Here is a 72089-nt window from a genome sequence, read left to right as displayed (position 1 = left end):
CACCTGTGTTTAAAGTAGTTGGATTATTACTTGTTTCAGCAAGGGAAAACATGTACCGTGGAAACCATGGGGCATCTCAATAAGAGGGTGTGATAGAAGACTTGTCATGGCATTTGGGCTTGTGTTGGGTGTCAGGTGATTTGAGAGAGAGTTCGGAGAAGTGAGGCTTTGCTCTGGATTGGATGCTGTCGGTTAGTGATTGGGTATCTCCACAAACCTTATCTGGAAAGACAGTATACTAATGGAGGCTAAACCTGTGATTGATAAAGCAGCCCTGTTCACTCACTTTCGTGACAATAGGGGGTGGTGGGCGTGTTTGGTATGTTTCAGCTTGGACAAGTTCATGTTTTGTTTGTGTTTTGCCATGACTACCGAGGGGTCTTGTCTTGATCCAATGTTGTTATGTAATGGACTATATCTGATTTTGGTTTTCTGTGAAATTGTGTTCAGCAAGAGAACACCAAGGCTTAGCTGATAGCACCAGGCCAGCTCCTGGATGTCAAGGGTGCATTTTTCTTTTTCAAGTGAAAAACTTTTTGCAGATCTCAAGCATTTTTGTGGGTCTCTGGAAAGTTTCTAGGCTATAGGAATTGAGCTCTTCACGCCTATGGAATAAAACAACTTTGTCTGCAGCACAGGTTCTAAGAAGGCCCTTCCTGTTGAAGCCATCCGTCACTCATGCCTCCCGTCACCCTTTGCATGGGTGAGGAGGATATGGATCCAGTGGGGAGAAGTGGGAGGCCCAGAGATGCCCTGCTTTGGCTCACCCAGAAGCGGGCAGGGAGAAGTAAGAATTGGTGGTATTGTGCATGCAAAGGGAAAGATGTGGGCCTGGTACATCCGGTGGCAGTAGGAGGTAGTTTAATGAAAGCTAGGATACAGCTAAGCTCTTTAAAACACCAGGACAAACTTTTTCCTGTGTAGCTCTCTTTTATTTTTAAAGAGAGCAAAGTGCAACACAAAGCAAGGCAAGAATAGCATTACAAGTCTGATCTCCAGCTCTCAGTTTCCATTCATTTCTCCCCCACATAAGAACCCTAGAAACTTTGTTTACACTTTTTCTCATTTTTTTCCCCTCGCCTTTGCTGTTTATTTGGAAACTTTTTAAGCCTCCAGAATGGCTGAAAGAATGAACCCAGCATACCCTTCACCCAGATTTCATCAAATGCTCACGTTTTGCTACCTTCTCTCTCTCTCTGTCAAATCATTTGAAGTAAATTTTAGACATCATATTTTGCCCCTATATACTTCAGCATGTAAATCTCCCAAGAGCACAATTATATTTTCCTATATAATCACAATACTATGTATGTAGGGGTGTGTGTGTGTGTGTGTGTGTGTGTGTGTGTATACAGTACAAAGACCTTTCTTTTGAGCCATTGAAAATAAGTTGTCAACATGATGCCCTAGGCTGGATGTGGTAGCTCACGCCTGTAATCCTAGCACTTTGGGAGGCTGAGGCAGGTGGATTGCCTGAAGTCAGGAGTTGGAGACCAGCCTGGGCAACATGGTGAAACCCCACCTCTACTAAAATAGAAAACAATTAGCAAGGCATGGTGGTGCTCGCCTGTAGTCCCGGCTACCCAGGAGGCTGAGGCAGGAGAATCACCTGAGCTTGGGAGGTGGAGGTTACAATGAACAGAGAGCATGCCACTGCACTCCAGCCTGGGCGACAGAGCAAGATCCTGTCTTAAACCCAAACAAACAAAAAACGTGTTGTCCTATACTCCTGGACATTTTAGTGTGAATTTCCTACAGATAAGTGTCCACTACAGAACCGCAATTCTATCATCAAGATCAGGGAATTAACAGTGATGTATTGCTACCATCTGATACTCAGATTTCCTTCCAATTTTGCTGGTTGTCCCAAGTATGTGCTTATAGTAAAATGATCTAGTCTGGAACTACCTTTACATTCAGTTTTCATATATTTTCAGTTTCTTTCAATGTGGAACAGCTCCTTATGCTTTCCTTCACTATCATAACTTTGACACATTGAAGATTACAGGCAGGTAATTTCATAGAATGTCCCTCAATGGGATTGTCTGCTGTTCCCTCACAATGAGATTTGGGTTACATCTTTGGCAGTAACATCACAGAGGTGATGTAGGACTTGTCTCATTGCATGCTGTGAGATGGGGCATCATTTCAATTTATTTCATTACTGATGACATTTACCTTGATCATTTGATTAGATGAATGTTTGCCAGGCTTCTCAAATTAGGTATACTCTTTTCTTCTTTGTAATATTTCTCTCTCTCTCTATATATATATATATTTGTGGGGAGATACGAGATACTTTGAGGCCATTTAAATATCCTATTCTTTATCAAAATTTCCATTTCTTCACTTCTTTATTTGTTCATTTTTATCAGTATGAACTTATGGATTCTTATTTTATATAATCCATTGCTATTCTCACTTATTTGATGCACAAAGTACCCAATATGTGGCCAGTGGAAGCCCCTTGAAGCTGGTTTCTGGACCTTTTTGAAGTGTCCCAATCATTCTTTTAGCCCTTCCTGTCACTCTGGCAGAGCAAGGTGTCCATGCACTATGTTACCTGCCCCAGCCCTGGAATCAGCCATTTTTTCCCAGAGCCTGTGCTGCTTTTTGGCAAATAATGGCATTTAGAAATCACAATCTGGGTGCTCTGTGTACTAAATGCTCTTAGTAAGTCCCTACATCTAGGCCCTCTCAGTGACCAGAGCTAGGAATACAACTACATATGTATAGTATATAAAAATACACACATTCATATTATTGTATTTCTATATCTACATGTATATATACATATGTGTATATATATGTGTGTGTATGTATACACAAATGTATATACACATACACATATATTTAAATACATATACATTTAATATATATACATATATTTATATAAATACATATATGCTTGTATATGTGTGCATATGTATATACACACATGTCTATACACACACACACACACATATTTAAAAACACAAATTCACACAGTTATATCACTCATCTCAAGACCACAGGATTCATTCTAGTTTTCTCCTTTACCATAATTGTAAGTCTCTTTACTGACCGTAAGAAACTTGCTCTAATTAAAAAACAAACATCTCCTATTTTATGCAGCCCCATTGTAACTAATCTGCTACACTGCTATTGCCATTTGCCCCTTTTGGGATGCCCTCTTCACCCAGATTAGGCTCTGGCACCTCATGCTGAGCTGCTCTACCACTGGGATGCCTCTTCCCTTTGCTTGGGGACCATGCAGAAGCCATGATGTGCCCCTTCTCATGTGGATGACCTCACCCTGCCCAGACCATCTCCCTGCCATGGGCTGTCCCTAGCCTCAGACGCCCTTCTCACCTTGCTTGGGTGCAGATACCTTGTGCCAGAATATCCTCCCCACCTTCCCTGGGCTCCTGCACCGAGTCTTATCCACACCTCTTAGATGACTTCCTCATTCTGCTTGGCTTCTGAACCCTGCACCAGGCTTCCCTCTGCAAAAATGCCTTCCTCCTCATACTTAGATACCAGCACCTCCTGCCTGACTCCCTGTTCACTCTGATTAGGCTCCAGCACCCTGCTCTGTGCCGCCCTCTCACTGGTAATCTCTTCTTACCCTTGGTCTCCCATTCCCCAGCCTGGGATACTCCCATCACTCTACTTGGGGTCTGCCCATGCTGGGCAGCTGGAGGTATAATCTCTTGATAGTTTCTTCCTGCACAGACAAAGTCAATCCACTGAGACCACAGCACTGTAGTAAAAAGTTTAATTGACATGAGGTTGGCCACGTAGGACACAGAATTATCACTCAGATCAGTCTCCCAAAGGCTTGGAGATAAGGGTTTTTATGGAAATTTGGTGGGCAGGGGCCTAGTAAATAAGTGCTGCTGACTGATTGAGGATGAAATTGTAGGGTGTGGAAACTGGTCCTTGTGGGCTGAGTCCACCTCTGGGTGGAGCCACAGGACCAGTTGAATCCGGAGTCAGGAGACTGGGTCGGGTCAGTTGGGAAAACTTCAAAAAACCAATCTTAGGTGCTACAGTAGTGCTGTTATCTATAGGAGCAATTGGGAAAGTCACAGATCTTGTGACCTCTGGCCACATAACTGCTGAGTGCTAAGGGATAATAGAAGCCATGCTTATGTTTTAGCAGAACTCAAGCCACTCCTCATAATCCTAATCTTGTGGCCTTTCATTCATCTTACAAAGGCAGTGTCAGCCCCCAAACAAGGAGGGAGCAGTTTTAATGGGGGACTATTACTATCCTTGCTTCAAAGTTAAACTATAAACTATATTCTTCCCATGTTTAGCTTGACCTATGGTCAGGAATGAGCAGCCAGCCAGCCTGTGAGGCTAGAGGCAGGATGGAGTCAGCCATGCAAGACTTTTCTCACTGTCATAATCTTTGCAAAGGCAGCTTCAGAGGGAGTAGAGGGGAGACATACGATAGCACAGCATATTAATGGGCCAAAGTCAATGCGATTAAAAAAAAAATCAGTGACTGGATATTGTCCAACACACTAATGGTGCAGCCCAGAATTTGTAGTGAAAACTGAACCGGACAGCAGTAATGGGGCACAGCGACACTCTGCATCTTCTGATGTGATGCCACGGGAAGTGCCCAGCATCACCTGGTGATACTCCTGCCAAAAATGTGCTAACCCAGACGGAATCATGAGGAAACAATCAGAAAAACCCAGATTATGGACTTTATACCTGACTACTGGTTTCTACTTTTAAAAAATGTTAAGGTCACGAAAGACAAAGGAGTCTAAAGGAGGCTGAAGAGCTGTGACTACCGACTCAATGTGGGGTTCTTGATTGGATCTTGGACTGGAAAAAACAAAACAGCTATGCAAGACATTTTGAGGATAATTGGAGAATTTTGAGTGTTCATGGAATATTTAGGTAATATTATGGTATTGTAAGCTATAATTGCTTTCTTGGTGTGAAAATTGTATTGCGTTATGTTTTCTCATTACTTTTGAACAGCTCAGTTTAAAAGCCACTGGGTGGGGCCTGGGAGGTTAGCATCCTCAGAGAGGGGAGCCATGTGACTCAGAGTGAGGTGGCAGGCCCTGGGCTAAGTGAAGAGGACACACGTGTAGCAGGGTAGCCCAGCCTGGCACAGGGGATGGTGTGGGGAGGAGGGCATGTAGGCCTGGGTTATCAGGGCCTGAGAAGAGTGAGGATAATGTCTATGTGGAGGGCAAGCTGACGTGGGGTGTGCTCTTCCAGGTTTGAGAAATAAGGGTCATTGCCTGACCCTGGGGTGTTGGGGAGCCTGGTTGTGCCTTCTTGGCTGGAGTGGGAGAGGGTGGCCAATCTGCATTCCATTGAAAGTCAAAAGATCCTCCAAATCTGGCCCCCATCTCCCTCTACTGTAACATGGCTCCCTCCCCTCTTTTAAGCCAACTCCTGCCCAGTTTACACCTTGTGTTCTTGAACAACTTACTGGCTGCCTAGATTAGGGGTCATCCAACTATAGCCTAGATTGCAGTGTCGTCCCCTCGTTTTGTAAATAAAGTTTTATTGGAACATAGCCATGCCTATTTGTTAATTGTCTATGGCTGTTTCTGCATTGCAATAGCAGAATTAAGTGGTTGCAACAGAGACAAAGTGGTCTGCGAAGGCTGAAATATTTATTTGTTGGCCCTTTATGGAAAAAGTTTATGCACCCCACCATAGATTAAGGGTTATTCCTTCTTAGTCTGTGCTGTTCTTATTGTAGCCTGTTGCCTATGGTAACAATGCACCTGCCCTCATTAGAGTATAGACTCCATGAGGCAGTGGACGCCAGTGTTGCAGCCCTGGTGCCCAGAAATGCACCTGACATATGGTAGGTACTCAACAAATATTTGTTTAATGAATGGGACTTCTGCCTTATGCACATTGGGGGATTTTGGCGAGGAACTCATGACAGTGACCTCTGGAAGGCATTTCAGGGAGACCACTAAGCACAGGGGTTAGGGGTTATGTCACCTCCTCATGTTGAGGCCTTGGGAAGCTAGCTCTTCCCTTGGTTTTACTTAAATCCCCTTTTCAGAAATGAATCATCAGACATCTGCTGCTCAGTCAGCAGATGTGGAGGGTAAGCTAACATGGGGAGCACAACCAGCTCCCCAACACCCCAGGGCCAAGCAATGGCCCTTATTTCTCAGACCTGGAAGAACACACCCCATGTCAGCTTGCCCTCCACATAGACGTTCTTAAGAGTAGAAGAATTTTTTTAAAACTATAAGGTAAGAATAATTCCTGATCATAGAATTATTGCAGCACTATTCACAATAGCAAAGACTTGAAACCAACCCAAATGCCCATCAATGATAGATTGAATAAAGAAAATGTGGTACATATATACCATGGAATACTATGCAGCCATACAAAGGAATATCATGTCCTTTGCAGGTACATGGATAGAGCTAGAAGCCACCATCCTTAGCAAACTAACACAGGAACAGAAAACCACAACACCGCATGTTCTCACTCCTAAGTGGGAGCTGAACAATGAAAACACATGGACACAGGGAGGGGAACAACACACAGGGGAACAGGGCCTGCTGGGGAGGTGGGGAGAGGGAGAGCATCGGGACAAATTGCTAATGCGTGCAGGGCTTAATACCTAGGTGACGGGTTGATAGGTGCAGGAAACCACCATGGCACATGTTTACCTGTGTTACAAACCTGCACGTTCTGTACACGTATTCCAGAACCTAAAATAAAATTAAATTAAAAAAAAAAAGAATTAGAATTGGAAGGAAACAAAGTTCATCTAAAACAACCTCTTAGTTTATCAACTAAGAAATTGAAGTCTTGGAAGAGCAGAAAGCAGTCGCGTGCTGGTAAATGTATAGCAATTAGCTCTTCAGGAAAAACGTAACTTCTATTGATTTAAAGGCTATATAGCACACAACAAATCAAAATAAAATATATAATACACTTTATTTGAAATTCCTTACAGCTATTGATTTTCATAGAATGCATTTGTTAATTTTTACCGAATTCTTGTGTTCATACCTAACTTCTGGTTGCAAATGATGAACTAGTAGAGTTCCAACATAAAGATATTTTTGTTTACATTAGGAGTAAACAAAAATGAAACAAGCAAGACCTCTATGGGACCTTGTTCATTAATGATGCGAGTGACTTATTGGCCATATCAGATAATAATTTTTAAATACTAGAAGAATGCTTTGTCATTTTTGGTGCTGTTCATGATGTAATGGTTATAGATTTCTTTTGTACAAGCTTTTAAGTTTTATCTAGAGTACTAATATTTTTTCCATCTTACCTTGATTTATGGTGTTTGCTGATTTTCATGCTCTAAATATACTCACTTTGGCTGACTTCAAGTCACCAGTATGACTTGCAAACATGTCATTAGAAAGGGATGCCTGGTAGTTAGATGCCTAAATACACTATATAGTGTTTCCATCATCCAGACACTATAGATGTAAATAGCTTCAAGAGCATAGGCAGAGGTAAGATGCAATAAAATAATTTGATTATAATAAAATAAGTTGGGATTACCAAGTTTTGAGCACTTACTAACTTTGTTGAATATAACTGATTTAATTGCTAGTTTATATGATTCAATTTTTCAAAATGGCTATGTTTAACATTCAGCTCATGACATTCCTGAAAATTTCACAACAGGCTCTCACAAGCCAAGTCAAGCCTACCACTGGTACAAAATTAACCAACCATCCAATCATGGGAAATAGCTGAGGCAGAGTGCCTAGAGGGGAGTTATTTCATGGGAGATTTCAGTACAAAGTGATCCCAGGGCAAACTGAAAAAGGAGTCAGACAAAGGGAGCAGGGAGGAAACACCCAAACCATCCAGTTCTCCACTTCATGCCCAGGGATTCTGACCTCATTGTTTACTGTAAGGGCTGCATCAGTGTGTGCTTGAATTAGGCTGAAGTTCCTTGAAGTCTTGCTAGCATCTTAGTGCATAAATAAATATCACAGCCCCCTAAATATGTAATGTTATAGAAGGGCGAAGAAGCTCCTTTGACGAAATTTTGTTCTTCAGAGGCTTATGGACTGGAGAGTGAAAACACACATCTATTAGCCATGTGATTTTAATGCTCTGGCATCTGCTGACCCTGGAGAAACTGCCCCTGCTTGCTCGTCAATTCCTAGAGGTAGTGAAGGACTGGCCTGTGGCGTGCATTTCATATGCAAACCAGCCAACCCACCACCTCCTCTACAGGGCTTTCACACTTAGGGCAAGGATTCCCTTGCTCTAATCACCCAGGACCAGGTAACAGGCAACCAGGGACAGTTCCTATTCCCTAGAACCTGCTAAAGTTAGTCAAACTAGCCGATTCTAAGCCTGCTTGCCTTGCCTTTCCCATTCCTTCCAATGGAAGCCACAATAAAGGGTCTTATCTGCATTTTCATCATTCCCTCTGCCTCCTGACTGACGCTGGTGTGTGTCCAGTGGAAACCCCCACTCCCAGTACTTTATGCCACCCTAGTCTTGGGAACTGTGAGTAACAAACTCTCATCAATGGCATTGTGTTCTCATCTGTTGGCCTCACCGTACCTGAATAATAACAAAACCTACATTTTAAAACAACATGCCCTCCGTCAAACCCATGAAGGAAATTATATGAAAAAGAAATACATTTATAAGCAGATAGTCATTTAAATTGGGTATTTCAGCAATTTCAGAAAACTGTCATAACTGGTTGCTATACAACAATTTTGTTTTTAGTTTTGTTTTGTTTTAAATGAGAATATTCATCAACTTTGACAAGCATGCATGCAAATAAATGAACATTTATATCTTGCCTGACTCACTTGTTGATGGGACTGTTGAGCTCACATGCTACTGTGATGGGCTGACTCCTATGACACTTTCTCTGAAACAGGTATCATCTGTCACGGTGTTATTTCATTAATAAGCAATGAAACACATAAATGCCTCTCTCGTTTGACATGGTACCATGACCGACCTACATTTATCACTCTGTGAAACTTGTACTAAGATTGCAAATTCAGATAAAAGGGGAATGTAGAAAAGTAGACATATAGAAGAGAGATTTTACAATAAATTTAGCTAAGCAATTACTAAAATTCTATGTATAGCCTGTGATTCCTTGTCTAAGCCAGCCTGGGATAAGCCCAAGATTACAATAATCACCAGCAAACAGGATTTCTTTGACTTTGCTCACTCCTATTCTACCTGAAAGATTTCCTCAAGGTCCTACTCCATTGTTCTGGCATTTTATGAGGCTTGGAGGACCTAGTTACCCATGGCATCTGCCATCTTCTCTCTCTTTGCTCTGCTTGGAGATTTCTCCTGCGTCTGCTGTGAACTGCAAAGATCGTGCCTCTGGGGCTACTGACACCTGAGTATTTCATCTCGTCAATGTTAAAGTTGCTGCAAAAGTTGTTGGCAACAGTGATGCTGTTCCCTTATACTCTTGATGTCTGAGAGAGATGGTAGCATGAGAAAGATTTCACTTTGCTCATCCTCTTTTACTATAGTTCCCTTCTCTTGAGGGCTGACCTGGAAGACAATCTATGGGACACATACTGGGAATGCTGGATCATCTTTTCCTTCTGAGGCTGCTCCACTGTCCTTGAATCAAACTCTGGGGTCAAACTCTTTCTTCCCTTGGATGAGTTGTTTCCAAGAGCTCCTTTTTAGATAAAGTGGAAGTAAATGAAGATCAATCAAATGAAAACAAGCACAGATGATTAATTTAGAGCTTACTATATCAAGAGAATCAGCCACCATCATTTGCTTTTGACAGAGACTCAAAGGCAGGCCAAGGAGTGGGAAATCATTTATAGTGGATAAAACACAAGGCTTCAAGTGTGCCCTGATTGGAGGCTGTTGGCATGGAAAAGCTGTGGACAGGCCATCTAATAGTGGGACAATCTATGTAATTAGGGGAGCATACTGGGTACTCTGTTTGGTCCTGAGTTGGAAGTGGGGATAATTATTAGGGAAGCTGTCAGATATAAACCAAGTCTTGGCTGTTTGGGGCCAATTGTTACATGGATTATTGTCTGGCTTCCTGGGATGGTTTCTAGAGATAGTGGTCTAATCTCTTACAATCTGACTTACAGAGAGCAAGCTGTCTTCCTGGGCTGGTTATTATAGATAATGGATTAGGTTTCTGGAATAGTTGCTGTAGACTGTGGGTTAGGGTTCTATTCTGATATGTAGTCTGGCTGTTGTCTATTTGCATATTCAGTTTCTCAGCAAATTGACAGCCAGTGAGTCTATCATTCACTCTCCCTCTGCCTCCATATTAGTCAGGGCTCTCCAAGAAACAGAACCAAGAGGAAACTGGTTGTTATATGTGTAGAAAGGATTTATTATAAGGAATTGGATCACATGATTATGGAGGCTGGTGAGTCCAAATTCTGCTGGGTGCAGATGCAGGAGAGCCAACATTCCAGTTCCAGTCTGAAGGCAGTCTGCTATAGAACCAGGAAGAACCAATATTGCAGATGGAGTCTGAAGGTAGTCTGCTAGAAAATTCCCTCTTGCTTGGGGAGACTAGTGTTTTTGTTCTATTCAGACATCCAGCTGATTGGATAAGGCCCAGCCACAACTGCTTTACTCAAAGTCCACCAATTTAGATGGGAATCTCATCCAAGATACCCTCACAGAAACCCCCAGAATAATGTTTGACCTGACATATGGGCACCACATGACCCAGCGAAGTTGATACATAAAATTAACTATCACATCCCCAAACCCTCACTCATGAGTCTCAAAGTGAGCCAGTGACTTTTACTTCCTCTCATGCTGGACCCTTGCTCCATGGTTACTCATCAAAGTGGTAGAAAGTCTCTACTCTCCTTAGCATCTCTGGAAGCTCATGCAGAGCCATCTCTGTGTTTGTGGCAGGATTTGTGAGTGGAAATGCCTTCTGGAGCACCCTCATTCCAACTGGATGTGAGAAGAGGAAAATTCATTCAGACATACAGAAGGACAAAGCTCCCAACTTGAAGGGGCTGTGGCATTCCACATGCCACCCGTGTAAAGAGTTTTAGTATGGTTTTCCAAACTACCCTATGGCCTCGTTTCATCTCTCCAGGAAGGTCTGAGCCCATCTTGACAGTAGTGAGGTAGGTGTTTGGAAACCTGTCAGGATCCCTGAGATGCTTTCAATAGGGGAGTCTTCTAGCACCCCTGAGGGATCAAAGTGGTGAACAAAATTTCACAGTTCTTTTCTATCCTGATTCACTGGAACTGACAAGGTAAAGACTGAGCATCTTCAAGCAGGCAGGCAGCTAAGGTTGTAGGCTAGCATATTATCTACAACAATATCATCTCATTTTAAATTCATTCTTTGACTCTCTTACCAGGTCTTTTTATTTTTCTTGTCAGTAAGGCCCATAAAATGTAGAATCTTATCAATAGTATTCAAAACAGATTTAAAATGTAATTACTCTTTGCTCCTTGCTAGTACAACCCAGCCTGAATCATCTCATCTGATTTAAGGAAGAATCTTGTTGAGTTGAAAATGAAACTCTCCCAGTTTTTTCCTCCTCCCTTCGTCCCTTTTTTCATTTTCCTTCCCTTTTCTATTTATTCACTCTGAGCTCCCTATCCAGAAGGCATTTGTTAAGCACTATGCTATTAATTGGAGGCATAAAGATTAATAAGATCCATCCTTGCTTTTGAGATGATCACTGTCTAGTAGGGGAGATAGAAATAAAAACAAATCTTTATAATGCATCATGGTAAAAATGGATTCAAACTAAATAGTTCTGGGGAAATTGAGGCAGGGATTTCAAGAAAGGTCACATTCTGCAGGTTCTTGAAAGACGAGTTAGAGTCTTCTAAGCACACACAGGGCTGGAGGTGGGAAAAGTGTCCAGGGAGTGAGACAACATGAGGATGATAAAAATAGGACTTCAAGGTGAATCCAAGATAACGTCTACCTGGGGCCAGGCTGTTGGACTCCTTTATTGCATCCATTTCCTGCATGATCAAGCAAGAATTTTTATTCTCTTTTTCTATATTCTCAGAAATCCACCCCCACTGCCTTCCATTGCTTGGCCAACACTTGGGCTGATGTCTTTGTCCTCTGAAGCATCTTTCCAACGCACGGCAGCCTCTCTCCATGGGCATGGCTGACCTTGGCCTCATCCATCTCTCCATCCTAGCTCGGGGCTGTGGGCCATGAGCAATTCTCTGATGAATTCATATGACCCAGAAAGAGCTGCAGCCTGGCTCCGTGTCTGAGGTTTAAGTGAAATATCGAGCTGTGATTCACCATTACTCAGAACCTTGTCAGTTCATAAATTTAAAGCAACTCCATTTCCTTTGCTTTTGAACAATCCAAACTGGATGGTGGATATACATTGGAACAAGCAGGTAGGAAGGATAGCAAGCTTAGGCCTGGGCAGGTTTGTTTCCCATTAGGCTGATAAAGGAAAGCTTATGCTTTTGTGTACCTATGTAAAATACGCATGCTGACGTCCTTTGGGAGAAGTAGGAGTGAAAATGTGGCTGCACTGCCAATAATATGGGAGGAAGATGAAAATAGCAGATGTAAATTGTGATTATGGCCAACAGAAATAGGAAACTGCAGCTAGGTCATCTGCCTGTTACCCAGGACTGGCCTATTAGCTGTCATTAGCCCTTCTCCAGGAAACAATTTGCATCCTTTGAAATCCTTTTAAAATTGGATTTCTGCCCACAGCCCCATCATGCTGCTGCTTTTTCTCATGGATTAAAGAGAAAGTGGCCTGTGAACTAGTTCTCTCTGTGGGCACAGAGTGCTATGGCCTGGGTGGTAAAGGGCAGGGTCACTCCTCCTAGCAACAGTATGACTATGGGATCATATTATCACAGGGTTAAGAGACCTCAAGAGGGCATCCTGTCCCGTATCCCACCCAGCAGATTTCACCATCCCTCAAAGCTGTAGACTTTCTACTGGAACTGGACAATCTCCCAAAGAAGTCCTTTCCAAGGACGGAGTAGTCTTCAAGTATAGAATTTCTTTGTATGATTCCTTTGGTTGTTTTCAGTCTTGAAGATGGCTCCAAGGCATATATAATTGGACATCCTGAGGATTAAGCTTCAAGACCTGAACCTTCTAGTCAAGGAGTATTAGCCATTTGAGGCAGGTCACCATGCTGGGTGTCCCTGTCCTAAAGCCCCTGGCTTCTGTCTGCTCCCAGTCTCCTAGGGGTCACTCCAAATCCACTTCCTTCTGCTCAGATTGTGTGAATTAATTAATTAATTAATGTATTTTAGAGACAGGTTCTTACCTGTCACCCAGGTTAGAGTGCAGCGGCACAATCATAACTCACTGCAGCTCAAGTGATCCTCCTACCTCAGCCTCCTGAATAGCTGGGGCTACAGGTGTGCACCACCTCACCCAGCTAATTCTTATTTTTATTTTTTTTGTAGGGACAGGGGTCTTGCTTTATTTCCTAGGCTGGTCTCAAGCTTTTGTCCTCAAGCGATCTTCCTGCCTTGGCCTCTCAAAGTGTGGGATTACAAGTGTGAGCCACCAAGCCCAGCTTGAATTTTGATTTTTCCTTTTTAAGAGTAGTCTGGCCCATTGCAAGAAACATGAGATCTGAGGCCAGAATGCCTGAGTCAGGGCTCTGCTTTTATGCAAGGTGTGCCCAGGCCGGCTTCCCTAACATCTCTGAGCTCCAGGTTCTCTCTCCTTTTTCCCTTCCTGATGGAATTACTATGAACCTATAAAACCCATGTTTTAAGAAATGCTGAGAACTTTTACAAATGGACCATGAAAGACATTTAAAGAGCTTTACTTGGTCTTCTGCAGTAAAGGTTAAAATTCAAGAAGGTGTCTCTTTTCTTCAACTCTGTCTGACATAAGAATCTCTAGATGCCTTCATTTAAACATTTCAGACAAAATCTTTCTGATGATTTACCACCTTCTCCTTCTGCCACTCCATTTCTGCTCACTTTTTATGGTCGACTTCCTCAAATAAGGCCTGCCTTTCATGTTTAACCTGCAGAAATCTTTCTCCTTCCTGATCAACACTACCAGAATGCCATTGTCCTTAACACATATTTTAGGACCTGGTCGTTTCTGCTTGTGTTACTCAATAGTTGTCTCGGATTTTTAGTTTCCTCTCCTGTATCAGAGAGTGCAGCATCAGAGTTCACCTTTACAAAAGCACTTATGCTGTGATGGGGAACTTTTGTATTTGGGCTCTGTTTCCTCACTAGCATACAGGTGCCGTGAGGGAAGGTATGGATGGGTCATATTCATTTTTATGTTTCTAGTGCCTGGTACACAGTAGGTGCCAACAAATATTTGTTGAAATGAACTTGTAAACTTCGTTTTGATCTTGCAAATTACTTTACCACCCTGAAGACAGATGTAAGTGAGAACGATTTCATCGCAAAATATCCTGTTGCCTTTGCATTGTGTAAATGAGCTAGGGTGGGCAGTTTGGATGAAAATCCAGGAACTAGCATAGCCATAGAAAACACAGCCCCAAATGCCATATATTTTGGTAGCGTCCAGATTAAGAGCCAGCCAGCTGGGAGTGCAGGAATGCATTACCCAGGAAGACAATCTGTATACAGGTGGTAGAAGCTAAATGTGTATGTTGCTTTAAATAAAATTATGCACACGTCTGATAACATGGCCCATGCCTGTTATCCAACCACTTTGGGAAGCTGATGTAGGCGGACCACTTGAGCCCAGGAGTTTGAGGCTACAGGGAGCTATGATCACACCACTGCACTTTAGCCTGAGCAACAGAGACCCTGTGTCTGATAAAACGTTATTCACATTCTATTTTGAACTTTGAATTATCTTGCACACGCAAGTGTGGCAGTTGTAGTCACTGTCCCTGGAGACTCCTACAGTGTCTGCTTCTGCTGTGATTCTCATGTCCCCTGCCCCACCCTCACCCATGATCTCATAGACTCAGAATGGTACAACTGAGAAGGTCTATGGCCAAAAATCCTAGGTGGCCCCAGTATTCAATCTCCTCTTCTTATTTGTTAATAGAGTTTTTATCTGGTCACATAGTCTCCCAGCCACCCTGGGAGGCAATTATGGCCATGTGTCCAAGTTCCGAGGCGCTAGTATAATTTCCCTAAAAAGACAGAGTGTGGCTTCTGCTTCCTTTTTCCCCATTCCAGAGGACAACACCAAACCTCTAGGATGACAGAGCAATATAACAGGTGCCAGATACTGGAGCCCCACTGAGACATCATGGAGTAGAGCCATTAAACCCAGCTTTAGCTTTTGTGTGTGAGACAATGGTCAAGCATTGTCGTCTCGAGTCTATTTCAGCAGCTAGACTTATTTTTAACCTAATGCAGGGGCCATGGAGATGGTTTAGGCTTATCTGTTGCTTTAAAGATGAAGAACTGAGATCCTAAGTGGCCAGCCTGTTTTCACAGTGTAGTGGCGGGACACCTGAGACTGAAAGTCCAGGTCCAGGGTCCAGTCATGGCTGTGAGCAGCTCACACTCAGGTATGAACCACACAGTTGCTCCACCAGTGAGGACAGGGGAAGAAGAGGCTCTAAGATTTTGCAAATTACTTTACAACCCCAAAGACAGATGTGAGAATGATTTCATTGCACGATATCCTGTTGTCTTTGCATTGCGTAAATGAGCTGGGGTAGGGAGGTTGGATGGAAATCCAGGAACTTGTATAGCCATAGAAAACACAACCCCAAATGCCATATATTTTGATAGCATCCAGATTAAGAGCCAGCCAGCTGGGAGTGCAGGAATGCATTACCCAGGAAGACAGTCTGTATACAGGCAAGACATTCTTAGAGAGAAGGGAAATAGATCATATGTCTTCTTCTAGGAGGAAAATAGGATTTTGAACAGCACTTAAGTTTGGAAGACAATTTAGCACAGAGGTCACATGGGCCAGAGTTTTTGCTATTAGAGAGAGGGTGGTGGAGAGGGCACGAGAGAAGGAATCTACTTAGGATGAGGTCTGAGCACCCAGGTGAGGCCAGGCTCCATCCTGCAAAGACTCTTCTCTGGCTATCTCCTTGTTATATGATTATACCAGAAGTGAGTGTTTTCACCAGAGTGTGTTTCTATGGAGGATCTTGTAATTAGGCTCTTTTGTAAATTATAGATTCTATATACAAATTAGAGAGATGTCCCATCGCAAAATTATGTAATGATAGCAGGCTACATGCTAATAAGACTGAAAATACTTGAGGTGAGCCAACCAGGTGGGCAGACAAAAAGGCAGTGTGGTCTCTGGGAGCAGTTGTGACATGTGAATCAGTTTGAGGACTCAGCTGAGGTCACATGATCTCTCTGTGCCTGTAACCTTCTCTGTGGCTCTTGCCTTGCCCTGACATTGTTTGTTGTGCCTGCTGTGCACCTGAAACAGAGGGGCTTCCACAACAGGGGAAATCTAGGATTTGCTTTGACCATATGAAGCTCCTGGAACTACAAAGAACCTAGTAACTCACCCATTCAAATCCCACTTTCCTCTTCTATTTTTTTAACATGGAAAAATCTCAGGCTGAGAGAAGTAATATATTCAATTCCCAAAGCAGGTCAGTAGAAAATCAAGAAAGTCAAGGACTCCTGATGCCAAAGGTGGTTTTCACATAACCCTAAATACAAATAAGGACGTGGCCATCACCAACACAGTTTAGGGTTTAATTCTCTTTAAAAGAAGCAAACATATATGGTAATCTAGATTGGGACTGAAACAAAGGGGATAGATTTCACTTACACACCTGGAGAATACTCCCTTAAAGGGTTATGATAATACACTGGATGAATGTAAACCTTGTAGAATTGAAGCCAGGTTGTCTTGGGCCATGGTTCTGAGCAATGGGATGTAGTGAAGAGCAGCTATACAAGAGTATATGTCAAAGGATAGTAGCTTTGCTTTATTGGGGTGATGAACTATGTGGCCTGGGGTGATCATGCGCTCTCTCTCTCTCTCTCTCTCACACACACACACACACACACACACACACACACACACACACAGTGGCTTGACTCACTAACAAACTATGGCAGTTCCTCTATGTGTAGGCCAATGGCTTTGGAAATGAGAATATAGTAGTCTAAAGAGAAAGGTAAATGTCTATATGGGAGGCTGAATATTAGTTAAAAAAATAAACAAGGTTTCAGTCTTAGAAACCCAGGGATTGAAAGGTTCTCGGGAAGCCACTCATGCTGGACTAGGGATTGAGGCAGGTTAGAAACAGGTAAATGGTGTGGGGGCTAAGATAGGGTGTACTAAAGAGAACAGGAGGTTCAGTTATCTGGAAAAGAAATTTTGAATCAGGCAAGGAAAGCTTACTCTGGGCGTTGGTTAGATCTGGGGACTAGGATGGAAGAATAAATACTGTCATCTCATTAGGATTTTCCCCCACAGCTGGTTGAGATGGGACTGTCTCCCTCTTTGGAGACACCTACTTGGTAACCTGTGTGAACTCTGCGTCCTCAGTCTATACACATTGGCTACTTATAATACAATGGGCTGATTATACCCAGGTGACATCTAGAATCTGCTGCCGCCACAATGGATTTTTTAAACACGCATTTCTTACTGTGGTAAAATAAACATAACATAACATTTACCACTTTAACCTGTTTTAAGTGCACAATTCAGTGGCATTAAGTACATTCACAATGTTGTACAACCCTTACCACTATCTTTCTCCAAAACTTTTTCATCATCCCAAATAGAAACTCTGTCCCCGGTAAAAACACTCTATTCTCCCCTCCCCCAGACCCTAGTACCCTTTAATCTACTTCTTGGCTCTATGAATTTGCCTATTCTGGATATCACAGGTAAGTGGAATCATATAATATTTTCCCCTTTGTGTCTGGCTTCTCTCACTCAACATAACGTCTTCAAGGTTCACCCATGTTGCAGCATGTATCAGAATTCCATTCCTTTTTATGGTGGAATAAAGTCCTCTGTATGTACATGCAACATTTTATTTATCTGTTCATCTGTGGAGGGACACTTGGGGTGTTTCCACCTATTGTGAATGGTGCTGCTATGAACATTGGCACACAAGTATTCATTTGAGTTCCTGCTTTTAATTCTTTGGGGTATATACCTGTAAGTGGAATGTTGGATCATATGGTAAATCTACGTTTAACTTTTTCAGGAATCATCAAAGTGTTTTTCACAGTGGCTGTGCCATTTTACATTCCCACTATCAGTGTACAAGGCTATAGTAGCTTATTTTTATGACTTATATAGGTATCAGACAGGATTTGGTGAGGAACACAGAAGCCACTCTATGTTCTGCGCATAAAGGGTTTAAAAGTCAAGTAGGAGCTTACACAAAAGTTAGAAGATTTAGGAGAGTGCAGGTGAGAGAAGCTGCTGCCAGCATTTGGGGAATTGTCCCTGAAAGTCAAAGGAGTTACCCTGAAATCTCAGCCTGCAGCCCCAAAGCAGCTGGTTTTCAAAAGCTTGCCTAGAATTCTTGAGATTCCCGAGGAGCCCCCAACGCCATTCGTCTCAGTCTGCAGTGATAAAGGGTTTGCCAGGAAGCCGTGGAGAATCTCTCATCTGTCCACACATCCAGCTGCAACCATCTCTGAAGACTGATGGCTTCCACTTCCTTTCAGTCTTCCAAATATCACACGAGTTCCTCTCATTAAAAAAAAAAAAAAAAAAAAAAGCCATATACAGAAGGTCTTGGGAAGTGTAGTTCCCATTCTCAGAAGGGAAAGGTAGTGGTGCCTGCTGACAACAGCACACATTATACTCTTCTTTATTCTAGAAGGCACTCCAGGGATCTTCTAACGATGCATCAAATTTGACCAACAGAAACTCGACAGCACACATTATACTCTTCTTTATTCCGGAAAGCATTCCAGGCAGCTTATTACGATGCATGACATTTGGCCAACATAAATTCAAAGTCGAGCAAATGAAGGCAAAAAGGCAGAAGGAAAGAGTGAAAATGGACCCAGAAATAGGGCTAAGCATGTCTGCCACACTTTTCTACCTGCTTGCTGTGGGTGAACCTCATTGTGAGCTGCTGACCAGAGGATTTGCCACAGAATTCACTCTCCAGAAGAGCAAAACTGCTGTGGAGATTGGAAAATTTATCTTAAAATATTAAGGTCAGACAAGAACCTCTGTCAAGGAACAGGAGGTCATGTCCTGAGGAGATAAGTAGAGGCTGTAGCCAGGGGTGGCTTTGGGGTCGTAGCTGTTTGCTGTGCCTAGAAAGACATCAGGAAAATTGTAAGTGCTGCTAATTGATGTCCTCCAATTCATATGCGAAAGTCCTGGCCCCCAGTACCTCAGGATGTACTTGGTTTTGGAGTTGGGTCTTTAAAGAGGTAATTCAGTTAAAATGAGGTTGTTATTATGGGCCCCAATCCAATATGACTGTTGTCTTTATAAGAAGAGCTGATCAGGATAGACATGTAGAGGAAAGACCATGGGAATATTGAGGGAGAAGGTGGCCGTCTTCCAACCAAGGAGAGAGGTTCCCGAAGAGCCCAGCCCTGCTGACACCTCGATCTTGGACTTCCTGGCCTTCAGAACTGTGAGGAAATAAATTTCTGTTGTTTAAGCCACCCAGCCTGTAGTACTATGTCATGGCAGCCCTAGCAAACTAATGTACTCCCACATCTAAAATTGGCATCATTTATTGAGATTGGGTTGAGCCCAGATTTCTCTTGGTGGGACATTGTCTTTGGTTTCTAATTTGACAAATGTTTACTCAGTGTACAACTATGCAGGCCTCTGCAAGGCTCACAAAGAATACAAAGAGGAGAAAGCCCAGGTCCCAGCCCTCAGGGAGCTTATAGCCACGCAGATATTCTCGGGAGAGTAGCAAGCTTAGGTATAAAGGAAGTGCTATAGGAGCGAAGGCAAGGAAGGGACTCACGGCACTGAGAGGGACAGGGAAGGCTGCAGAGGAGTGGCAAGCATCTGACTCGGGTCTTGAAGGAGAATGAAAAGAAGGCCTTTCTTCTGTGAGTGTGTATGTGCATGTGTGTGGAGTGTGATGCGAGTGGTGTGTGGTATGTATATGTCATCTGTGTATGATGTGCGTGTGTGGGGGATATGGTATGTAGTATGTGTGGCATGTGTGTTGTGTGTGTGTAGGATGTGTGGTGTGTATGGTACATGTGTGTTGTGTGTAATGTGTGTGTGGTGTGTGTATGGTGTGTTTTTTTTGTGTGGTATGTGGTGTGTGTTGTGTATATGTGTGTGGTGTATGTATGGTGTGCTTTGTGTGTGCGCTATGTAGTGTGTGTGGTGTATGTGTGGTATGTGTTTGGTGTGTATGTGGTGGGTTTTATGTTGGTGGTGTGTTGCATGTATGGTTTGTGTGTAGTGTGTATGGGTGTGTTTTGCATGTGTGATATGTGTGGTGTATATGGTATGTGTGATACGGTGTGTGGTACATGTGTGATGTGTGGTGTTTGTGGTATGGTGTATGTGGTATGTGTAGTGTGCATATGTGGTGTGTGGTGTGTATGGTGTGTGGTACATATGTAACGTGTAGTATGTGATATAGTATGTGGTGTGGAATGTGTCAGTGGTGGTGAGGTGTGTGTGGTGTGCTGTATGTGGTATGGTGTGTATGTGTGTGATGTGGGTGTGTGGTGTGTTGTGTGGGTGGTGTGGGTGATGTGTTTGTGGTTTGTGTGTGGTGTGGTGTGGTGGTGTGGTGTCGTAGTGTGGTGTGTGTGTTGTGTGTGTATGTGGTATATGTGTGTGATGTGGGTGTATGTTGTGTGGGGTGTGTGTGTGTGCTGTGTGTAGTGTGTGGTGCAGTGTGTGTGTAGGTGTGATGTAGGTGGTGGTGTGTGGTTGTGTGTGATGTAGGTGTGTGGTGTGTGGTTGTATGCTATGTGTGGTATGTGGGGCAATGAGTGTATGTGATGTATGTGTGTGTTGTGTGTGGTGCGGTGTGTATACGTCCTGTATGTGTGTGATGTGGGTGTGTGGTGTGTTGTGTGGGTGGTGTGGCTTGTGTGTGTTTTGTGTGCATGGTGTGTGGTATATGTGGTGTGTGTGGTGCCTGTGGTGTGTTGTGGGGTATGTGCACATGGTGTATATGTGTGATGTGGGTGTGTGGTGTGTTGTGTGGGTGGTGTGATGGTATGCGTTGTGTGTTCATGGTGTGTGTGCAGTGTGTGTGTTGTGTGTAGTGTGGGTGTGTGGAGTGTGTTAGTGGTGGTGAGGTGGGAGGATTTCCAGGACCTTATTGTCTGTGTGGTTGCACTCCCAGAGCCAACTGGCAGGACCTGAGACTGCAGCCCTGGCACTGCAGGAGAGGGCGGAGCACAGCCCGGGTGTGGGTGGAGGGCGGCCCAACCCAGATCAGCTCCGCATGCCGTGCTCTGACGAGCGCTTTCAGCCCTGGCATTTAAAGTGCCAAGTTTCTCAGGAGCTACCAACCGCCTTTGGACATGCATACCCCCTTGCCCACCATCCTGGCACAGTACGAGGAGAAGAACACAGGCCACTGGAAGAGGGGGAGGGCAGAGAGGGCGCAGAGTGAAAGAGGGACCACTGCGGGGCCCACAGGGGCTGGGGGAGCTGCTGAGGGCCCTGCACCCAGGATTAGTCAAAAGGTGATGGTTTAAGCCATCACTGCTGGTTGGGCAGACTAGCCTTGGCTCTGATGACCTTTTAGGGACCTCATGCTCCTTTTGGGATGGTGCATGGGTGTCCCTGCCTGATGGAAACTTCCAGCACCGCAGGCATGTGTGAGAGTTGTCAGAGGGGGCAGCAGGCTGATGGATGGCCACACCAGCTGCTCACACAGCAGTAGCGCTGACTTCCTGCCCCTGGGGTAGGCCAGAATTCAATGAGGCTTGGAGAGAAAATCTGCCAGAATGACTTCCCTTGCCCTTTTATGGGATGATGAGGCCAAGTAAGATACAACCTTCTCTCCAGGTGTCTGGGGAAGGGTCTGCTTGGTCTCTTGATTTTAGTAGAAATAACTGCTGCGTTTCTTACTCTGGGCACAAAGACATGATGATAGCCTTTGGCTGGGCTGACAAAGGATTTTGGGGGTACATGTGCACACATGTTGAGGGGCAGTGAGTGTCTGTGTGGGGTTAAACCTCTTAATTTCTAGAAGGATCCCACTCCAAACAGATGCTGCAGGCAGGTAGTGTGGAGGGTTTGGCTGGACTGTAAATGCTCTGGCTGGGTGAGAGTGAGTTGAAGATCAGAAATATGTACTTGTTTGAAGTTTAATTTTAAAATGCTGTCTTGTTTTGGGTGACAGGATTATGTCCTCTATGTCTTGAAACAGGGGCGGTAGAGGAGACAGAGAAACTGGCAGGAGAAATTTCCAAAATATTTAGTCATGTCTCTCCTTCTGGAAGCCTCCCTCTGCTCCTCAGTGACTGTTGGAATTCCACTTGGCCTCTCTTGCCAAGACCGAGTGATGAACAGAGGCGTCTGGTTGGGAGTTTATGGGCAAAGCTGGGATAGTCAGACACACAAGCATGGTGATTGAGAGCTTCTCTGAGCATTTCAAGAGGCTGTTGGGGAATTTGAGTCCCAGCACACAGTTGTGTGTCCTGAGCTGGGGCTGGCCCCGCTAACCAGGCTAACCCCTTTGCTTGCAGGTCAGACCAAGGCAGCAAGTGGGCACAGGGATCTGGAGGCCAGGTGTCCAGACCTCCCATCAGTCTCCTTGCTCCTGAACAGGGCCTCATGGAAGTTCCCACATCCTTACATCTCACCACAGGGATGGGCACCAATTCACTCCATGACTAGGTGACTCTTGTGAACCAATGCCATTTTAGAAACTAGTGAAAGGGAGATGACTGAAGATACAAGCTGTCACCCAGGCTGGAGTGCAGTGACATGATCTTGGCTCACTGCAACCTTCACCTCCCAGATTCAAGCAATTCTCGTGCCTCAGCCTCTCAAGTAGCTGGGATTACAGGCATGTGCAACCGTGCCTGGCTAATTTTTGTATTTTTAGTAGACATGGGGTTTCATCATGTTGGCCAGGCTAATCTTAAACTCTGACCTCAGGTGATCCACCCGCTTCGGCCTCCCAAAGTGCTGGGATTACAGGCATGAGCCACTGTGCCTGACCATTTACAGGGGAAAAAAAAAAGCATCTCAAGTGAAGCATCTCAAGGCCTAAGAAAAGCAGCAGTTAAGGAGTGACAGGTGCCGCAGTGACCCAGGGGTGATTGTCACCATGAGCTGCAGGATAGTGGGAGAGTCGGGCCTCAGGAGGGAGGCTGGGCTTATAACCCACCTCCATCCCCACACCTGTGCAGTTTTGGGCAGGTTTCTCTACCTCTCCAGATTCATTTGAGAAAGGAAATGAGACCTTTCCCTCCTGAAGACAAAGGGCTGGGTAGCGTCTCTGATGTCCCTCCCAACTCTGAGGAATTTATGTCAGTGAATTATATTCACTTTCCTTCTGAGCAACTGACTCTTGTTTCACTCCAATTTGGCTCCTGAGGGATGGGGATTATTCAGAACCACGAGAGGTGGCATGCTTTCCTTATTGAAAATGGAAGCAAATTTGTTTTAGTCTCTTTGGACTGCTATAACAGAATGCCACAGACTGGGTACCTTATAAACAGCAGAAATGGATTTCTTACAGCTCTGGAAGCTGGGAAGTCCAAGATCGAGGCAGATTCAGTGTCTGGGGAAAGCCCACTTTTTGGTTCATGGACGGCACCTTTTTGCTGCGTCCTCAACATGGTGGAAGGGCAAGAGCTCTCTTTGAGGCTTCTTTTATAAAGGCACTAATCCTCTTCATGAGGGCTCCACCCATGACCTGATCACCCCCCTAAAAGTCTCCACTTCCCAATGTCATCACACTGGGGATTAGGTTTTTAACCTATGCATTTCGGTGGGACACAAATATTCAGACTATAGCAGAATCTAAGGATATGGCACATGACCAGGCAGCGGGGAGGAGAGAAGAGGGGGAGAGGAGAATGTAGGTGATAGGTGAGAATGAGAGGGAAGAGGAGAGGAAAGAAAGAAGAGGGGAAGAGGAGGGGGAGGAGGAAAGAGAGAGGAAGCATCCAGCATCCCTAACAGGGTTTGTCTGGATTGGGTAGTTTGATTGCTGGAGTCCTGGGCTGATCAGTATTGGCATCTTATTCAATCTCTACCAATTACTGATTTTTCTCTGATCAGAGAAAACTATTTGCAGATATGCATTATAGATCCCAAGGAGACACCAAGGAGAAAGCTCAGATGACTCTATATGAATTCATTTCTAGCACCAGAGAAACAGCTCAAAGTGTGTCTCTGCATAGTCCTGAATCAGTGGCATGATCTTAATATAATACTAGTGATAGCTTCTATTTAATTGAACACACATAATGCGTGATATTCTCTGCAGCCCCTTAGATAGCATTACCTCATTTAATCCTCACAACAACCCTATGAGGTAGGTATACTTATTGTCCCCATTTTAGATCTGGCTTGTGTGAGTAATATATCCAAAGTCACTTAACCAATAAGTAGTGACACCTGGATACACGTTTGTCTAACTCCAGAGTCCAAACTATTATTTATGACACACTGTGGGCTCCCTAAGCAAGGATCATTGTCTCCCCAAGGCCAAGCCCAGGCCCGACATAGCATAAATGCTCATTGAATGAATGAATGAATTATGGAAGGGCAATGAGGTCAACGATTGTAAGGCTGGTAAGAAAATTTATATCCTGTCCCAAGAATCAAATTGCTTTAATAGATTTCCAAGGCAAGCCCTGAAAACAGAGAGGGTTTGTTTTTCAGCAATGTCTATGCATAAATGCAATTTTTTATTTTTAGTTTTGCAACCACAAAGGGCCCTGAGTTTCCCTCGTGAATGAGCTCAGCGTCCTCACATTTCCAAGCGGAATCAACACCGCAACTCCTCGGACCACGGTGGCTCTCTTCCCAGCACATGCTTGCTGTGACCTGCACCCCTGCGTTGTCCTCAAAGACTCACTAAGAAAACATATTTCAGAAGGAAGGATGTAACGGAGCCCAGGATCCAGTTCTCTGTTTGGCGTGGCCCCAAAGACACTGTGTGCAGAGTCAGAAATATGCTTCCCAGTTGACTCCATGGGCTGCTGTTTCAAAAGAGCTGTCATTCTTGTCTGTTTACCACATATCTTGTTGTAATAGGCTCTTCTTTTTCAGAATTTTTTCATTTTCCCTGGCATTTTGTGTTTTGGTAATTGCCTACAAGAATAGTTCTATAACATAAATCAACAATGAAAACCAAATTACCCCTGCCCGCATCCTTTCATTCCTTTTTCATCTCTAATGATATTTTCTGTATGATGACTAACCCAGACTGACGTAATTTATCAATTGATCTTGACGATGTACATTAGAAAATGCGTTCTGCAGGCCCCAGCAGGCCATCTTCCATGTGCACCACGTAGCTTTAGAAAACCTATTAGTGCAACAGAAATATCTAAAGCCCAGCCTTTTTGCTAAGAATACTAGAACCAGTGCTAATTACTTTATTAATCATAAAGTGAAACAGCAGTGCTATGTCACCACAGCCATAAAATAAGTGGTTTTATGGCAAAAGTAGTTAAAGAGAAAGGACAGATTGGATTTATAATACTCGGTTGGTTAAAAAAAAGAAATTATGCATACTAGCAATTTTCTTTCTTTGGTTAAATGTTCATTAAATCTGTACCACTAAAAAGCCGTTTGTAACTAATTCCCTAGTGGGTCCATGCCCTAAGAGAATTTATTTTAAAATACAAATTAAGGCTTCAATTTGCCTTTTTATTAAAAATAGGTATAATGAGTCAACACATCTCCTGAGAGAAGGGAGAGTTGCAGACGTGGCTGACGAGGAAATCCGGTCACTGAAACCTGGAGGCCATGCTGGTGTTGGGGATTTACACTGTGCTGCAGGTGCCTATCACCATTAAGGGCGGCAGAATTCAGAGGCTTTGGTCCAGGTTAAAGCCCAGAGGCAGCCACTGTCTGAAGACAGGGACACCACAATGGCCAAGATCGTCATTTAGGGTGATGTTTACACTTCCATTGTTAGGTTAGATAATTTCTTTTCTTTAAAGTCAGTATTGTCTCTGAGTAAATAAAAATAATCTTGAGTTTCTGCAAGTATGCTTGGTTTTCACACACCTTGCAATTAAAAAAAAACTAGGATTCATCAACATTTTCACCTTCTGTTACTGATTAAAGCCACTTGTGTGTGTGTGTATGTGTGTGTGCTTGCACGCGTGTGTGCATGTGATTAGATGGAAGAGAAAACATTAATGTTTGTTGAGTGCTAATACATTTCAGACACTTTATACATGAATCTATTAATGACTATCTCATTTAATATTCAAAGCAGGTGTGTTATAGGTGGCCTCTCTCCTGTTTACAGAAACCTGAGGTGCAATAATCTCTCTCTGAAGGTAACTCTGTTAGTGACGGACGTGGAATCCTGACTCAAGACTGCCAGATCCCAAAATCCATGCTCTTTATTCTGTACCAGGGCGTTTCCAATTAAAATGCAAGACAAAATTACTAAATGCTGAGTGCAGGCCGATTTCACAAAGCAAAATGATGAAGTAGCTAATATTGTCTCCATTTTGGCACTGGACACTCAAAAGAGGGTAAGTTGTCAGGGTCACGTAGTTAGAGAGTGAATTCCAACCCAAATCGGTTTATGGGAATCTAGGACCCTGTGCCTATGGTCTCAGTATCCTCTTCCATCAGAAAATTTCCAGCCCTAGGAACTTTCTCCTTGTATTAAATATCTCCTGGCTCAAAGTTAAATTCATTTTCTTTTGCTTTGCCATTTATTTATTTATTTATTTATTTATTTATTTAGACAAAAATCTCTGTTGCCCAGGCTGGAGTGCATTGGCACAATCTCGGCTCACTGCAACCCTCCCTTCCCGGGTTCAAGTGATTCCCCTACCTCAGCCTCCCAAGTAGCTGGGATTAAAGGCATGCGCCATAATGCCCAGCTAATTTTTGTATTTTTAGTAGAGACGGGGTTTCACCATATTGGCCATGCTGGTCTTGAGCTCCTGACCTCAGGTGATCCACCCACCTTGGTCTTCCAAAGTGCTGGGATTATAGGCGTGAGCCACCACGCTCAGCCTGCTTTGCCTTTTGTGATCAATAGAAAAAATACTCACTACCATCCTTCAGGTAATCTGTCCACATAGTGTGAACTCTTCAAATTACCCTTCAGTGGGTTAAACAATCCCAAATTACTAAGTTTTCTCTTGCTGAAGACAGTATTCCTAGTTACTTCTGACCACACAGAATCAATAGAAAGAAACCAGACCAAAGAAACTGCCTCTTAAAATAGAACATGCTATCTTTTTATGTCACAGCTGTGACTAATATTGTTTCAAATGAAGAGTGTGGAATTGAGGACTCAACTTAGGTGAAGCACTGCCATGAAGTAGGCATCTATCAGATTTTGACTCTTTCCTCTCTCCTTGATGGGCCCACTGGCCCAGGATATGAGGCCTGAGAGATTCCTATAGGAGGAGAGGATGGATGCTTTGACAAGCAGGTAACTTTAGGAAGATGCAGGTAGCAGATCTTAGGGATTGGTGTTCTAGAACAGTGGTCCCCAGCCTTTTTGGCGCTAGGGACCCATTTCGTGGAAGACAATTTTTCCACGAATGGGAGCAGGGGATAGTTTCAGGATGAAACTGTTCCACCTCAGATCATCAGGCATTAGATTCTCATAAGGAGCCTGCAACCTAGATCCCTCGCATGCACAGTTCATGATAGGGTTCATCCTCCTATGAGAATCTAAAGCTGATGCTGATCTAACAGGAGGTGGAGCTCAGGTTGTAAGGCTCACTTGCCTGCCACTCACCTCCTACTCTGTAACCCAGTTCCTAACAGGCCATGGACCAGCATGGTTCCATGGCCCAGAGGATGGGGACCCCTGTTCTGGAGCAAAACTCCAATTGGAAAGTAAGGCAAAGAGACCAAGATAGGTCTCTGGAGTATAATATAGCAATAACTCTGGAGTATAATATAGGGCATAAATTAAAGTACACATTCAAGCAAGGATTACCTTCTTATTCCATGTGTTACTGAGTCATTTGGATTCTTAACGTCCTATGTGGATGTGATAGGACCTGGGTTAAGCTTGAGGCAGGACCAGTTGTATAATTTGTGTGGTGTCGTGCAAAATGAAATTGCAGGCTCTTTATTCAAAAGCTAGACAAAAGTGCTGTTAAAGGTTCCAAAATACTACACTTTTTATTTTCTTTCTGGTTTCTTTCTCTATTGTGCTTTCTAAAAAATTGCTATTTGATATTGTACTCCCTCAGGCATGGGGATATTTGCAAGGGCCAGTATGGACTCTCACAAGTGCCTGGGGACCCCTATTTGTGACTTTGTGGTGTTGCCCACTAGCTTCCAGGGCAGGATATTCTCTGTCAGCCCCCAGATTGATGTTCTCTGCCCTGTCAGGTCATGGGAGTCTGCCCTAACTCATAGAGGACTGGAGACTCTCAAGGGATCACAACTTCCACACTGAGAAGTGGTTGGGACCTGGGTTGGGTAGGCAGAGGCTCACACCTGCCTGGATGTGTACTGAACAGCCACGGTATTGCCAGCCCGGGATGAAGCCAGCTGTCAGCCAGGGATGGGGACAGCCACCACCTTGCCCTGCCCTGAGACACCCCCGAACCTTCCAGCATCCTTGTCTGTTCACAGGCTCTCACTGGAGGCAGAGAGTGATGAGAATGAGAACTTGCACCCCACCCCATCCCCAGGCTAGGTGATCTCACTGATGCTCCAGGCAGTGGGCAGGATTCATTGCAGGGTGGGGTGGGGGAGGTGGGGCAAGGGCAGGGCACCAGGACAAGGAGGCAGTGAGGAACCCTTCCCAGGGAATAGAGAGATTGTGGTGGTGGGGCCTGAGTGTGAAACAAGGCTCCCAGATCCTGGTGCATTCTTCAATTTCCCATCGAAAATAGGAATTCAAAGATAAAATTAAGAATTTCAAGATGGTATCTTAAGAGCATCCCTCGCCAAGCTGGGAGCTCTGGACACCTGCACTGATGTGTGCCCTCAGCCAGCCTTGATTTGAGGTGCAGCCTCAGTGGCTCCGTCATAGATATTGGAAAACCACTGGGCTGGAACACCAGGCAGGTCACAGGGGCTTGCATTTGTAATTCAACATTTCTATTTATATGTGCCTTTTATAAGTGCTCCATGGCCTTTTAATAACTTGGTGTGTCATCTTGCCCAGGGTTTTCGTTCACTATTAATACTAGTTCTGTCACTGTTGAGGTATCTGACTCTGGACAGACTCTGCTCCTTGGCTTCCTCTTCTCTTTTAGTTCTCATTCTTTGTGATTCTGCAAACTTAGTTTTAAACCCTCATAGTGGATATTAAGACAAACGACATCATACAGGGTAGTTCACCCTGTCCATTGATCTGTCTGGCTTCTGTGTTTAAACAAAAGCGGCTGGCAGTCTTGCCAAATCCCTCACTCACCCTATGTAGTATTTGAGATCATGTTTCAGGAAAGGGAGGCCCCTGTGTCCAGTTATTGATTAACTGGGGAGGAAAAAAATAGCTTTGCCTCATTTCTTATTAGGTAGCAATCTATGTATCTTTCCAGTAAGCAGCATGACACTTCAGGGGGCTCTGGAAGGCATTTGACACTCTGGCATCAGAGAGCCAAAGCCTGGGAGGTGTGCCCAGCAGTGTGTGTACCCGGGAAGCAACAGAGGAACACAGCATCTGACAGTTCTACACTCCTGGCTGTGTGACCACAGGCTAGTCACTTTCTGTCTCTGGGCTTCAGTTTTTTCATCTTAAAATAAAGAGATTGGACTAGGTCATCTCCAGGGTTTCATCTAGCTCCAAAATCTAAGATTTTATGACTATGAATCAACAAATTCCATCTTCTCAGGGGCCTCCAGTCAAGTCATTCTGGAGATCACAGTCTTTCATAATCTCTGAAGCTTCATTTCTCAAAACAGCTCAGAGTGGTTCTGGCATGGTGGCTCATGCCTATAATCCCAGCACTTTGGGAGGCTGAGGTGGGTGAATCACCTGAGGTCAGGAGTTTGAGACCAGCTTGGCCAACAAGGTGAAACCTCATCTCTACTAAAAATAACAAAAAAATCATCTGGCTATGGTGGCGGCCGCCTGTAATTCTGGCTACTTGGGAGGCTGCGGCAGAATTGCTTGAACCCGGGGAGGCCGAGGTTGCAGCGAACGGAGATGGTGCCATTGCTCTCCAGCCTGGGCAACAAGAGCAAAACTCCATCTCAAAACAAACAACAGAACAAAACAGCTTAGAGCACAGTTCCCATCCTGTTAGAAAGAGGAGAGGCACTGAGGTACATGTTAGGCTCCATCGTACATGCACGTGAATGGGATATGGACCCAGTGACTCAGAGCTCGCCAAAGACCCCAGCCCATGAGCCGTCTTCCAGTGAGACTGGCATTGCTATTCTTGCCCCTTCAGGCAAGGGTGTTCTCAGCTCATTGCTGAGTTCATTATTGTAACAATACAAAGAAGTCAGCAGTTAATTATATACTGAAGAAGCTCCTTCACATCAGCCTCTACTCAGCTCTCTTTTTCATGCCCTCTGAAAAGACGTAATCATCCATTATAGTCATCACCAGCTTTGTTACTTTGTGTGCCTCTAATTGGCACTTTTCTTTTAGACAGTGAGGTATAGTGGAAAATATGCTCGTCGAAGAGGCAGCAGCCTGGTGTTGTGGTTCTGGGCCTATTAATACTCCATTGTGTAACCCTGAGTGAGTTCCCTTCACCTTTTTGGGTCTTGACCATCCAATCAAAAGGAGAGGGTTGGAGCAGATCTAGCTAAGCTTTTCTTCTGCCAGACATTCTGTTACTCTTTCCCCAGATGTGCCCAGTAGCATGCCAGTTATCACGGGAGACATGGAAAAATAAACATGTGCTCTAGCCCTGGCCCTCAGAAAGTGCTCAGGGTTGGGGACCAGGCAGAAATGGAGAAGTGCATCACTGTGCAACTCTTCAAGGACTACAGGAGTTTCCAGCAGGAAAATTTAATTTGCTAGCTGGAACAAGAGGGAAGAGGCCATCCTGGCTCCACTGGAGAGTCTCATGTTGGGTACAAGGGTGGTAATGCTGAAGGGAAGGGAGAAGTCAGACTAACAATAAAGGCAAAAGAGTTTGAACTTCATCAGCAATAAGGGACCAGTGTCAACATTTGACTAATGCAGTTACAGCATGAGACAGACTCCTTGGAAAATGCGTCAGTTAGGAAAGCATTTGGCTGCACCAATCACTGTGGTCTAAACACACCTGGGCTGATTTTTTTCTTGTCTATAACAAGACATCAGGAAGTGGCAGGTACTGGTGTTGGCTTAGCAGTCAGGGTTACTGTGACATTAGAATGCAGACACTCTGATGCCAGGGTTATTTCTGCAATTTCCTTAGCCTTTTACTCATGGTTGCAAGACAGCTGCTATGGTGCCTGCTCACATCTCTATATAAGCCAAAAGGAGAAAAGATAGAAAAAAAAAGAGTGACTGCAGGGAGGGTTTGTAGCAGTTAAGTTATTCTCTTTATATCACAAATATCTTTCCAAGTAGCCCCCAATCCCAGACACCCTAAAACAAAACTAAATTTCTGATTTTGTCTTAAGGGCCATAGCTTGGCTACATGGCTATCTGTGCTGTGAAGAGGCTTCCCAGCCTCTCATAGAAGTCATCCCCAATCCTGCTTTCCCTCAGCCTCCTATTACACATTGTACATTGATTTTAAAAAGATTTTTTGTGTGTGCTAGCTAACTGTGAGCATCTTAAGAAACTTCCCACCTTTGTGTCTGGAGCATTAGACGCCGTGCTGGGTTCACAGTGATCCTTCCTTCATGACTGTGGGTGTGAATACAGCGAGAACAGCTCGGACGGGGAACTCCCTGCCTCTGTTACTTCTCTCAAATAACCAAACGCCTGATGTGTTGGCCAGAATGTGTGTTAATATTCTGGCCCTATTCCAGCATATTTCATAGCAGCCATTAAAGAATATATTCTTAGGTTTGCACTTATAAAATTTTATTGGCTTAATCCATTTATTATCATACATTTGAAGTTGAAGTCTTAAAGTGTAGCTTAGCTACATAGCTGCACCTACCCATTGGTACAACTACAGCATGCAAGATGGTGAGCTTCTGGCAACAGTTTTTTTTTTTTTTCTTTTAGATGGAGTGTCGCTCTATCGCCCAGGCTGATACAATCAAGGCTCACTGCAACTTTTGCCTCCTGGGTTCAAATGATTCTCATGCCTCAGCCTCCAGAGTAGCTGGGACTACAGGCATGCACCAGCATGCTCAGCTAATTTTTGTATTTTTGTAGAGATGGAGTTTCACCATGCTGGCGAGGCTGGTCTCAAACTCCTGACCTCAGGTGATCTGCCCACCTCAGCCTCCCCAAATGCTGGCGTTACGGACATGAGCCACCGTGCCTGGTGACTGGTGGCAAATTTAATTCCTTTACCAGCTCTGAACAGCCTCTGTCCATGGTAGATAACTGTAGTGGTTTTTGCTCTTTCCTGAATGACTATTAAAAAAAAGTTCTCAGTTTGATCAAATAATTTGCCTTGCTTCATCCATAATTCTTCTTCATCTCAATTGAACTTATTCTGTTAAAGGGCAGGAAGTGCTCTGAATTTCTATTTCTGGACAGGTTTCTGTGGGAGTCTTTTTCATTTTTTTCCTGCTGCTTTTCTCCTTTATCTTTACAAGTTCCTGTTCTATAAAACCAGTCATTTTTACTGACCATTACTGCAGGCTAAATTTTTCCCTATAAACCCTAATTTTGTAATCTGGGAGCAATATACATTGCTGATGCGACTTTTATTCCCTTCTCTCCTGAGTCTGGAAGAGTAGCCTTTCTTTTGTAGATTTATGGTGAGGTCTCGTACTCAGCACTCTCACATGGCAGATGAGTTTTCTGACTATAATGGACCATTTTACAGCCTTATGGTTTGCCTGTTTCTCAATGAATTTAATATTTTATCCAATTTGTGAGCTAAAAGTTAACTCCTGGGGTTTTTTAAATTCATCTAGTACTATTGTAAAATGCATGTTTCTTTATGTCTAGAGCCTATGGACTGCAATCACTGCATGTGAAGATTATGTACAGATTCTAATATGAATATTCATCTCACTATGCTATGGAACTGGTCCTTGCAGAGTTGTGCCTCATGAAGGGACACGATAACCTCATATGCTTTCTAAATTGATGGCCCAAATACAGCAATGTCCCCCCCCCCAACATACCCTCCCCTACTGGTGGCTGTCTTCATGGTAGAAGGGGAAGACAGGAAACATCCTACAGTTGTACATTTTGGAAGTGGAGCATGAAAAGAATAAAACTGACCTTTGTGAGATTAAGTTGTTTACAGAACAGGTTTTATGGTCTAAACCGTGCCTCTGGATGCCCTGGGGGCGGCAGTAAATGGAAACCTCAGGCTGGAGGGAGAAGCACAGCTCCCCAGCTACTCACATATTCACATATTCTCTCTCGCTTGAGGCCGGATATATTTCTACCTAGTAAGGAAGCCGTGCTGACACACAGCCCCAGCACAGAATTCCACGTTCCTTTGTGTTCAGGGAACAATGATTTAGGTTACCTGGGATTAACCCACAGTTGAACCTCGGCAAGATGGGTTCTGAGTCTCTCAATGAATTCAGGAGTCACTGACGGCTTTGTGAATGGGATTCGTTGCCTAATGCATGAGCTGAGTTGTCACAGGCAGGGCGAAGAAGGGCAGACTGGAAAATCCCCGTGCCTGGCTGCCTCCCGATGTGTTCCCCGAGACTGTGCTCTGGGGGTTTCTGTGAAGGGGAGCCCTCCCATTGCCAGCCTGCTCAGACCACACAGGCACGCACAGCCCTGCCTCATGGAAGCATCTTACAATTTTTAAAAAGTCCTTTTCTGCAGAGAGCCCAGAGCCTGCATGTTTTAAGCCCCAAGTGGTAGCAGGCTTGTTTTGATAGTTGGAGCCAGACGTTCACATCTGTATGAAATAATATTCACTGGATGATGAGGAGTATCCATGAAATCATCAAAATAAGCAGTAAAAGCAGATTTTGATAGCCTCCATCTAGAATTGTTAAGCCTTTCTTTTTTTTCTTTTGAAAAGGGGGTAGAAGGAAGAGCTGTGCATCTAATACAATCAGTCCTTTTTGGTGAAATGTGTGAATGGGCTACTGTCAGTCCAAACAGGTGTCATTTAGTGTCCATTCATCTTATTTCTCTCACTAACATGTCAGTCTCCCTTGTCTTCCACTCACATTATTCAAGGTGAAAAACACTGAATAGGTTCTTGTTCTTTGTATTTTTTTCATTGTTCTAGGGCTGTGCTGATACCGACACGTCAAGTCTATGATTTGGGGGAGAAAGGAGATAGGAGGAGAAAACCAACATGGATTGAACACCTATGATGTGCTAGGCTTCATACCCATCATCTTATTTAACCTGCCCACATTTGAGATGTGGTGATGTCATCCCCACTTTCTGACTGAAGACACCACAGTTGAGACAGCTCCAGAAAGGGTCCCCAGATCTTGCAGAGGTTAGAGACAGAGGTTAGAGTTTGCCTCAACACATCCTTGAAAACCCCATGTGGCCTAAAAAGCAAAGCGTTTAATGTAGTATTCATAGCGATCTATTTCATTTGTATATGCTGACTTACATATGTCAATTGCTGTATCTTAGACAATGACATTTTATTTGGGTAGTTTATAGGCCTCATCCTTCAAGTACTGAGAAAGAAAAAAAGAAATGCTCAAACAAGCTTTGAAAGTGTGTTCACGGTCTTTAGTTTCCTAGATCTTTCTGTGACTTCTAGCTCACTCCATTCCTTAATGTGGCAGGGAGCTTCCACAGTTGGGTGGAAACAGGGTCACCATGGGCCCTATTGATTTCAGGCCAAACAAACATGTCCCTACTTCCTCAGAGGATAGGCTTAAGAGCAAAACACTTCCCTGGGTTTACCTAGATGGTGGCATTCAGCGTAAGGGGAGAGGGGATGGCAGTAGAATGCCCAGGCTCTTTTGGGACAAACCTACCATGCTAGAGTGGATGGATAAGGTCACGCATGTGCTCTTCGTCTTCAGGTTCCCTCCCCAAACTTACGACTGTCTCAGATGCTTGGGCTCCGTCTGCCTGTCTATCTGGTGCGTGTGCCCATTCACTCGGGCTTACCCCTACCCACACTCCAGCGCATGAGTAGATTATCTCTAGATCAAATGACATCTTTGACTCTCAGCTGTCATCAGTTGATGCAGTCGGCGATTAATGAGGCATCAACAGTCTGGTGAATGACAACAGTGGGTTAACATTTAGAACGGACCTTTCTCCTATCCTGTTTTGGTCCTTAATTGCCTGTTTTGGTTCATCTTAGCAAGCACCAAGCCGAGGCTGGGCATGGTGGCTCAGGCCTGTAATCTCAGCACTTTGGGAGGCTGAGGCAGGTAGATCACCTGAGGTCAGGGGTTCGAGACCAGCCTGGCCAGCGTGGTGAAACCCCCTCTCTACTAAAATACAAAAATTAGCCAGGCATGGTGGCACGTGCCTGTAATCCCAGCTACTTGGGAGGCTGAGGCAGGAGAATCACTTGAACCTGGTAGGCGGAGGCTGCAGTGAGCTGATATCATGCCACTGCACTCCAGCCTGGGCAACAGAGCTAGACTGTCTCAAAACAAACAAACAAACAAACACCAATTAAAAAAAAAAAATAAAAGCACCAAGCCGAGACGAAGCTGTATCACATCTAGCTTCATTCATACACATGTGTAAGTGTTCTCAATGGAGTACAGTGGCTGGGCGCACCCATAGGACAGCTCTGGGTGCAGCTGAGTTTGACTGCCAGAGAAGTGTGGGGTAAATACTATTACGATGAGCTTGATGCTGCTTGATGGAGCTGAGTGAGTGGTGCCATATGGCAAGGCTGTCATCACGAATAGCAGCAGCTGGGCTAGGAAGAAAAAGGTGACTCTCTGTGCAGCAGCATAGGGGCGGGGAATTCGAAAGACATCACGAAATCCTCTGGGGAAAAGAAATAGAAATGGAGCCAACAGAGTCCTTGAGGTCAAAACACAGCTGGCTTTGTCTTTTCCCTTACGATTGTGGCCACACTCCTCTTCCAAAAACAGATGTAGACTCCAATGCCTCTGTTTTGCAAGTCAGCTTTGGTGGGCGACATAGACTGGAGGTCAGGTTGCCATGAGGAGGTCCTCAGGCTGTAATATGGTTGATGAATCTGGAAGGTCTGAACACGCAGCTATGAAGGAAGGCAGGGGAGCAGAGGGGAGGCTGCAATGCAAGTGTTGAAGTGCTGGGTATCTCTGAGTTTCCCAGAGCAGGGGCTTGAGGTGGGCTTATCTCTAAGGGAGAGGTCAAAGCTCAGAGAAAATCATACTGTGGGCTCTTCCATGCTCCTCAGAATATTGCAACCTAGCTGGCATCTGGATAAAATAAGCCGCCTTCTGCAAGAGGAGTAGCTGAAGCAAGGCTGTCATAAAAAGCCACATGTAGCCAGGGCAATGTGTGTGGAGGGAGGAGGTGGGGATTTTCCTGCCTGAGAGCCGGCTCTGGGCCCACCTGCATTGCCGTGGCAACGGTGGTGGGGGAGGAATTTATAGGCTCATTCCTACATGAGTACCTTAGGTCTTTTTAAATTCCTGCTGGCTTCTCTAGCCACCCACCGCTTCTGTGAATCACCGCATGGGGCTCCGGGAGATGCTCTGTCACAGTTTGCGCCTTGACACAGCTCAGGGGATGCGGGGAGGTTCCGAGGGACTGGGGGAGCAGCTTTTCAACATTTTGCTTTGGTCTCTGGAATGTCAGTTCAAGGGCCTAGATGGAAAAAGCAACTTTGAAGTGTGATTGCTTAAATCCGCTTCATTCACCCAAAATGTGAAGGGCCTTCTAAACAGCCCAGTGAGGTGTAAAGCAATCAGAAGGTCGGAGTTTCCGCTCTCAACTGTTTAGCGGTGCCACGTTGGGTGAGCTGCAGGTCACATTCCTGTCCCTAGTCCGGTCTCCTCTCTAAACATGGGCACTGGACGACCTGGCCACAGTGGGCCTATACACTCCAGCATTTTGTGCACCCTGACTGGACTTCTCTTTGTTTAACCACAGCTGGTTTAAGGGCACAGCACTTGTCCCCGATTACTGTTGCCAAGAACTTACTAAACCAAGCCAAGCTAGCTGCCTGTCAGCGCCAGCCAACAGGAGTCGAGAGTCAGGGCTCAAAAACCAAATTTAGTGCCAAAAATCCAAATACACTGAAGCAAATGCTCACCTCCCAAATTACATTAAAAAAATGCAACACCCCCAGTGCTTGTCCTAAATGCAGGTCACGCTTGTGTCATCCCCACTAGAGTGAACCTGGGGATAGGCAGAGCTGGGTCTGAATGTTCACAGCTGCATTTCAGGGCCTAGCATGGAATGTGGCAGTGAGGAGGTGCTCTCCGAGGATCTGGGCTCTAGAAAACTCCGTCATGAGGCTGTCACATGGAGAGGCATGGAGTCTGTTGTCATTGGCCCATTTTAAAGATGGTAACATTCCACAGTTAATAAGAATAGCTGATGTTTATTGACCTCTAAATTGTGTGTAGCATCATCATAGGTGCATTTTTTTTTTTTTTTTTTTTTTGGGACGGAGTCTCGCTCTGTTGCCTGGGCTGGAGTGCAGTGGCCAGATCTCAGCTCACTGCAAGCTCCGCCTCCCGAGTTTACGCCATTCTCCTGCCTCAGCCTCCGGAGTAGCTGGGACTACAGGCGTCCACCGCCTTGCCCGGCTAGTTTTTTGTATCTTTTAGTAGAGATGGGGTTTCACCGTGTTAGCCAGGATGGTCTCGATCTCCTGACCTCGTGATCCACCCGTTTCGGCCTCCCAAAGTGCTGGGATTACAGGCTTGAGCCACCGCGCCCGGCCAGGTGCATAATTTTAAAAAAGATTTTTCTTCTATCAAAGTTACACAGACACATAATTTAAAAAATCAGATTGTGAAAACACCAGTCCCCACTCTCCTCAAATTTTCTATTCCCCAGAGGCAGCCATTTTTAACTTTTAGTGCATCTTTTGGCATTAACCTTCATATCTTTATATAATGTGCTTGTCTTGCTATTTATCAGGATTTCTTGCTCTGTAAAGTGAGGATCTAGTTCCCTTTTACTTCTTTGCCACTGAGACACGCACATACACACACATACACAACACACTCCTCACAAACTCCACAAGCATACCCCATGAACACACCCCTCAACACACACCATGAAAACACACACAGCCCCCACACACACTACACACACACACCAAACATACATACACACCCACACACTTTCTGGACCTCCCATTTTGCAATATGGTTATATCGTAACTTTGGGTACAATAGTCATTGTTTGCATTTTACGGATATGTAGATGTTCTATACAACTGACTTATGTAGTAAACTATGATTACTTTCCTTTGCTGCATAATTTTTCTGTTTCTCTTGAGTTAATTATTACCTTGGGTTTTTCATCTGTGCTTGTGTGTTTGTGCTTCCTACTCTCTGATTTATCACTAAGTTGACTTCAGACTCTCCTCCAGTTGCAAATCTCTCAGTATTTCTCAAGCAATTAGGTATTCTGGTAAATTTCACCATTAAAACTTATTCAATCTCCTTTCTTGGTTTCATTTTGTAAGGTGGGGAATAAGAACAATTTTAGCTTTTATCTAAGGGGCCTACGAGGACAAATCAATTTGCAAGGTCCCCAGACCTGTAATTCTGAATGAGAGTTGGTCTACGTTCACATATTATTCTGTTTAATGTTGAAATTTTTTTTGTCCACCTGCCTCTAACACCTCCTAGAACTTTCTACTGGAAGACCTAGCCGCAAAAACACTTGTGTCTTACAAGCTGTAAGTATAAAAGCATATGTATCCTGCCCACTTCATCCTCCTATCAGCTCACATGTACTGTGTCTTTTCAATTCAAGTAAGTCAGAGCTAAATTGAAAATTCAAATCTGGCTGGGCATGGTGGCTCACGCCTGCAATCCTAGCATTTTGCGAGGCCAAGGTGGGAGGATAGCTTGAGCCCAGGAGGTTGAGACCAGACTGGGGAACATAGTGAGGCCCCAGTCTTCATAAAAATAAAATAATTTTTTAAAAGAAAATAAAATCTTTAATATACATATCACATTTGAGGTACTTGCTACCACTGTCAAGGACTGACATTCTGGCATGGGATTTGATTCTAGAATATCAAATGTCTTGTGCTCTATCTTAAATGCTATTTGCTATCTAAAATGTATAAGATCACCCTTGGAACAATAGGATTTAGAACCTTTCCCACAATCCTCTCAAAGGTAAGGATTAAATGCACTTTGGATTAGGATATCAGGAGGCAGAGCAGTATTCTGGGTGAGACTTAACCCAATGGCATCCTCAAGGTTAGAACCCTGGCCGGAGAGAATACAAGAAAGAATACAAGAAAACTGTATTCCTTCAAATATAGGTTTTGACAACCTCCAGTCAAAGGCTGTCTGTCTTTGACATTCAAGTCCTTCTCTTTATTCTCAAATCACCCATGCCGATAGGGGGCCAGATAAGTACTTCTTACTTTCAAATTAGCCACATCATTGTCTCACTAAGACAAGCAATTCAGATTTCAAGACTGGATTCTGGCTTTACTTTCACCCTACCCCAATTTTTCCCTCCCTCTTTCCTTTCCTTCTTCCTCCTTCCCCATTTCGGCCTCTTGTGTCTCCTGCGCCTCCTGTGCCTCCTGTGCCTCCCCTGCCTCCCTCCTTCCCTCCCTCCCTTCCTTTCTTCCCTCCCTCCCTCCCTCCTTTTTTCTTTTCTTCTTCTTCCTCTCCTCCACCTCCTCCTCCTTCTTTCTCTCTTTCACCTACGAGGGCATGGACGTGAGAGTAAAATCATACTCTTGAGCTAAAATCTGTAGTTGACTGGCTGTATGACCTGAAGAAGTCTACATAGGCTTGCTAAGCATTTCTTTATCTGTAACATGGGGCTAAGACACCTGTCAATTATGAGAATCCAACAAAGTTATGCATGAGAAGTACCTGGTACAGGGCTTGCTATATGCTAATTGCAGAATAAATGGCTTCACAATAATATCTTAAAACTCACCTCCAAATTCAATGCTGCTTAAAAAGGATATCCCCATTCTAGGAAATTTTGGCAGTGTTTACCGTATGACTCCATCTTTCAGCTCTTTGGAATATTTGAATAGAACAAAATGTTGGTTTGGTTCAGAGAATATATTTTGGTCCAGTTTTATTCTGGCTTAATTATTTTAATAAATCTATAGATTTTGCTTGGGTTCATATTATGAAAACGTAAAATTGGGACTGGGTTTGGGGCTTTTTATTCTGGTGTTTTAGATATTAAACTCTTGGATTCAAAGGCTGTCATGGGACTCCTACCCTTCTGCTGAAGCCCAGAAAAGAACATCCAGGGACTTGTGAAATAACAGACCTCTCACTGCTGGAACAAGATACTGCCCAGGTTAAGTGGCATAGAAAGGATTTGATGAATCTGTTACCTAACTGCACAATATCATAGTTATCTGGAACAAACAGTTCACGGGCCCATTGGCAAAGAGCCTCTTAATGTGGCTTCTCTTTGGCAGAATGGCATCTAGTGCTCACCTGTCAGTGGGAATGGCTGCGGTAGCTGACAGGAAAGGTGATGGAAAGGAAGCGTTTCAGAACTTTTATCTACAGTGGCACATCCCAGGTTAGCCTCTCAGCTGCTGTGCGTCATCAGAGGTCCTGAGGCTGGGTGCTCTGCAGGCTTTTATCTCAATGAAGCACTTGAGGCTGTTCAGGGTGCTTGATGAGAGAGAGGTGAGTGGTTGTCAAGACAACCTTCTTTGGATTCATTCACGGAATGGAAGTTGGAGTATGTAAGAAAGCCCCAGGAATAATGGTCGCAGTGGAACTACCCACATCTAGCCAGTTCAGGAAATCTACGCACTTAAAAGAAGAAAATAAGATGAGAATATACACAACCAGGCTTACCTGGTGTCTGCATTTTTCTTCTGTGGGTTTGATTTGAAGAAAGAGTTTGGCTTAGAGAATAATGTGCCTCTTCACTCCATGATGTCACAAATGGGTGCTGTTGCTATGACAGTTTGCAGAAAACACTTTGTGTAAGTCTGTTTTCTGGGTAAAATCCTAAAGATATGATAGCTGACTTTCCCCAGAATGTTTTAATGGCCTCTGCTGGGTGAAGTACCCAGTGTGTTCTGTGCCTGCATTTTAGTTACACTTATTCATTCAGCCATTTATTCAACAAATACTGGCTGAGTATCTACTATGTGCCAAACTTTGTGCCCACATGAAGCTTATGTTGAACAAATATTTGTTGTTGAATATGGTGTTGGTATCATGTGCTGTGAACACAGGCAGGAAGGATGCCTGGGTACTAGGGGAGCCCTAGAGAATGCATGTCAGAGAGGCAGCTTCCCAGGAGCCTTCATTTCGATAGCCCAACAGAAATGAAGCCCTGTTATTCTTCCGTGAAACACTCTCACGCCACCCATTCTCTCAATCCAGGGCTTCTGTCCTGGGCAGAGTCGTTATCAATATATGGATAGATTATTGAAAGAGGCTCCGAATGGTTCTTCCTGACTCTCGTCACTAACCCATGTAATTCATCCTCTGCTGTCCTGACCAACACATTTTCCTTAGACACGATTTCCCTGAGAACCATCTTGATGGACCATCAAGTCTCATTATCTGTCTGGCTCCAATGAACATCTCTGGTTTTATTCCTTACTTCAGCTGCCATTTCTGATACCTTCATTTCTTTACTGTGCCTAGGATGGACCTCCCACTTTTTTATCATGTAGTCCAGCCTGCTTCGGATGCCCTCTGTTTCCCCTTCTGATCCCCAAATCACTGGCCCTGTGCCACTACCCACACTCCCACCCATTGCTCAAGGCTCAGCTGAGCCTCATGTATATGGCCAAGATTGCTGTTTATTCTCCAATATTCATTCTGTCGTCTTCCACAGTGACAGAATTTTAGCTGGGAATACGATTGGCCAGAACAAAGACCACAAGTCCCAGTTTCTCTGGTAACAAAACAAGATCATTCATGAACAAGTTTGTGCAACTTCTGGATCGTATTCTTTTTTTTTTTTTCAGATGGAGTCTTGCTCTGCCGCCAAGGCTGGAGTGCAGTGGCGCGATCTCGGCTCACTGCAAGCTCCGCCTCCCGGGTTCACGCCATTCTCCTGCCTCAGCCTCCCGGAGTAGCTGGGACTACAGGTGCCCGCCACCTCGCCCGGCTAGTTTTTTTTGTATTTTTAGTAGAGACGGGGTTAGCCAGGGTGGTCTCGATCTGCTGACCTCGTGATCCGCCCACCTCAGCCTCCCAAAGTGCTGGGATTACAGGCGTGAGCCACCGCGCCCGGCCTGGATCGTATTCTTAAAGGGAGGGACATCCTCTTTCCTTGCCCCTTTCTGGGACAGGAATGTGGACAGCGTGTGGATTCACTGAACTATGTGGATGCACATCTGTACAATAGGAAGGCAGAAAATCACAGGAAGGGAGGGAGTCTCCAACAGCATGGAGCTGCCCTAGAAGGTCCACGCTGTATCGTCCCTAGGTGCTTACACTTAGACACATGGGACTAATCGCTTCTGATGTGTTTAAGCTTTTTAGAATTTGGGTTTCTGCTACAGCGGCAGAATTTCACCTCTCCTCCAGGAAGCCTTCCTGGCTCTTCCCTTCTTGAGACTCTCACCATGACCATAAAATCTGGTGTGTATTCGTTTTCAGTTTATTGCTTCCTTATTTATCTCAAAATCTTTTCACTTTATTGCTTTCTTATTCATCTTCTCTTACCAGCTAGGCTTTAGGAGAGGGACCAAAAATTATACCATGTAATTTGTAAGTGCCAGTAAATACACTTTGGTGTGGCTGAAAGAACACTGAGCTAAAATTTAGAAGATCTGGTTTCTAGTCTTTCTGGACACTAACATGCACTATATATTTGGGTAGATGCCTTCCTCTTTCTGAACCTCAGTTTTCTCAGTGGATTAATGGGAATATAAATTATATCTCTAATGAGACAGGAGAAGTGAATATATTGTGTAAACCGTGAAGTAATGTACATGCCAAGACAGTAGCATTGTCCTGCTTCAACATCTATGACCACGCTATGTATACAGTTGTTGCTCAAGGTAATGATGGGATTCAGGGCCAGTTCCATCAACAATGTCCATGGTGAGCTGTCCACTAGTCCCGATTGGTCTGTTAGTAGATTACCAATGTAATCTACTAATTGTTCCAAGCCACCGTGGAACAATTCAGAATAGAAATACATTTGAACAATTTATGGGAAACTTTAGCAATACGGAGCAAGTTGGGTTACCTTGGCACCTGCTTGATAGATAAGGGGTCAAAGTTAGAGACCCATCAAGTACTGTGTAAATTCCTTTTGGGGAGTTACTGACCTGATATAAAGCAGCAGTCCCCAACCTTTTTGGCACCATGGACAGGTTTCATGGAAGACAATTTTTCCACGAACAGAGTGAGAGGATGGTTTTGGAATGACATAAGCAAATTACATTTATTGTGCACATTATTTCTATTACTACATTGTAAGATATGATGAAATAATTATACAACTCACCATAATGTAGAATCCATGGGAGCCCTGAGCTTGCTTTTTTTGTTTTTTGCAACTAGACAGTCCCATCTGGGGGTGATGGGAGACAGTGACAGATCATCAGGCATTAGATTATCATAAGGAGCACACAACCTAGATCCTTCTCATGTGCAGGTCACAATAGGGTTCATGCTGCTATGAGAATCTAATGCTGCTGCTGATCTGACAGGAGGGGTAGCTCAGTCTGTAATGTGAGCATTGGGAAGCAGCCGTAAATACAGATGAAGCTTTGCTTGCTTGCCCTCTGCTCAACTCCTGCCATGCAGCCTGGTTCCTAACAGGTCATGGACCCATAATGGTCAGTGGCCTGGGGGTTGGGGACCCCTCTTGTGGAGCACCCTACATAGATACACAGATATATGCAGGGACGGAGAGTGGGTTTACAGAGAACACACACGTATGCATCTTTATCTACCATTTATTAAGTACCTTAATCATATCTCCTCCACAGAGAAGCAAACACCCCCCCTATTCAAGGTTAAGAGAAGCGTTCATCTTTGAAGGCCCACTACAGCAGTTATCTCTAGTGAACTAGGGTTTTTAATGGCCTTTCACAGTAATTACAAATTTAATTAACCTCTCTGCTTTGATCAGTCAGGGCTGTTTCTCATTACCTTCCCCAATGCCTGTTTCTGAGTCAAGAGCTATTCCTGGGCCTTCCCTTTCCAGCTATAAAGTACAGTTTAGGTTTAATTTAGTCTGGCACAGCTGTAAAGAAAGCAACTCTCCTGCTCAACAGCCTCCAATGACTCCCCGTTGACCACTGAATTAGGTATAAACTCCTTAGCCCAGCACTTGGGCCTTCCACAGTCTGGCCCCAGACCCCCTTCTAATCTCATCCCAACTCTTCCTGCACTTGCACTTCATAGCTTGTGTTTCTCAGCAGGCCCTTGTCTTCCTGACTTGGGGTCTTACTTCTGTAGCTCCTTCTGCCCAGTCACTCGGCCACCCACATCCTACACCTGCCCGTTGTTGAACTCTCATCCTCCAGGAAGCCTTCCCTGCTAGCTCCCTCTCCAGTTGAATCCAGACACCCACCGCCTGCCAATCACCTGGGATCATATTCCTCCCCATTCTGATTTTTCACAGCAATTCACGCCTTCTCAGAATCCTGTTCTGAATGATAGTTATTGTGCATTCATCTTGTTCCCTCTCTTTGTAGATTTTAACAGAAGGAAATATGTTACCCATCTTTGTACTCATCAGCACTTAAAACATCACCTTAACAACACAGCCATAACCATTTCAGAGGGCCTACTTTGGTCCAAGCACTTTGCTAGACACTTTAAATAAACTGTTTTTCTTGTCTTCACCAGGCCAGATTAGGAAGTGGAATCTCAGACAGGTCAAGTGACTTTCCCAAGTTCGCAGCCAGGAAACACCTATTGGGTTGTGTTGGGGGAAGGGCTGGGGACAGTGACATTGTGCTTGACAAGAACAGATTTCTGTTGCTACTACTGACCATGCTTTTCAGAATGTTGGCCAACATTTCCAGGGAGAACTATGATAAATTGGCTTCTGAATCTCTGGCAGGGTGTAAGGACTGATCTTCAGTAATCAACCATGGCCTGTGATGTTTCTATCAGGTCTTCTGCTTTGATGGTGGTTTGCCAGGCAGTCCTCTATCACCCTGGAGTTGGAACTTTCTCAGCTACTAGATTGTCCCAGAGTATTTGAGCTCAGTCCCTATCATTGGTCATTTCCCAGGTTCTCCAGCAGCGCATGAAGCTTCTTTAGCAGTTAATGCTGGAAGTTGGAGACCTCTCTCTGGAGCTCCCTTCAGCCTCTGAGATGAGGTCTTCATCCTCTACTCTGGGTAGGAGAGAAGATGCTTACCATCCTGAGTGAGTCACACCTGGAAATAGCCAGGAACCAAAACTGCCTGGAGGCAAAGGAGATATGAAAGGGATTCCAGCAGAGCAGAAGGCAGACTTCACATCTCTTCCTCTTCTTCTTCCCTGATGCTTCCTGTGGGAGCAGCTGGGCATTCTCCAGATTCTGTTTCCTGATGCTTACCATCCTGGTCCAGCATCCCATGGTCATGACCCCCTAAAACTTACTGGAAATGGGGAGGAGGAGGGCTGGGCTCAGCTCAGGGGTACTTGCTTATGGAGTGTCTATGTGAAAGCTAGTGGTGGGCGGAGCTAATGAAGGGAACTGTGGCACACACAGTCCAGGCAGGGTCCCCCAGTGGGCAGAGGAAGGTCAGGGATTGTGTTGGGGCATGGAGGTGTGGAAGCAGTTAATGATGCATCAAGCTCGCTTGACTGACGGTCCCATTCGCTTGCTCCATACCACCTTCCCTTACTAGGTAAAAATGTGCTTTTTTGGCACGGAGGGAAATCAAAAATATGAGATGGCCATTTGGGGGTGTCCTATGTTTCCTCACCCTTATGCCCCAGCTTTGTAATTTGCACTCCCCACCCACCCATTCATCTACCCCCCATCTCTGTTAACAGGAGTGGATCACAATGGGCTTTGGTGCTGCAAAGTGACCTCATGTAAGCCTCTGACATCTCTGCATTTTTGTTTTTGTTTTTGTAAAACTTTTATTTTAAATTCAGGGGTATATGTGCAATGTGTTGTATATTTCAAAATAGAAGAGAGGACTTGAAATGTTCCCAACACATAGAAGTGGTAAATACTGAAGATGATGGACAAGTGAGGGATGCCACACTTAATTTGTCATAGTTTGCAGTACTAGGTCCCCCAGACTGATACCCTTCTTTGAAAGAAGAAGCTTGTCATCAAGCTGGTGGGTCTCTTAGGTCTGTTGTGGTTGTGATTCCAGATGTCGAATCTCATCCCATTGTTGGTGGAAGTCTGGGATGTCACCCTGCCTTACAGCTGCTCTGACTGTTGTTCTGTCATGGAAAATGGAAGCTGTGCTACTGTGTTGGAAGATGGGAATTATCACTGGTGCATCTGTCAGCATCCAGCTCTTTCATGGGGATTTTGCACCTTTCACATTTGCATTGTTTCACATTATACATTTTGTAGGTCACTCCCCTGTAAGGCAAAGGGAAAAGGCCATTATTGGAGTACTTTTTTTTTTTGTTTTTGGAAGATTTACACTTTTTGCTTTTATTACAAAGTATTGTGAGATCTTCTGCTCCATCAGTCATGAGAGTAGGAAATTTAAGTCTATCACTTGAGTAATATTTTGACTCTTAGTTTAGGGTTCATCCTTCCCTAGGGACTGACTGCATTGAGATGAGTTAGACTGAGTGGAAGGTAAAGACTAACACTTTGAACTGATGTCGTTTCCTTTGTGAAGAACTAACTGCTAAGAGCAAGTTAACAGGCAGCAGGCTTGAGAGAGAGAAAAGTCATCCAGACAGGAAGATTGGGAACGTCCTCAAAGACTTTGTCTTCCTCGTTTATTACACTCAGTTTGTCAACAATCTTGTTAATTATACATTTTAAAGGCGATTTTTTTGGCAAGCTCTAGGACACATTCAAAATATTACATACAAGTGTATGTTATCATAAATAATCCTAAAGTAAACATACATGTAACTACCACCATCTGGAAATTTCACATCAAGTTATAAAACACTTTCATCATCTGCACGGCTTCTTGCTTCCCTCCTCGCTCCTCTCTCTCGGTTGTTTCCCCTCCTCCAGCCCCTAAGGACTGGTGTCTTTTATTTCCCCAGACTTACTCAGAGCCTTGACTTGGTTTTATGCTTTGCTCTTTATTGTACAGATCTGAACAAGGATGGCAGCTGGGGTTACATCTCATTTATCCAGAGATGAAAAGTGATGAAGCTTGACATCCTTATTTGCCATCATGAAAAGCATTTGAAAGGGGGAAAGAAGAAAATTGATTGCAGAAAACCTTAGACTGATGAGCATGAGTAAGGGCTGCGGGGGGCACTGGAAAATTCAGGTGCTGGCTCTTTTCTATGAATTCTGCCTTTCCTCCCTGAGCTTGTTTATATATATATATAATATTTACCATTTAAAAAACTTTTAAGTGTACAATTCAGTGACATTGAGTATATTTACATTTTTGTGCAAACATCATGGTCATCCATCTCCAGAACTTTCAATCACCCCAAACAGAAACTCTGCGCCTATTGAACATTAACCCCCATTCCTTCCTCCCTCCAGCCCCGGTAACCTCTGTTCCACTTTTTGTCTATATGGATTTCCTCGTTCTAGGTACCTCATGTAAGTAGATTCATATAATATTTGTCCTTTTATATCTGGCTTATTTCACTTAGAATAATGTTTATGGTTCATTCATGTTGTAGCATGTGTCAGAACTTTATTCCTTTTTGGGCTTCAATAATATTCCATTCTATGTATATACCATATTCTGTTTATCCAGTCATCTGTTGGTGGACATCTGAGTTGTTTCCACATTTTGGCTATGGTGAATAATACTGCTGTGAATGTTGGTGTCTGTTTGATTCTCTCTCTTCAGTTATTTTGGATATATACCTACGAGTGAAATTGCTGGATCGTATAGTAATTCTATGTTTAATTTTTTTGAGGAACTAGCAAAGTGTTTTCACAGTGACTGCACCATTTTACCTTCCCATCAGAAATGTACAAAGCTTCCAATGTCTTTATATCCTTACCAACATGTTTTTTTTTAATTTTTTGTTTTTTGATAATGGTAATCGTAATAAGTGTGAAATTGTATCTTGTTGTGGTTTTGATTTACATGTCCCTAGTGGCTAGTGACATCACACATCTTTTGGTACTTAGTAGCCATTTGTATATCTTCTTTGGAGAAATATCTATTCAGAGCCTTTGACTAGGTTGGAATTGGGCTGCTCATTTTTTTTTTTTTAATTACACGACCTCTTTATACATTCTAGATATTAATTCCTTACCAGATACATGATTTGCAAATACTTTCTCCCATTTGGGTTGCCTTTTCGCTCTCTTGGTAGAGTCCTTTAGGGCACAAAGTTTTCAATTTCGATCAAGTTCAGTTTATCTATTTTTTCTTTTGTTGCTCGTGCTTTTGGTGTCATATCCAAGAAATCATTGACAAATGCAATATTATAAAGCTCTTGCCCTATGTTTTCTTCTAGGAGCTTTATAGTTTTATCTCTTTATTCCATTTTGAGTTGATTTGTACATATAGTACAAGGTAGGGTAAGATAAGGTAAGGGCCCAGTTGGTTCTTTAGCATGTAGATATCCAGTTTTCTCAGAACCATTTGTTGAAGATACTGTCCGTTCCCCATTGATGATCTTGGCACCGTTACTGAAAATCAATTGACGTTATATGTAAGGGTTTTCATTCTACTGACCACAAGTTGGTTTGGAAAAACTGGTCGCAGATAGTGCTAAAAAAAAGATATTACTGAATCAGAACAACAAGTACATTTTCTTGGGTAAATACTATTTTTTTTTCAGTCTACATAATACTTTGAATTAGAATATCGTGAACATGCTTTTATCCATTTGTTATTGATATTTACTTCTTGATGATGCTATCATTTTTCTAAATATGTGAGTTTCAATCCTTTCTCATCCTGCAAGGTGAACAGTGATTTCTTCACTAAATAGTCCCGAAATTCTCAGAGGATCACTTAGAGGGGGACAGGGCTTTTGGAATGCTGTGACCTTGGTCTGTGGAGAAGGAGGCGCCTCACAGTTGGCACCAAATGACTACTAGAAGTGTAATTTTTATGATGTTGGCATTATCGTGACTCTATATGCCTTTTTTTTTTCCTTGAGACATCTTTTGGGCATTTGAAAACCCATGTTTACTGCATCCTAATGTTTTCAGATTGTTTTCTTAAATGCTGTTCTATATGGTTCTCATGACCTCTCTGTGAAGTAAGCCAATTAGACATATATTTTATTAATTAAAGACCCGAGACTCACGGAAGTTGAGTGGCCATGTCCAAAGCTCATAGCCAGGAAGTGGAGGACCTGGGTCACGCGTCCTGGCTCCTGACCCTGAGGCTTTCCTTTTACAGCACACACTAGAATACGGCACCTGCTATTCTGACTACATCATTTCTAGAAATGAGTTATTGGCAGATGAGACACCATCTTCTCCCTCTTCATCATGGAAGAGTGAGTATTAGGGAGAACGATAAAGGTGAACTCTACAGAGATTAAGTGAAATTTTTCTTGTTACATTCCCATTGTAAGTGACAGGTTAAGAACTACCAGAAAAAATTATAGCCATGGAGAAGGAAAAGCTTTGCTCTGAAAGACCTTCTCCCCACAGAGAGAATTCTAGTTTCACACGGAAATGACAGGCAGTAGGATGGCCATTCTCATAAATCATGTCACGTGGTGAAGGCAGAAGCCTCCTCGTTTAGAACAATGCTTTAATTTCCCAGATGAACAAACCAAGGACCAGGGAAGGAAGTGATTTCCTCATGGTGGAGCTGCTGAATAAAGACAGAGCAGGCACTGGCACCCTGCCCTCCTAGTTTCAGCTAACAAACCTTGTTAGGGAGCATTCCTGTTTCGCAGCATCCTCATTTTTGCACATGTGCTGTCATTTTTTCAGATATCAGGATGAAGCCTCAATCATCTTGAATAAAAAATACGAATATAGACTTGTTCACCAAATTCTCCTGAAATTCTTTTCATAAAAGGAAACAATTTGAATCTTGGATGGTGTAAACTGAGTGCAAATAGAAGGAAAAACTGCTTCAGACAACAGGTCATTGTATTAGGCCATTCTTGCACTGCTGTAAAGAAACACCTGAGACTGGGTCATTTATTAAAAAGGAGAGGTTTAATTGGCTCACAGTTCTGCAGGCTTTATTGGAAGTATGATGCTGGCATCTGTTCAGCTTCTAGTGAAGCCTCAGGGAGTTTTTAATCGTGGTGGAAGGCAAAGCAGGAGCAGGTACATCACATAACAAAAGCAAGAACAAGCGAGAAAGAGTTGGGGGGAGGTGTCACACACCTTCAAATAACCAGATCTCGCAATAACCCACTAACAGAAAGACAGCACCAAGCCATGAGGGATCTGTGCCCATGACCCGAACACCTCCCACCAAGCCCCACCTCCAGCACCAGGGATTACAATTCAACATGAGATTTGGGCAGGGACAAATATCTAAACTGTGTCAGTCATCTAATATGCTATATATATATGAATATTAAAACAGGAAGAAATCTAAGAAAACATAACTTATTGATTGCCTAATTGATACAATCATTGTTATCATTCATTGGACACATTTTTATTGCATGTTAGTATGTGCTAGGCACAGTGATTAGTACTGTGAATATAATGATGAGCAAAAATGAACGTGGTTCCATCTTCATGAAGCAAATAGTCTGGTGGAAAAGGTAGGCATCAAACAGATAAACACATAAATACATGTAACATTAATGCTTTAATGTTTTATGATGAAAAAGTATGTGGTGCTGTGAGGGAATTTAACAGAAGAGAGGTACCTGGATTTGTGATTCAGTCTTTCTTGTAGTCGGATGGAACTTGGAATAGCCAAGGAACTGAAAGAAGACCAGTGCAGTTGGAATTCAGAGAACAGTGGGAGCATGATGTGAATAGAGGCTATAGGATGGGTAAAAGCTGCAGGGCGCAGGATATTTTATGGAGGATAAGGATTTGATCTTTCTCCAAAGAGCACTGAGAAACCATTAAATGACTTGGATGGGACACAGAGAAGATGTGGTGGGAGCCATTATCATATTAATCCTTTGAAAGTATTTTTTTTTTTTTTTTTTGACTGCAGGATAATAGGCTGGAAGATAACAAGAATAGGTGCAGGGAGATCTGTTAAGTGCTTGTTGAAGTAGCCTAGGCAGGACACAATGGTGGTTTGACTTTGTGATATGGGAATATGGAAGAAGAGAAATGGATATATTTGAGAGGTATTTAGAGGTTAAGTGGACTGGATTTGGTAATGCATAAAATCTGGAGGGAGAGGGAGAGGAAGGCACCAAGAATGACTCCAGATCTCTTAAATTGCACTACTGAATTGACGACAGTGCCATTCATTGGGATAGACATTGGAAGGGTAGTGGCTCTAAGGCAGGGAGAGAATGCTTGGGCTTAGACTGCAAAGTAAATTTGAGGCATCTGTAAGTAGAAGTGGACATACAGTACAGGACTGGAACTCAGAAGATGGTGTTGGCAGGAGATATAAATTTGGAATTTGTGAATGAGTGGCTATTGAAGCCATGAACACGGACAAGATGGACAGAAAGTACAAAGAGAGAAGAGAAAAGGGCCCAGTATGGAGTCTTTGGTATTATGAGTCTTGATGGCCTAAACTGAGAGGATGAGCAGGTGAAGGACACAGAGAAGGGGCAGCCAGAGAATAGAAACTGTGAGGTGGGATGTGATGGTGACCAAGGGAAGTTTGTGTTGAAGAAGAAAGCAGTGGTCTTCTAAGTCAAATCCTGCTTAGAGATTCTGTAAGGTGAGGATGAGAAAAGGAACCTTGGACTTAATGATGTGAAGATCATTGAAGAGGCTTAGCTACATCAGTGGACAGCTGTGAGGGGAAGTCTATTGGGAATGAGATGAGGAATGAACAGGAGGAGAGCAAATGGCATTAAAGTGGTACCTATGGTCTTCCTTTGTGCATCAGCTCATGACATGTGCCCCAGGCTGGGTGCAAGAACAGGTCCCAGAAAAACCTGTGATTTGCAGTGTGACCACTGCTAAATCACCTAACCCTTCCCTGCTTCAGTTTCCTTAATCAATTCTATGGACTATAACCAGGGCTCATGAGGGATAGAAGAGCTTTGGAAATCCAAGCTTAAATTATTCCTTACATTCGCTAAGCTCCAAATGCCAATTATTTTAAAACTATTTTCCTGTTAGAGATGTGTCCTCCCTCACACCTCAAGAAGATTTTTGGTTTATTTTTGTTTGTATTAGAAGGGATATTCCCCTTTTCCAAATCTGGTCAACAATAGAAAGTACTTATCTATGGTCTCTTGTGATCTTGGTTTAGGAGACAATATCAAATCTCCTATGTATGTATTGGCTAGTAATGTATTTATTTACCCCTAAGACCTATATTGTTTGTATAATCCTAAGGCTGATGTGAAAGAGGAGAAAAACCTGTTTTTTGTTTGTTTTCTAAATGATCACTAGATACACTAGAGAGGGTTATCCTTCAACGAGTATGCCACAGAGTTGAAGGAGGTGATCAGGAATCCCTTAGAGTCTTAGAAGCTCTCACAATGTGACTGATTCCATACGTTTAATGGTAAATATGATAAGCCCTTTAGATTTCTTTCTTTTTTTTTTTTTTTTTTTTGAGACGGAGTCTCACTCTGTCGCCCAGGCTGGAGTGCAGTGGCATGATCTCGGCTTACTGCAAGCTCCGCCTCCCGGGTTTACACCATTCTCCTGTCTCAGCCTCCTGAGTAGCTGGGACTACAGGCGCCCGCCACCACGCCTGGCTAATTTTTTGTATTTTTATAGAGACGGGGTTTCACCGTGTTAGCCAGGATGGTCTCAATCTCCTGACCTCGTGATCCCACAGCCTCAGCCTCCCAAAGTGCTGGGATTACAGGCGTGAGCCACTGCGCCCAGCCTGCCCTTTAGATTTCTCTATTAACTTAATTTCCCAGACTGCCACAGTGGTGAGTAATCGAATCTTAACAGATGAAAATGGAAGCTATGGACACAAGCCAGTTGTCTCATACCAATGACTCCCTAATGTGAAAAGTCCTGCTGATACCCAAAACCTTACTATGGCCTTTCTTGGAGGAGCAGATCTGTTGGAAAATAAAGTTATCATTGACTGGATAATTGATATTTGCTTTTTGTTCTCTTGAAGATATTTATAGGGCCCAAATCATTGGTATGGTAGACTGAGAGTCCTGTGAGAAGTACAGTCAGGGGATATGAGTGAAGTTTTCTTGTCTTAGGGCAATGGCTAGAGATTGGGCCAGGCCTAGACCCTTAAAATCTCTGCTCTATCCTCTGTGTTCTTTTTTTGCTGCTTATGTGTCTGGGAGTGAAGGACTCCAGGGTCTTAAGATATAACAGAGTGATAAGATGGAATCAGCCTGGATCCCTGAGTCACCACTTTGTGGTGAGCCTCCAAGGGGAACTCTCCCATTAGACTGCTGCCTGAGCAAGAAATAGACTTTTGTGATGTCAAGCAATGAAAATTTTTGAGTTGTTTGACATAGCAGGTGGTTTACCCTGGGAACACATCACAGAGCTATAATACAATGTGAGCTGTGCTATAAGCGAAGCTTATATAAAGTGTTATAAGAAGAGACAAAGGCCTGATTAATTCTACCTGGGAAAGTTAGAGAAGGATAGAAAGATGAGATGATATTTAAGCTGGATAAACAGAGAAAAGTTTGCTAAATGAGACAGGTGGGGAGACCATTTAAACAAGTGGTCCAGTGTGGGCAAAGTCCATGGTGCATGGAAACATATTCTGAGTACAAGTGAGTGACAAAGCTCCTTTATGGGACCTTTGTAGGGAGCAATTGGAGAAGATGCTGAGGCCAGAGCAAGCACTGAGGGCTATACCTCTTCAGTTTTACCCAGAAGACAGGAACTGTTAATATTCCCAAGAGAAAAGCACATGTTAGAAGGCTCCTCTGGCATCTGTGTGGGGTATGGATGAAGAAGATTGCCTGTGGGGGCTGGAAGTACATTTAGAAAGTTGCTTCAGAGCTCACACCTGTAATCTCAGCACTTTGGGAGGCCGAGGTGGGCAGATCACTTGAGGTGAGGAGTTTGAGGCCAGCCTGGCCAATATGGTGAAACCCTGCCTCTACTAAAAATACAAAAGTTAATTGGCCGTGGTGGTGGGTGCCTGTAATCCCAGCTACTTGGGAGGCTGAGGCAGGAGAGTCGCTTGAATCCGGGAAGTGGAGGCTGCAGTAAGCTGAGATCACACCACTGCACTCTAGCCTGGGCGACAGAGTGAGAGAGAGAGAGAGAAAAAAAGAAAGTTGCTTTAGAAATCTAGCAGGAACTTACAAGACAATATATGTGTAGCACACAAAACATAGTGCCAAACACTAAGAAATATTAGGGCCATTTTGTTTGTTTTCCCTGAATGAGAGAAATGACTGTGGGAATGAAGAGAAAGTGAGTGGATAAAAGAGTTTTTTTGAAGCTATAAATCCTTGATGAACAAGTATTGAATAAATGATGCAGTATCTTCTGGGGATGCTGAGTGGTCTGTTAAACACCCCATGGTGGGGAGGAGGGTTACTAAATAACTCTGCCCCATGTCCTCTCCTCTCACTAGAAGCTCTTAAAAATCCGGACATCCAACAAGAGACCAATAGGACACGCTGATGTTTTATGAATGGGGCCAGGACCAGCCTGAGTGTGGAGCCTCATGGGCTGAGTTTCCCCTGGATTCAGAGCCCTGAGGTTGAGTTATCTACTGGTCAGCTGGATCAGGTAATCAGTACCTGTGGGTTGGTGGCAGCAGGGAGTAGGGGTCAGGTAAGAGGGATTGTATCTCTGGAAGCCTTTTGTGCTGTCCCGTAAAGGGCCCTTTAGGGAAGGTGGATGACATGGACACCGTGAATGAGGAACAGAGGGCCATATATTCTCAGCTAGGCAGAGGGCAGCCAGCTCAGCTGAAGGAGGAAATTGCCCACGTGTTTATCATATCCAGATTCTTGTTTTTAGGTCTCCCCTCCTACATGAGGCACGGATTGGTGATGAAGTAGGTTGGTGGTGAGCACTAAATGGGAAAGAGTAAAGGTATAGTTGCTTAAAGTATGGACCTTTTCAGGCAATTATAGGAGAGTGACAGTAAAGAGGAAATTGATGGAAACTTGGTGCAAGGGGGCAAGAGGGACCCTCTGACAGAGACCCTGTCGTCAGTCTAGGCCTCGAAGGGACACTGAGATGTCATCAGATCTATTCCTGGAAATACAGGGCTGCATTTCCAGCCATACCCGAGAGAAAGCTGTCTGCTTTTTCTGAAAATATCTTGAGATTTCGTTAACACATTGTCCCTTTTAATATATACCACTGTCTTACCACCCTAGGGAACGTTTTATTTTCCTTCCTTTTTCTTTTTTTCTTTTTTTTGTGGGTGTCTAATCTAATTCCTTACAGCTGCAATATATTCTGTTTTTCCTTTCAGTTCAGCTGCTGTAAAGAGACAGTGCCCGGCCACCCATACAGCATTCCTTTGTGGCAGACAAGGGATTGGTGAAATGCAATGTAGATGGTCTAAGGACCCTGTGCAATGGAAACTCCAACTGAAATTGTACATAACCACTCACATTCTACCTATTCAAGGGGGCTGAAGATGGAGTGTAAGAAAAAGCTCCAAAGCCAGAGCGCTGTTGCAGCCTCGGCCTCATTTTCCAACAGGTACACTGGAGTTATAAATACATGCACGGGCCACAGGGATGGTGCAGGTAGACAGGAGCTGCGTGGGTGCTGGCCAGCTCCCGGACTCATCTTTGGCAGTATGGAGTGCTGGCATGTTGTACTTGTTCCGTGAGAATCTGGGTCCACACTTCTTTTCTGCATGCCTGGTTTCTTGAAAGGACAGTGACATCTGCCAAGACAATAGCTACTGGGGCTGTTAACATGGAATAATGAGAGTTGGTGTTGGTCTGGATCTGGTTAACTGGGGGAAAGGAAGGAAGTCACTATGACTTTATCTTACTTTGCTTTTTAGAAGTCTTTCATATAATCGGAGGGCTAGAAAAGAAACAGAAATACATACGCTGACTGCTATATTTTACAGAAGAGGAAATGGAGGCACTCAGAGATAAAGCCACTTATACAAAATCATGGTGAGATAAGGGTTCTCAAAGATTGTTTGGTTGTATGTAAGAGAAACCCAGTTGGATGAGGTGAGGGTCAAGGTAAGCCCAAGGCCTGGGGCAAGAAGTGCCGAAGGGAATGGAACCGGGACCGGACCTTAAAACCTTTGGAAACTAAGGTTTCTTATTCTCCTTCTCTCTCTTTTCCCCATGGTATCTCGTATTTGTTTCTCTGCTCATCTCTTTCCATCTCCTTTTTCTCAATTCCCTGAGAAGGACGGGGAAATTGGCTACCATGTCTACTAAGTGATAGAACTGGAGCGAGGTCTTGGACTCCTTTTCCACTACATTGACTCTGTCCACATGAACTCTCAGAAGTCAAGTACAAATTGAAATGGGAATTTGGAACTGGGTTTAGGACAAGAGAGAATTATCTGTTTCTTAGATCTAAAACCTCATGCTTTGGTCTGGGCCTTCCATCTGCCTCTCTTTTGTTTTGTTTCTCAGACTCTTTAGAGGGATGAGGGTGGCCTGTTTATTGAGTTCACCTGAGCTTCCAATGGCTAGCTTGGCATTATTTTAGAAACCTGGCTTCACTAAAATAAATAATAATGAAAAGAGTTTTTCGGCAATTCAGCAATCCTCAAATCGACTGTAGAATTTAGAGCTGGAATTGAAAAGACACATTTGGTCGGACCTTCCCCCACCTTCACCTTCATTTTACAGATGGGGAAACTGAGACTCTGTGAGATCAAAAGGACTAATGCAAGTGATCCTAAAATCTAGTGGCAGACATGGGGCTAATGAAGTCTCTGTTCCTGATCTGCTGCTGCCTGAAACAGCTGCTTACAACAGCTCCTTCCTCGGGCCTGGAAACCAGATGTGAGGACATTTGGGGAATGATAATCCACTTGAAAAGCCGATCAGTGTCCAGGCCTTCTTTGCATGTTTCTGAAGAGCCCAGAGAGTCACTGCCTTCCTCAAGGACAGACAACATAGTCTGCCTAGCCCACTGAGCTGCCAGGAGAAGCCAGGTGTCAGAGGCTTTAGTCCCTGGCATGGCTCCTCCACTCCAGAGAGGAGCTGAAGGCTATTCTCACAGTGCCCCTGTAGCAGCAGAGACATCTTTCTCTAGCCCTCATGTATATCCTTGGGACAGAAACACACAGCCATTCTCCCTGCTCACAGCCAGGCCCCACCAGCATAGAGTAACATTTATGGCTCCTTTGTGAGGCGCAAATCCAAACATGCAGTGATTTCATTTTTCTAACAACAGCATTTCTAGTCTTCCCACAGCACTAATCAGTTGCCACTAGAGCATCTCTTGCTTCCAAACATTTTCCTTTTTCTTTGCTTCTGGGAAAGCACACAGTTCAGGAGCCCTATCCACATGGATGGCAATCCCATTCTTTGGCTTCTCTGGGGTAGATCAGATTTAAAAAAAAAACAAAAAACAGAAAAATCAAGTTTCCTTACCTATACCTATCTCTTCACAAATTCCTGCATTATGTTTGATTCATTTATCAGCCATGAGTGGATCCCATACTGCAGGACCCTGAGCAGTAATGGATCACCAGAAGGAAGAGATGCCCTTTGCAGGCCATTCCTGACTTTTCCCTGAAGCTAGTGGCCTTGGGGCAGAGTCATTTACCTCTCAGCAGGGCAGGTATCTCGCTTGTAAAAGCTGAAGAATAGAAATGGTGGGGCCATAGTGATAGTCATCAGTGGGTCTACTGTGCAGTCTGAGGGTGAGGGTGGCAGCCACATTAACTATGAAGTCAATGGCCCCTAGAATTGTGTAACACACACCTGCACACCCATGCAAAATGGCCCAGTTGGTACCAGAACTTTAAATGCAAGGTTTTCCCAAGAGTTTGCACTGTGGCCAAGGAAACCCAGGATCCTGACTGGCCTGGCTGGTGGAGTAATCGTCAAGAACCGGGGCTATGGGTCAGAGACTTTGAGTTCAAATTGCAGCTCTGCCCCTTCCCAGCAGTGAGGCCATGAACAAGTTAAATATAGTAAGTGTTCAATAAATCTTTGCTAATTCATTATTATTGTTCCTACCACTACAGTGATCCTGTCTTAATCAGGGGCTGGCTCACCTGTGTGGCTCTGGTTCTCCCTCTGACTGAATTGCACACTTCTGCACTTGGTCTTAGCTAAGAGGCCAAGAATCAACTACCATTGCACACTTCTGGCCCTGAGTGGCATCTCTAGATTTTAGGGCCCTTTCCAACTCACCTTGTCCTTGGTTATCTAACACAGGAAATCTGAATTCCTCCTCCTAAGCTTCATCATCCACCTTTTCCATAGCTATCTCATGTCTCTTCATGGAAAAGTGTTTTGGCAGCAATTTGAAGGATGAACTAGCCATTGAGTATTCATGAATATAAGAAGCAAATCTAAAATATCTTGCAATGAACACATTCATTGCAGCAATTGACCGAGATGTCTGAGTCTTAAAACTAATCCAAGGTCTCCTGGAGATATTTTTTGCTTGTCTTTTGGTGAGATTTGCAGACAGGGCCTACTCCAAATATTTCTGAGTCTGTTGTTCAGTGCTATTTTGAGTTCTTTCACATGTGGAATTTATTCCTATACTTAGCTCTTACCCAGCACCCTGGGGTACTTGAAAATGTTTTCAATTTGACCAACTATAGTGTATTAACAAATCCTTGCATGTGCTTTGCAAAGCACTTAAATTCAGCTGACTTCCTATCTCAGCCTCCTTTTCCAGCATAATCTCCAGCCCAAGCTGTGCTGACCACACCTTTTGCAAAACTTTGACCAAAGAATGTGCCCAGCTGAGGATTGTCAGATTCCACAGACAGCAACAGGTCCCTATTAGTGAGTGAACCACAGAAATAAAATGCCTCTGATGCCAGAAAGTGGACTCTCAGAAAAATTTCAACTGGAGAAAGATAACAGAAATGTACACAATTAGGAGCACTGCCCAGCGTCTGGGCAATGTAGAGTTTTTTACCCAAAGCTCTGTCCTTCTGTGTAATTAAGGGATATCTCTTGTCAAACAACACAATGGCAACGTTCTGACTTCCTTATGTCTAAGCATGAACAAAAAACCTGGAACTCATACCTCCACTCACCTTTCTTTTCTGATTGATCAAACTGAGCATTCTGACTCAGCATTGTCCTGTGTCTAGGAAAGGAGAAACAGTTACCCACCCGGGAAACAGGGAAAGAGTGGTGCCTTGCCGTAATGTTCTTCATATAACAAGAATGCTATCTGAAACTCCTAAGCCCTAGAAGATTCAGCCCAAATTAAGGACCTTGTTAGCAGCTGCTTCCCAAGCCCTTCCTCTCCTTTTATTTCTTTTGTTGACTTGCAGCAAGCTACACAAAAGGAACCTCTTTCTTCTTCTGCCCACAGATTCCTTTCTCAAAAGCCATTCTAAGAAATAATCCAATTCTGTCTCAAATATAAGGGCTTTCATTCTCAGTCCATGATATTGTTTATCTTGGGAATTTCTTTCCAGTTTTAGGTTTTTTGTTTTTTTTATTTCTACCCAAAGTTAAGCACATGGCTTGTACTGTGAGGAAGATTGCACTAGTGGTAGGAAATGGACCACCATCTTGGTATTGTGATCAAGCCGCATGGGTTCTGGGCCCCATGCTTTGTAAGCATACTTGGCAGAGGAAAATATTTTTATACTAAGTTAAGAGGCAAATTATCCACAGTCAAAATGACTAATCATTGTTTAACTTAAATGTGAAAGATAATGGAGAGAGGAATGCAGCATTTGTAAGGAACTGAAAGACTGAATAATGTGTTAGCAGGTGAGGTGCGGGCCTGTGAGTATGAACATATATCCATGGTGTGTCTGCGTGTGGGGTTTATGTGAAACATAGAAAGGCATATCTACTTCTGCAAAAATAAATCAAGAAAATATGATTCTATCTACAGGTACACTATCATCACTACAGCACCATTATTAGCTGCTTTAACAAACCACTCAAGCAAGCTCAGTTTTTCTTAATTCCTTTAAAAATGTTTTATATATTTGAAATACCATATAATGGTATTTTGCAGACAAATCATAGAAACAAATGGCAACATTTTTAAACACAGATAAAAAATAAAAACCATGATGCAACACATACACTATAAAAGCTCTACCTGTGACTACTTCACAATTTAAGGTGGTGGTTTGTTGTGCGAATAAAACCTATTTTGAATTTGCGCTATGAAAAATGACAAAGAGGTCAATAGTAAACTTTTCGGTGCTTCAAATGGGCTCAAATACATCTTGTTAGAATGTAGAATATCTTAGGATGGCTGATAACACAAAGGCAAATGATCCTGGGGTGTACAGAAGGAAAATTGAGAGAGATTTTAAATTTGCTCATTCTGGTCTAAGAGAGGAACATTTGCCTGCTAATTTGCTCAAGGACTGACATTCATGGAGCAAATTTTTCGTCTTTCTGTTCCCATCTTAGGGAATTATTCTGGAGACATCATATGCCTCCACCTCCACATCAAATTGGCCATCAGATCCTGCAGAGTTCACCTCTGAGGAGCTCTGGGACTCACTCCTTTCCCCTTCGACTGCCACTGCCTTAGAATTGGCCTGTGGCATCTGCTTCTTGGGTTGCTATATTCTGTGCCTCCAACATCACTCTCAACCCATTCTCCCTGCTCCAGCCAAAGAGAGCCTTCTGGAACAGAGAGCTACATGCCATTTAACTGTTTAAAAACCTTCAGTGGGTTCTGGTCCTGGTCAAGGTGCATGAAGCACATACCACTTCGTCTCTCCCACTGAATGCAGTGAAAATCCCTGGAGAAAATGCAGGGAGCAGCTACCGACAGACACAGAAAAGTAAAACAACAACAGACAGATTGGGGAAGAACTCCAAGTACTGCAGAATGGGTAGCAGATGTAGTTGCAGGAAGAGCACAACAGAACAGGGAAATTAAAGCCCTGGATTTCTAGCCTGTGTACCCGGAAGGGGACCACCTGCAAGCTGGAAAGTGTCAGGGAGATGCTGGAGAAGGGGGAGCTCAAGGAAGGGATCCTAAAAAGATGTAGATGAACTCCTGGGCTGCACATACCCCTGACTACTTAGTAAAAATCTCTGCTAAGGTGTTGGAACACCTGTGCACATGGCTCCCACCTCAGGGGCAGCCTGCAAATGATTAAGCAATTTCCAGAGCCCCTGGCATTGGTGTCAGATGAACCAGGGTTCAAATCTCTGTTCTGTGGGTCATCCTCCTTACCAGCTGTGTAACCTGGAGAGCCATCACCCTCATCACCCTCTCTGGGCACAAAAAAAATTAACAAGAATTTGGGGGCTGAGTGAGTAGTGAGAGAAGAGATTAGAAAAGCATTCTATGAAAGGTGCCTGCTGTGGTTGGGATACGGTTTGTTTCCCCCAACAAATCTCATGTTGGATTTGATCCCTAGAGTGGTGTGTTGGAAAGTGGGACCTAATGGGAGATGTTTGGGTCATGGGGGTGGATCCCTCATGGGTAAGTTGATGTCCCCCATTGGGAGTGAGTGGGTTCCAGGGGTTTGTAGAGGAAGTGGCTGGCACATTCCCTGGGGCTGGAGGACAAAGGAAGGGAGCAGAACAAGGCTGAGACCCTGGCTTGCCCACAGGCCACCTACATGTCCAGGACACAACTGGGCTGGTCAGGAATGGGGATGAATGGCCCGCAATGGCAGCAGCAGTACTCTACCGGTTCTTCCTGCACAGGCATGCACTCTGATCAAGGACACGTGATGGCAGAACATACAGAGGGCCACATGGAGCTTTTGTGCTCTCTTCCCAATTTCTGCATGTATCCTCAGTCTTCACAGTAGAGTCTCTGTTTCCTTGGCTGACCTTCTAACTGCTCCCTAAACAGCCCCACCTGAGTAATCCTTCACATCTGTGCATCCAACAACCCACCTTCCCCTTTTTCCAAAGAGGCCCATTAAAGGTTAGTGAAAGTCCAAGAACAGCGTTTCTTCCCATGTAGTGTGGCAGGAGATTCTTGTTCACATGCATGAACTCTCTCTCTCTCCCGTGAAACTTCATAAAAGCCTACCCCGCTGGCCCCTCGTTTTCCTTCCCCTTTGACTTTCCCATCTTGGGTGTCTGCCAGTGCCATCTGGCTGCCTCAGGTCCTGTTGTCCTTCTGGTTCACGCTAGACCCTGCTCTCCTGGCCACCTCATTCCAACATGTGCTTCTAAGTTTTTAATCATGGTTAGGTTGATGGTCGTGCCATGTATGCCCTGAATGAAGATGATGGCATTGAAGTCAGCACATGTCTATCTTTAATGACAGAAACAAATGAATTTGCAGAATTGTGTTTTTTGTGCGCAGGATGTTTCATTGTAAGTGGCTCAGAAATAGTGGCAATAAGTTTCGGTTTCATAGTCAGCTGTATACTTGCGGCATCTGTAGGGCCTGGTGGTTGGAAGGACATAGAACGTGGAAGATGAAGTCATGCTTCTTCTCCCATTAGAAGGGAGTCACCTCTGCTCTCATTTTCGCTGGTTTCCTGCCCACATCTCAGGCCCCAGCCCCCTGATCTGCTCTTAGGAATGGTTTCTTCAAGTTCCCTTTATGCCAAGCTAATCCTAGGGCCCTCGGGCACTGACCCCACACAGTCCCAATGCCAGGAGAGCAAAAATCTCTGCTAAGATACCGGAATACCTGTGCACATGGCTCTCACCTCAGGGGCATCCTATAAACGACTAAGTAGCTTCCAGAGCCCCTGGCATTGGCGTCAGATGAACCAGAGTTCAAATCTCTGTTCTGTGGCTTATCCTCCTCAGCAGCTGTCTAACCTGGAGAGCCATCCCCCTCATCGCCCTCTCTGGGCTCAGTTTCTTCATCTGTCGAATGGGGATAATCTGCACAAACCATCCACCACGAGCTTTGTGCACTACTGATGAATAAGAAAGGTTTTTAAAAACTTTCTGTCTCTGCTTCCAGCTGTAACCATGGCCCCTCCTCCTGCCCAGCTAACCCAATCCTGACAGTGCAGTCTGGGCCACTCACATTCCTTTCCTTCTCCTCTCAGGCGGGAGTGGGTTGGCAGTTAAGACTGTACAGTTCATTAGCAGGCAATTGGACAGGTGACACTGCCTGCTGGCAAAATAAACAGCTCAAGGGAAAGCAAATGTCTGGGCTTAGCACCTGGGTGAGACAGCTGAGTGGGGCCTGTGGGCATCAGTTCCAATATAACAAAAAACCAAGGGGTGCTGTTAATATCACCACCATCTGGCAGCTTCCCAAACACTGAGACCAAGGGAAGTCTCATGGGCATGAGGCCAGACCAGAAGGTATTTCTCAATCTTCTAGATAACGCACGGTTTGGTTGGGGAGGGGACTTTAGAGATCAAGTGTAGATAGGTAGATGGTGGCATAAAAAGTGAACATAGATCACAGAAAGTGAGTTTAAGAGAGGGATGTTGCAGGATCTTCTTTGCTTGTGGCTTTTTGCCCACTCACTCTCCTTCCTCTCAAGCAAAAGTCACCAAACTCCACCCCTTGAAACCCCTGAAGGCCCAGGGGTGATGTGAGGAATGAGCCAGGGTGCAGCTCTACCCACTGTGATACGGGTGGCCCAGGTTCAGCTGGGAGCCCTTCTCCTCTAGCACTGAGACCCTGGCTCCCACTCCCTCTCTCTGCCCCAGGTCCCATCTTCCTGGGCCCCCATGGCTGGCCCCATGTGTCTGACCACCTGCTCTGCGGCTGCCCGCCGTGGAGTGGCCCACAGAAGCCCCTCTTCCATTTTGCAAGACAAACAGAGGAACAGATGGACAGGGCCGGCTGAGAGCCCAGAGCACAGCTGTCCCAGCTGCCTGCTCTCGTGTACTTTGCACCACCTGACATTGGCCTCTGTGAGCATTCGGCGGGGTAGGTGGTGGGTGGGGCACGTGGCAGGGGAACCAGAGGCAGGAAGACCCTGCAGTAACAGTAATCAGACTGTAAGTCTTGTCAACTGTCTCTCCTCCTTTCAGTTGAAGAAATGGACTTCACTGTCTGCTGAAGCAGGAAATAGGGGTGCAAGAAACAGGACAAGGAATGGGATAAGGAAAAATCTCAAACAGGAAGCCTACTGCCCAGCCCGGCAATGGCGTGGGTGTTTATTTTTCTCACCACAATCCTATCAGGAATTTCCCAGGTTATGTGAATATGTTGATCCTGCACATAATACTCAAGGCCCCCAGAGTTCAGGATCTTCAACTATTCCTTAAAGGGGTAGTCACCTGGAGTGGGGGGGTGTTCAGATGAAACATTTGCTCTGCCCAGCACTCCCTCCCCTGAAATCCTCCCAAAGTGAAGTGGGCTTCTTGCTGGTCATGGTCTCCTTGGTCTATGAGTGCTTTCTTAAGCTCCACTGCCCTGGAGCAGCAGACGAGGAATCTGAGTCAAAGGAAGGGAAACCCAGCATTAGTGTCAGGCTTTGCTCCCAACATTGAAACCTCGGCATTCCAGCGTCAAGCCCTTGCATCCCTCCTTTCTCCTGGGAGATGTCTCCTTGGTGTTCTCTGTGTCTCACAGGCCCCAGCGGCAGTTCTCCTGGAGGTTTCTGTGGGTCACCAGCCCTTCACCACTCCCTGCAACCCCTTTTTCTGCCATGGGGGTATAGGTGAGTGGTCCCACTCCCCTGGTTCTCCTGACTGGGGGTGGTCTTCCTGTTGCTTTCTGTTGGTGAGGTTGTAGCGGCCTTTGTGGCTTCTTCAATAGACGTAGTGCTGAGTGGAGAAGGCAGAAATGCCCTCTCCTTCCCTGATTACTCTCCAGCTCTAAGCCATAGAACTTAATGCCCGTAAAGGAAGTGCTATTTCCTCAGGGCTCTTTCTGTCCACTTTCCCCACTCTTCCTCTCCTCCTCCCTTCCCTCTGCTGAGGTTTGTGGCAGAGCATCTGGGTGGCCCAACGAGGACTTGGCCGACACCAGGTTCTGTTCCCTCTTCATTGCTCCTTCCTCAGACACACAGCCAGTGCCCCAGGACCGAGCTTACCCTCACCGACTCTTGGTGCCTGCAAGTGAAGTGTCCTCCTGTTTCGTCCCTTGCCCCAGAGGTTAAGGGACAGCTGTAGCTTCCCAGCCTCCAGTGGCTCTTTAGACTGCGAAAATAAAACCACGGCTGACCTATCCCTGTGGAGGGAGTTCTCAGTTGAACTATGGAAAAATTCTTGAGTGTATATGAAATAAAAAACCACAGAGAAGATGATGGGTGCATTCTTCTTGTTTGGGAAGGTTTCCTGACTCCTTTACAACTTGGAAAATGCTTCCTTTCTGAGTAAAACAAAAATAATCACCAACTTTAGTAAAACAAAAATAATCACAACTTGGAAAATGCTTCCTTTCTGAGTAAAACATAAATAATCACCAACTTTTTCTTTATTATCTCTGCTTCTATTTTTTTTTTTTTTTTTTTTGAGATGGAGTCTCGCTCTGTCGCCCAGGCTGGAGTGCAGTGGTGTGATCTTGGCTCACTGCAAGCTCCGCCTCCCGGGTTTACACCATTCTCCTGGCTCAGCCTCCCGAGTAGCTGGGACTACAGGCACCCGCCACCACGCCTGGCTAGTTTTTGTATTTTTTAGTAGAGATGAGGTTTCACTTAGCCAGGATGGTCTCGATCTCCTGACCTCATGATCCGCCCATCTCGGCCTCCCAAATCTCTGCTTCTATTATGTGATGAAGAGAGATAGAGACCCAGAAGGATAAAAAGAATAAGGCTGTCTTTTAATTAGCTCTATCAACTGATAGGACATAGAGCCACCAAAGCATACATGAGCCACATTTTCAACAGGTGGGGACAGCTGGCCTGAAATCCCAGAGTCATCCTTGGAAGACTTGGATGCCAGAAGTATCCAGGTGAGATAGAAAGGGCATCCTAATTAGGTCAGAGGAAAAACTAAGGCTAAAGAGGTTTAAGTAAGTGCAAGGGTTGTTAAGTGTCTGAGTCATTTTCTGTTTGTATAACAGACTACCACAGACTAAGCAATTTCTAAAGAAACGAAATTTATTTTTTACAGTTCCGAAGGCTGAAGTCCAAGGTCAAGGTCAAAGAGCCACATCTGGTGAAGGCCTTCTTGCTGGTAGGGACTCTGCAGAACCCTGAAGCATTGCAGGGCATCACATGGTGGGGGAGCTTGAGCATACCAAACTGGCTTTTACTAGAGACCCACTCTCATGATAACTAACCCACTCCTGTGATAACCCATTAATTAATTAACCCACTAATCCGTTAGTCAACTAATAGATTAATCCATTGATGAGCGAACAGCCTTCATGATCCAATCACTAAAGGCCCTACTTCTTAATACTATTATAATTGGGATTAAATTTCAACATGAGTTTCAGAGGGGACAAACATTCAAGCCATAGCAATAAGAAAGCTATACAATTGTTCCTGTGTGCATATTTCTTTTCTTTTTCTCTTTTTCTTTTTATTTTTTTGAGATGGAGTTTTGCTCTGTTACCAGGCTGGAGTGCAGTGGTGCGATCTCAGCTCACTGCAGCCTCCACCTCCTGGGTTCAAGCGATTCTCCTGCCTCAACTTCCTGAGCAGCTGGGATTACAGGCGTGTGCCACCATGTCTGGCTATTTTTTTGTATTTTTAGTAGAGATGAGGTTTCACCATGTTGGTCAGGCTGGTCTTGAACTCCTGACCTTGTGATCCGCCCCCCTCGGCCTCCTGAAGTGCTGGGATTACCGGAGTGAGCCACTGCGCCCAGCCTGTTTCTTTAAACCTTATTCTACTTGTATTGTTTCAATATATTCTTCGGTGAAACTATTAAACCCACTTTTTTTAAGATCTCATGTTTACATATCTCAATTTTGTTTGTAAAAGGATAATAGAATAGAAAAGTATGTGATTATTTTCTACTCTTAACCATACCAAAGCGATTAGGAAAGCCACACAGACATCAGCAAGGCACTGTTGGCTTGCATAATACTGGCATGTCCCAAATGCAGGCAAAGTTCCGGAGAGGACATTACCAGTTGCTAACAGATTCTGGCTATATGACTCATCTCCAGGGAACAGGATCAGTGTTATTTGATTTTGCACTATCAGAGTGGTGGGTAAATGAACATGATTTTCCTCTCTTGCTTGTCCATATGTCCAAATAATTAATATCTTGTGAGAACAAAATGAATCCAATGATAGCTAGCATTTATCAAATACTCATTATGTACGTGGAACTGTTAGTCATTTTCATAAAGTAGATCATTTAATTCTTCACAAACCCTGTGAAGTAGGCATTATGGTCTCCATTTTGCTGAACAGGAAAATGAGGTGAAGAAAATACTGAATCACTGCTTGAGGTCACAGAGCAGGTGAGTAGTGGGGTTGGGATTCTGTACCACATCTGGCCGGATTCCAGAACCTGGGCAGAATAACTCCTGGAAGTGAGGGAGAAATTTTAGGTTGTGCCTAAATCAAAAGCTGCCCTTTGCCTGCCAGAGTTTCTAATAGCCTCTTCTTTAATCAACGTACCATTTTTTCACCCTTTGATAAAGTAATAATTTTCACCCCCTTCTAATTTAAAAGTATACTGAATCAGGTTAGAACCATTTCTGTCCCAGGAATATCCAATATGATAAAAGGTTTGGTTGTGTCCCCAAGGATTTAGTGTTCCTGTAAGAAGTGTTTTTGCTGACATTATCAAAGTGTATGTCTTATTTTTGCATTACCTTGACTTCTGTAAGTCAAGATTTTGTAATGTGGGACATTGATGGATTGACTGTTATAAACAAACTTGTGTATGTGAAAATGTATGTACATTCACTTTTGTGAGGAACACAACATTTTTTAGGGTTGTCAGATTATTTCAACAAAAAGCTGAATGCTTTTGATTTAAAAAAATATCAGCCCCAAAATATGTACATTATTAAGAAATTTATTGGTTACAATGTATTTTATATTTTATATCAATTTTGCAACTTTTGTCAATTTTACTATTTAAAAAAATTTATTTGCTTCTGTGATGGTGAATTTTATGTGCCAACTTGGCTAGACCATGGTTTCAAGCTTTTGGTTAAACACTGGTCTAGATATTGCTATAAAGGTACTTTTTAGACATGATGAACTTTTGGATCAGTAGACTTTGAGAGGGCAGATTATTTTTCATAATATGAATGGGCCTCATCAAGTCAATCGAAGATTTTAAGAAATAAAATACTGAGGTACCCCTAGGACGAAGAGATTCTGATCCAGTCTGCCTTCAGACTTGAGCTGCAACATCAACTCTTTCCTGGGTCTTCAGCCTGCGTGTTTGCTCTGCAGACTTTGGACTTGCCAGCCCCTATAACTATGTGAGCCAATTCCTTAAATCTCTCTCTCTCTATACACACACACACACACACACACACACACATATACACACACACAAACATATATGTATATATGTGTGTATATGTGTGTGTGTGTGGTGTATATGTGTACTACTTGTATACATTTATAGATAGACACATACACACACATTCTGTTGGTTCTATGAGTCTTATTCCTTCCAATATGCATACCATGTTGGGTCCAATAGTCCATATATTACTGATGACACTGAAAGTTATTTCACACTGTTATTTGCCAAAGGAAATGAAAAGAAATTCAAATCATTTCCACAAATTTGGAGTAGCAGATTCTTTGTGAAAAATGTATTTTCACTTTTCAAGAAATGTGTTCCCTCAAAAATCGGGCATAATATTTAAGGGAAAATTTGCAAGGAGCCCTGTTCTCCATGGTGACAACATGCAGAGTAGAACTACTTCATCGAAACAAGATTTCTAGTGATTAGCTAAAATCCAAAGCTCCAAAACACAGTGAAGTGGATTTTTAAAAGGAAACCCTGTCTCCCAGTGTTTGAGAATTATATATACATACAGGGCCTCAGAGTCAATGAATTGAGTATATGAACTCTTAAATAGTCCTTCCACAATAGAAAGAGAAAGAAGTAGTGATGGAGCATTTGCAGGTGAGAGGATTCTAGGATAGGGATTCCAGGAGAGGAAGGGGAAGAGCCCAGGGCTGGTGATGCGGTGTGGGTGTGTGGTCTACCAGGGCTTCCAGCAGAGCTCAGGCTGTCCTATCCCTTTGGAGCAAGATTACTGTTAAGCCCTATACCACCAACTTGGAGCATAAACAATGTCATTCCAAAGTAGCATCTCAAAGCAAAACAATGAGAGGCCTAGACCTCACGGGTTAGCAGGAGACACATCTTATCCCACCCCATCCTTCGAACTTCCTCCAATGGCATATTCTACAATTTTTGGGTTGTGTGCCATGTCAAAAGATTAGTTCTAGTTATTCTAATTTCTTGGTTGGCGCCAGAACTCTGTTTCACCTTTGAAGGTGCTGCTGCCCTGCTCCTGGAGGCGATATGGCTTGTTTTGCTCTCTCCCTCTGGCAGCCATCCTGGCTGGTCTCAGTGCTGCCTGCAGATATATAATGTGCTGGGTAATGCTCGGTCAAGGGGAGCCTCGCGAGGGTGTGGATTTGCAGCATTACAACTCTTTGGGGTTGCAGTTCTTCTTTCCTTTCACTCTCTCAGCCATTTCCTTAGGGTGCAAGTCTGTTTCCATGATGGCTTACCACTGGGGACAGAATCAGTTGCTGGTTCTGGAACTGATTAAATCCTGGAACCACCATTCCCTCTTAATGCTTGGCCCTTATTGTTCGCAGGTACTGTCTCCTTCTCCATATGGTGAATTATTTATTTTTCAGAAGCACATTGATGCGTAGTCAACAACCAGAAAATCTTGGTGACATATAATCCTGGTGTTTGTTTATTGCTCATAGGTCTACAAGCCAACTGTGGTTTGATTGATCTAGGCATGGCTCAGCAGGGCGTGGCTGCAGGTTGGTTTTAGGTCTGCTCCACATGTCTCTCATCCCTTTGGAGTTGGCAAACCACCCAGAGCATAGTCTTCTCATGCAGAAGTGCAGGTGGGAGAACACATTCCAGCTTTTGCTAACATTGCATCAACACTGCAAATCACATGGCCAAGCACAAGAGCAATGGCAAGGGGAAAGCGCCTTATGAAATTTCACCCTAGAGGCTGTGAGGAGTGAATCTCCAAAATTCAAACTAGCACACCATCTAAGCAACTTTACACAGCCTTTTCCTAATTTCTACCTTGCTGACAGTTACCCACTACGTCTAACAGCCTTAGTAATTTTGAATCCTAAAAGAAAGTGTTTGGGTTCTCAGGCTTCTTCTCCCAGATGTCCACTCTGCTCCCCAAAACAACTGTCTAATCACTTCTCAGCATATTCTAAGCTGCTTATACCAACGCCCCTGTGGGTAACAAGCTATGAATCACCAACTCCCTACCAAGCTGAAGCTCAGGCTTGGTTCAGGCAAAATGTTGTAATAAAGAATATAGCTGAAAAGGGGTATTATATTGAGTTTCAGCTCTTCATTCCTTTTTATTTGCGCACAAAATATCCATGTCATTCTGCTACTTTGCTGTTCACTTACTCAAATACCTTTGCTTGTTTGCCATTAATTAATATGGAATTTATTAATGATAGAGAAATAAAAATTATGACAACCTAAGCATGTTCATTATCTGAATATTTGTGAGCTATTATGTATAGAGAGCTGACCAACGTAAAATATTATCTTTAAATTGCATAATATTATTTTCTTTAATTATCTGTGATCAAGTTAGACATTAATAAATGCATATTTATTCCCTGTGGTCAACCAAGACTCTCTCATTGGTTTAATTTAAATTTGGAAATGTTGAGTAGAGTAGGACATTACCTAGACGCATGACTACAACAATTCATTTGGTTTAGTTAATTTTGAAGGCTGATATTTGCTAGCATATAATTACACCATTTATACAAGTCTTTTTTCCCCTCGTGGCAAGTTTGATATGTGATCAGCCAGTAGGTTAATCATTTGTGATATATTTTCAATTTTCATCCCTTATCATTTGGAGTGAGTCTCCCCCATCATTGTGGATGGTTCTACTAAGAAAGGCTGAGGAGGATTGGATGGTAGGAAGTGGGGATTTGGGGGCAGCTCCGCCTTAGTTCTCTCCTAACTGACAAATTAAACTTCAATGAGAGCTCAGGCTTTTACCCCCAAACAGGGGGGCGTGAGATGCAGCGTTCAAATCATAGCTCTGGTGTCAGGGACTGGGATATTTGTCTTCATGACACCAAATTTGATTTCTGTGCTTTAAGTGAGTTATACAACCTGGCCAGTCCTTGATTTTGCCTCATAATATATTTGAAATAAGGTCATACATTTGAAAGGATTTTAGAAAAGTAAGGTACCACACAAATATTTATTTTTGTCATTCTCAATATTGTTAACATCCACAGGAAGTTTTCCTTCAATTACAGTTTTCAGAGGAATAAATGCATTTACCTCTCTTTTGTTTCTTTTGTATTTAATGGTAATGTTACAATGGGAAACTTAGGAAATTTGTAATGGTTTGTTAATATCAAAGTTTTTTTATTTTTCAACACTCCCTGCCTGTTTGTGTTAAAGATATTTTGGTCATGATTTATTTTTACTTTAGTCTTGGATTATGTAGTTTCATTTCTTTGATAATAGGAGCACAAACAATTTCATATATTAATGGAAGAGTACTGTGGGTTAGCCCTAACTTTACTTTTTCCATCTTGGCTTCTCCAGTTCCCACAATGGGTGGCCCATTGTCAGGCTCAAGTTCTCAGCCCACTCTTGCCTTCAACTACTGGAGCAGGGGCTGGCCCGAGTGCCAAATTTCCCTAGGTTTATCTGACCCGAACAAAGCTCTGATGTTGAAGGCTGGCTTGACAGTTGCACCTTCCACTCCCCCTCAGCAATACTT

General features: G+C 43.8%; 1 long non-coding RNA gene across 1 annotated transcript; it reads right to left on the bottom strand.

The window, feature by feature from the left end:
* Window positions 1-44001: 44001 nt before the first annotated feature.
* LOC111545758 lies at window positions 44002-66317 on the bottom strand. The gene is made up of 4 exons (XR_002732535.1): window positions 66288-66317; window positions 47267-47381; window positions 46323-46610; window positions 44002-45656 (listed from the first exon to the last, which is right to left on the bottom strand). It is a non-coding gene; the product is annotated as an uncharacterized LOC111545758 (long non-coding RNA).
* Between the last annotated feature and the right edge of the window lie 5772 nt (window positions 66318-72089).

The sequence above is a fragment of the Piliocolobus tephrosceles genome, chromosome 7 (genome assembly GCF_002776525.5).
Source record: "Piliocolobus tephrosceles isolate RC106 chromosome 7, ASM277652v3, whole genome shotgun sequence".
NCBI lineage: Eukaryota > Metazoa > Chordata > Mammalia > Primates > Cercopithecidae > Piliocolobus > Piliocolobus tephrosceles.
The sequence above is the reverse complement of the archived record's forward strand: the minus strand, read 5'-3'. Positions and strand labels throughout refer to the sequence as shown.